The sequence below is a fragment of the Lethenteron reissneri genome, chromosome 2 (assembly GCF_015708825.2).
Source record: "Lethenteron reissneri isolate LAM-NWPU_2019-01 chromosome 2, ASM1570882v1, whole genome shotgun sequence".
Lineage (NCBI taxonomy): Eukaryota > Metazoa > Chordata > Hyperoartia > Petromyzontiformes > Petromyzontidae > Lethenteron > Lethenteron reissneri.
This window is the reverse complement of record NC_083780.1, coordinates 1,357,718-1,429,806: the sequence shown is the minus strand read 5'-3', so window position 1 is coordinate 1,429,806 and position 72,089 is coordinate 1,357,718. Positions and strand designations below refer to the sequence as shown.

Here is a 72,089-nt window from a genome sequence, read left to right as displayed (position 1 = left end):
TGTATTGTTTCAATGAAAGACAGCAGGTTTTGAATATATGCACAGGCCTCATCATCTTCTTCTTGGTCTTCAACTCCATCAAGTACTCTTTCTGCCATACGAATCAAAGCCCGTCTGCTTTTATCTTCACCAGTCTCATCATCATTGAAACACTTCAAATATCTGCATGTTTCCATGAGCTGGGCTTTCTGCAGCTGCTCCAAAGCAGTACTGGCCTTGTCCTGCAGCTGTTCCAGTGCCATGATGTGAATACCGTTCAGATCCTTGTACGAATATCTTTATATATTCTGCCTTTACAATTGTTTGGTCCGTCTTATTGTAAGAGTTGATCCCCGTCAGTGAACTCTGGGAAACTCTCCTGCCAGGCTCGCCAAAATATGTTGCACACTCGAAATGAAGGACGTGGGCAGGTGCTCCAAATCGAGGGCAAGCACATTTATTTATTGTGGTTAATATTAATCTTGGGAAGAACAGCACCGTCACTCTGTAAAATGCAACAACACGTGTGTTACAACCAGCCTTGCTCCCGAGCCGCCATTAACCATGTGACTGGTATATCCGCGTGGTCCTTCAATAACCCTGCCAGCCACCTACAGGCCCGACTCAGTCATCACATGCTGCTGTACACACATGCATTGATGCACTGCACAGCACATCAGGACTTTCACAGAACCACACTTTGCACCCTTCCTGCACAAGGATAAATTAAAAGCGTGATCCATTCCTAATGTGCCACATCTACCCCCTTCTCTCTCCCTTATCTCTACCCCTCCCTCCCTCCATTGTCTAACACACTTGGACTGCGCCCCTCGCCTTCAGCTCCACCTCTATCTCACGCTTTACTCCTACTTCTCGCGCTTTACTCCTTCATTAACACTGGCTGACCCGCCCATGCTGTTTACGCCGCACAGCTTTCCTTTCTTCTGGATCACAACTCTCGTCCCCCACCCACTCACTTTGGAAGCCCTTATAAGCAGTTGCATTTGGAGGCTTGCCCCCTCTTTTCTCTCCGCCTGATGAGATCGAAACGTGGGTTTTTTAATTTCATTTGTAATTTTAATTTATTTTTATTTTCTATCTACGTGACTTTATCGAAAGAACCAAGAATAAGTGATGGACTGACGTGTGGAGAGGTTTTTTAGGGGGTAATTATGTTTTCAAAGGTTTTGTAGACAGAAACACAGAAGCAGGTTTCAATGTGTTTTATTGATTAATGTAGGTGTGCACATATGAGCCACGCATCAGGGCTACGGTTATTAAACAAGTTTACAAATGTTAGAGTTCAGGACAAGAGCGCTGTTTTACATCGACGATATTTCAGGCTTGAGGTAAATTGGTTAACGTGTCAGGGTGTTATCCAAATGGTAAAGTGATTTGAGAGGAGGTTAATTTTGAAGGTACGGTATAGGTTAATGTTGTGTGATCATATTTTAGTTTTTCAGTGCCTTAGGCAGAGTGAAACAGGAAGTATTAAAACAGGTTATAGTGTTTCAGGCAGTGTAATAGAGTACATGAATTGTATCGACAGATTCAAGTGTTTCAGGCAGTCTGATACACGAATTGTATCTACAGGTGATGGGAATTGTATTGATAGATTCAGTTTTTCAGGCAGTGTGATACAAGAATTGCATCGACAGGTTTAGTGTTTCAGCCTGTGGTTGATATTGGAAGTGTTTTGAAGGGCTTTCAGTGTAAAAGGCAGATTGCTTGATGCAGGAGGTGTATCAATGGGTTTCCAGTGTTACGGGCAGACGGTTTGATGCAGGAGGTGTGTGAACAGGTTCATTGTTTTTAGGCAGCGTGGTATGTGGTGTCACGACCGTGGAGCAACTTCGCAAGCGCCGCGACTCCCTCCCGGCCCCCGCACTAAACACATACCCGCATGTAGCGCACCCACGTAGTGTCCTGGCGGGGGGTTGCCTGGCACATCGGGTTTTAATCCGAAGGGCCCCTAGGGGAGAATCCCATGGTTTCCCGGTGCCAGGAGATTGGCCGACCCCCACAGGACAGATGACATTGCGGTGCCCCTAAATTAACTTAAAATTGTATGGGCGCAAAAATAAAAGGTTCCCTGGGCCAACCGCAATGAGTTACACACAACATTGGGGGGAGGACGGAGGGTGGAATACTGGGCATAAAGAGCAGACACTAAGACGCGAACTACTGGGCACGGGAGAACAATGGGTGGGACGCCGCGAGTCCAGTTTCAAGGTACGTGGTAGGACGTTTGAGTAGCTGGGTTCATAGGCAGAGTTACTCTAGGCTCTCCTCGCGAAATATTCCTCCTCCGGGTAATGCGTATTGGCGCCATTAATAAACTCTAGTGCAGATTATTGGTGTAGTGTGATTTTGTGTGTGTGGGCAGAACCTTGGCGTAGGGTCTGTGAGCTGTGTGTGGCGCGTCTGCGTGGAGAGACGGTGTGCCTGACGTGAGCGCGAGCGCAGGGCTGCAGCGTGGGGGTGGTATGAGTGATTTGAGTGTACGTGTGAGGCGCGTGTACTGCAGCACATACAGCCGCCGTCGTTTGCACGTGCTTCCGCTCGCGTGCGTGTTTACACAGCGTGCTTTACGCAGCGCGTTTACACAGTAGAAATAGCGTTAACGGTGAGGCGTGCCCCATAGTCCTATCCCTGCCGTTCCCTTTCTGCTAGCATTAGCCTCTGTTTGCACAGCGGATTAAGGCTTATCCACGGCGGAGGGGGGGGGGCAATATCATACCGCCGTCGTTTCTGTTGATTAGCGCTCGGCGTGTGCGGGATAACCTCGGCGGTGATAAGCCATCCGTTCAGATATGTCCCTCAGAGAGGGTGCTGGCGCGGGGGGGGCGATCACTCGATCGGCGGGGGCCCGGCGAGAGGCGGCCGAATAGGAGGAGGGGGGAGTGGAGGGGGTGGACGTCAAGCCCCGCCCACTCACGGGGAGCGGGGAGGTGGACGTCGGCCCCACAGGTATTTAGGCCACTCCCGGTCAACGCAGTGTCTGGGTGGTGGCCGTGCCCTGCATCTGCCATGTGCTTTCAAGGAGGGAGCGTTTGATGTTGATGAACCTCCTAGGTTTCCACATTTCTGCAACTTGTGACCTGTGGGCGACCTGGTTGCCTCAGACCCCTGAGCTGAGTCTAGCTCGGGTCTGGGGCAACCAGCTGCTCCTCAGGGGCCTGAGGCTGCAACGCCTATCCTGCCCTATGCTTACAAGAGTTACCAGAGTCAAGACTATTGCACGGTTGGGTGATTTTCGGGGTGACACACGCGGGTCGATCGTTTAGTAATTGCTTTGGTGTGTTTATTTGTGCTGTGTTAAATATCAAAATGTCTGTTGTACGAGTCGGTGGTTCTTTGTTTTCAACTGACTATACAGAGGAGTGGCTGTGCGCTGAGAGCTCGAGTGGGCTGGACGGCATTACGAGGGGTTTTGGAGAGGTCCTCACAGACCCCGATACAACCCTCACCCTAAGCCACGTCTACATAAACCATTGCAGATGCAGATACCTGATGCACAAACTGAAAATGTTCAACTCTAATGTGCGACTCTGGTAATCCACATCAGACCATACCACAACGATTAAATGCCCTATCCACAAATACGAAGGAGACATTACAGTAATACCCTGTGCTGCTCCTGACGTGGTTATCTGGATTGACCACCTGAATGAGAAATTGCAGTTGGTTCTCTGCATCTACAACCATACGAAGAAGATGGCATAGACATTCAGACCATCTCAACTTCCAACATCCAGTTATTCAGTTTACCATGGAAATGGTGACAAATCCCTCCCATTTCTGTATTTCCTCCTTGGACGTGGTCCACACGGTAAAATATAACACGTCGCGTGTACGTGCTAATCGTGGGTGGGGGGGGGGCACAGTAAACCCAATGTAGAGGCCAGTACCACAAGAAAACGTATTAGATACTTTCTTTAAATAATCTCATCACCATAAAATACGTAAATTAGCATCAGAGGGCATATATTAGATTATGCGTACTTGCCGCAAATGTTATATTGGCCAGATAGATCGAAAAATTAGCACGCGACTTAAAGAACGGAATGAAAATATTAAACACCGACCCAATTTTATGCGATTGCAGAACATGCATGTCAGAAAGGGACCACAATTTAATCTGATCAGTGAACGTCCAATTTAAAACTAATCATGACTGGCAAAGATTAACTACAGGATCAATAGAAACTGAGAAAAAACTAAATAACTTCCTATTCTTTGGGTCTTTCAGTAAAGTCACGTAGATAGGTTCAAAGAAAATAACAAATGCTTGTGTTGCGATCGTAACGTCGTAGTTTTTTGGTATTTTTTGTTATTTTCTTTGAACCTATATACGTGACTTTACCGAAAGACCCAAAGAATATTCATTCCTGCAGTCACAAAAGCTTTAAGTCAAGATTTAAATAACTTCAACCAAGCAGATGGCTATAAACTGAGTGCGGCCTGGACACGATTTATACGTAAATAATTATCTTTAATACATAAATATTATTTTCCGTATTGAACAAAAACAATACTCCATTACATTAATAATAACTCACTAAACCTCTTGTATCAACCCTCATGATGAAATCCTGTTTATGCTTAATTAGAATCACAATAGCATTACAATTCCAGAAAGATATTAACTACCTCACCTGGTATACAGGGGGTTGATGGGGTGGATCCCGACCCTGATGCCTGTATATTTGGAGTTTGCATGTTCTCCCTGCAGTGGAGATTTTCCTCCCGGGTTCTCCGGGTTTTCTCTCCACATTTAGAAACGTGTTTAGAGTATTTAGCTGCTATACATTTCCACGTGATAAGCCACTTCGTTGAGCTAGCATTTGTGACCAGGTCGCTTCTGAAAAAGAGCTGTATAACTCAGTGGGCCTTACAATATACCTTAATATAATTAAGGATAGCTTATTTTCACTAATCGTTACATAGATTAACCTTTTTCCACAATCCTGACCTGTAAATCACAATAGATCAACGAGCAATCAACTAATTATCAGATCACGTGCATCAATATGCCGATGACGTCTTAAGGATTCGGACCAGGATGTGTTTTCATTCGAGATTTGAGATCCTGTCCAACTGAGGATGCTGGATGTAATCTCCAGCGAAACATTGTACCCATTCAAATTTAACATTACTCTTAAGTAATAATACATTTTTCACGTTTCATTCACGTGACACGTTTATTAATTGGCAGGGTTTACGACACATGTTTAGATTACCTTATCCAAAAAAAAATATGAATCGTAATATTGGTGATTAATGGCTACATATAAAACATATTTGATATGTTTATCCAATTCATTTAAGTAGTTTTGCACTTGGCGGGAAAAGAGTGCCAGCAAAATACCATGTGTATGAGAAGAGAATGCTCAAACTCCTTTCTTGAAACCTACTTCCTCTTTTCCCCTCTTGAGGCACTATCGCAAATCACTATCATCCGGCGACCAAACAAACCCCTCTGCCTCACACGGTTCAACCTCTTCCCTGTCAGCTACAGCCCTTCCCCTATCAGCATTAACACGCTCACCTGAGTGTCGGGTTCTGTGTGTGCCTTTATGTATACGGGTCTGCCTATGCGTGCAGAAATATATATATAGACTATATACCCATATGCCTATAGGTATGTACTCTATCTCGATGTTTAGATTCCAGTGAAGATTATCTAAACCAGTCCTCAAATGAGTACCTAATGCAATGCGTAAACATCGCCACAAGGGAGACAAAGGCGGCCAGGCGTGGTGCTGGTCACCCATGCCCTCGTGTGCTTCTCCAACCTTTATAGGTGCTTGCTAACAGCAATTGCCCCAACAGTATATTAAGGTTATACGGGGGATCTTTGTTTGCAGCTCTCTGTGGGTGTTCCTAACTTTTTCTGCCACCTCATGCTCTCATATTATATTTTCACATATTATATTTGCACTGATATGCATGACTTTTGTTTACGACTGTTAAATACCTCATTTGTTAGTTGTGCAATATTCCCTAACGACCCTGTACTAATTCTCTGCAATATTGATGTTTTATCTTTATTTATTTGTTCCTGTGCTCACACACCATTGACCTCCCTCGTAAAGTCAGGCAATTGCCTAACACATAAATACATTAAACTCGAACCTAACTTAAACTATTCCAAAGGGTCAATAAATATTCCTTCCCCTCACCTCGACTTTGCCTACCCAGGGTTAATTAATGTGAGGGGGACGCCATCTGCATACAATGGGGTCACTTGAGGTTATCTCGACAAATCTCTCCCTTGATGTCTGTGGCTCCAGATGCTGTTCATCTGACCCCCACCCGATATGGCCGCCCCTCGTCATAGACAAAGGGAATGGCGTTCATTCTGACCCTTGCCCCGTTGTTTCGGGCACGAGACAGTGTTTACTGGTACAAATTACCAAGCAGTAGTCTTATCACAGTGTAGTGTCTAAAAAAATACTCATTTTGATACGTTGTAACAAGTCACCTGCTTACACTTTATTCACCTATTCTTGCACCAGTTGTAAGCACTCCTATTATCTCTAAACGGTCACTTATGCTTAACCTCTCCCCACTCTTATCTACCTTTTACCTCCCTTATCCTGCACTCAGCAGCTCTGCTCTCAGTGATTCCACACACAGTGTCCTCGCACACAGCGACTCCACACACAGCGTCCCCGCACACAGCGTCTTCACACACAGCGACTCTACACACAGCGTCTTCGTACACGGCGACTCTACATACAGCGACTCTACATCTTCACCGCTGCCCTCATCTATGCTCCCTCAGACCCGCTCACCCATCTTTCCCAGGCGAGGGGATCAGCTAACACCCGCCCGGCGACGGCGTGAGGGTTGAGGTCCCATTGACGGCTGGAGCAGCAGTGGCGAGATGTCTTCACACTTGGTCCCCTGCAACAACTCCCCGCTCCGCTCACGCACACGCCCTTATATCCCCCTGCCAATTATCTGAGACCTCTCATGTGTCTCTTTAAGCTCTCGCTAGGCTGGCGCCTCTTGGCCCATCAATCACCCCTTATCTCCCGTCTCCTTGGCAACACCTCCGGCCTCAACGTGCACAACCGGTCGACCCCGTTTGCGCCTGCTTCACCCCTTTCAACTGGCAGTTTGTCCGTGCAAACCTCACGCGCACCTGTTGGCTCTCAGTTGCCCTTGGTTAACTGTGCGCACTGCGTATTTAACTATTCTACAACACTATGGGGACCTCATTTGCCAGTAAAAATATGATAATTGGTTCTTTACCCTTCTATCTGGCAACAAAACTGACACCTTTTTGCAAGGAGTCATGTTTGCATAGACCGCAATACCTGCAGTCATAATACAAACAAAAGAACATAACTCTGATAATGTGCACTGTCCTTGAAGTTGATTGGTCCACACCCGAGACAGCTTTCCTTCGAGCCTAGTCTCATATGGGTTGGACCAGATGACGCCAAAAGGCGCACAACTCAAGGACAATGCACCATCAGAGTATGAGAGCTCGGGGCAAGCATCTACACTATGGGGACCTCATTTGCCAGTAAAAATATGATAATTGGTTCTTTACCCTTCTATCTGGCAACAAAACTGACACCTTTTTGCAAGGAGTCATGTTTGCATAGACCGCAATACCTGCAGTCATAATACAAACAAAAGAACATAACTCTGATAATGTGCACTGTCCTTGAAGTTGATTGGTCCACACCCGAGACAGCTTTCCTTCGAGCCTAGTCTCATATGGGTTGGACCAGATGACGCCAAAAGGCGCACAACTCAAGGACAATGCACCATCAGAGTATGAGAGCTCGGGGCAAGCATCTACACTATGGGGACCTCATTTGCCAGTAAAAATATGATAATTGGTTCTTTACCCTTCTATCTGGCAACAAAACTGACACCTTTTTGCAAGGAGTCATGTTTGCATAGACCGCAATACCTGCAGTTATAATACAAACAAAATAACATAACTCTGATAATGTGCACTGTCCTTGAAGTTGATTGGTCCACACCCGAGACAGCTTTCCTTCGAGCCTAGTCTCATATGGGTTGGACCAGATGACGCCAAAAGGCGCACAACTCAAGGACAATGCACCATCAGAGTATGAGAGCTCGGGGCAAGCATCTACACTATGGGGACCTCATTTGCCAGTAAAAATATGATAATTGGTTCTTTACCCTTCTATCTGGCAACAAAACTGACACCTTTTTGCAAAGGAGTCATGTTTGCATAGACCGCAATACCTGCAGTCATAATACAAACAAAAGAACATAACTCTGATAATGTGCACTGTCCTTGAAGTTGATTGGTCCACACCAGAGACAGCTTTCTTTTCAGCCTCATATGATATGATTCAGGGGCCTGTCCATGGAGATATAGTCACTCCGTGGGTCAGGAGAGCACATGCATATGTATGGGTGCGATTAATTGTGCAGGGCTACCAACCTAAAAGAGGAACATAGAGTACTGATTCCACCATTATAGGGTAACAGAGCAAATGGAGAGGGATAAGTCCAGCATGGTGTAAATGGAAATATGCTAACCTAAGGAAAAATGGGATTGACTACTCTCAAAGTTATTTGACCTAATCAATACAGGTAGATTACTAGCAATTTGTTGAGGTGGATCCTTGATCGTATACTTGTACCCTGGTGCTAGACAGTCCCAGAGGTGACATGAGAGTCGTGTGCTGAGTTGTGTTGCTCTTCTTTGCATGTCTTTAGTTACTTGGTGGTGTTGAGTTGTCTCATCAATTGTGGGTATCATGATATGAGCACCGTTTAAAGGGGGTGGGTGTAACCGGGTCGGTTAGGTTAAAAATAAATGGTGCATACAATTGTTGTTCGTTCTCTCGGCAGCTATGGGGTGTGCGAACACAGGAATTTCCTGATATGGTGTTGCGTTTTGTCACGTGACCAGGAAGTTACGATTTAAGATTCTCTAAGCCATGAGGCAGGGTGTCAGCCATTACACAGAGTACAAAATGGAGGCACAAATAGCGTCTCAGTGAAGACAGGTGCATCTGTTCATTGTGAAACTTTAATAAGCATTGTTTGTAAGTTTGTTTATGTTCTTATAATACTGGGAATGCTGTTATAATGTTATGATTGCAGTTATAATGCTGTAAATGCCTTTATAATGCTGTTAAATTGTTGCGATAAATATGAGGCCTAGTTAACAACAAAGCCTGCCACTTGCATTATGGTGAATGTTACTTATAGTTGGATAAGTGGAACCAGGCTTGTGCCCATGTAACTTTAATGTGATCTTTAGAGCAAGGATGAAGAAGTATCTCATCCACAGTTCAGTGTTATGTGCAGCACTGTACATTTAGGCTGCAATATGGTGATTACACGAAGTGACCTTATTTAACATAGTAGCTTATTCTCTTGTATAGCTATCCCGTGCTAATGTAGGTGCCTGGTCCATCCAGGACCTATTGTTGAGTTGCATGTTATCTAAGACAATATTATGATTATGCAGTGTTCATTCATTGTATTGATTTTCCAGGTCTCTCGAGCTCCTTCTCGAAGGTTCCCGAGAGCTCCTTTGGACCACGTTACCGCTCCATGGCCCCTGTCGACCGGTAGCCCCCCTCCAATATCATCTGGTCACGTGACAGCAGGTCAACCAGCGTATCATGCCCCAAGATAACCCTGGCTGGCTGATGCTCCCTCTCACTCCCTCCCCGTGAGCGCGCACTGCACACTGCTCGCGGTGCCTCCGCGCTAACCAGCGCTCACCCAATCCCCGCTAAGGCTGGTACTACATCCCATAACCCGGGCTGCCCATAAATACAACACCTTACCTGCCGTGGCTTTGTAAGCCCCGGCACCATACAGTGACAAGCACAGTCACTACACAAGTATTAACATATGCTGTATTTTGTGCTATGTTTTTCCATCAGTTGTACCTTATTCAATTAATTAAATACGTCGGTGTCAGATGTTCACACTGGCTCTGAATGTTTATTAAATGTGAGGTTAAGTACTCGGATAGTGGTGCAACGCAGCGCACAGCGAGGCCGAGACAGTAAAAAGACATTCTTCTTGGAGCTGTCAACCAGCCAGTTCCTCAGGCTTGGAGCTCTCAAGCAGCCAGCTCTGCAGCAAGTCTGCATTAAACTTGTGTTGCAAGCATCGCAGCATGGAAAGCCACAGTTCAGCAGGGAGAGATGATGAAGCAAGTGATTTAAGCAATACAGGACCTCCCATCCTGCCTCAAGATGACCAAGGGAGTTCACGGCCCCAAAGAGAGGTCAGGTTGACACAACGGGCCTTGCAAAGCTATGACGCTGAAAAGCAAGCCAGGATACAAAGAGCAAGTGACAGGGTGAAAGCAGATATATCTGAAGCTCAAAACGCCTCAGACACAGTGGCCTAAATTCAGCGGGCCATACAGCGAGTGAACGTCAGCAGTTCAAGCTACAAACTGCTGGGAAATAAATACATCTCCCTCCTGAAGAAGGTGAAACAGACGAGGGTATCGAGGGAGTGCGCATGCAAGAGCACTTCCTTGAACTGCTCGATGATAATTTTAAGGCAGTGATTCAAGATGCAATGGACCGTGTGGAGGACTTAAGAGAGACACAATCTCAGCACTCTGTTTCATCCAAGTCCACCATAAGATCTAAAGGCTCAGCACACTCACATATATCATTTACCAATATTGCAGCAGCTCAGACACGTGCAGCAGCATAAGGAGCAAACGCTCGTATCTTCTACATGGCTGAAGGGGAAGCCATGTTAATTGAAAAGGCCCACATACAAGAAGAATCAAGCATAGCAACTGAAGACGCATGGAAGAAAGCAGAGCAAGCATAACAATTTCTGCCGCACAGAAGAAAGCAGAGCTGAAACAGCAAGAGAGTATATTAGTAGCTACTGCCGCACAGACGAAAACAAGACTTGAAGAGCAAAAGAGTATATTAGTGGCTACTGCCACACGGAAGAAAATCGAGCTGTATGCTAAGTTACGTACCCTACAGCTCAAAAAAGAAGCAGCTGCTGCAAAGGCCCAGGCAGAGGTGCTCGAAGCAGCAGCCAATCTGGATAAGGAAGATAATTGGAGTGAGTTTGGCACTCAGATGCCTGTCAAGGACCGTGATCAACTTACCAGAAACATATTTTAGACTGGTCTGAACAATGCACCAATGCTCCTTCACCAACCGATACTGAGATTGCTCCGATTTGAACTAGACAATTTAGACAAGACTCTCCTGAAATCACATTTAACATTGACGAAAAAATGTCTACATCTGATTGGGAACATGTAGACAACATGACAGCCTCTTCAGCCACCTCAATGTCAGCTAAATGCAAAGATAACCTGATTTCCAAGTTCAACCTCCTTTCCAAGAACAAGCCAGATCCACACGTAAAAAAGTTAGACAAGATTGTTATCAATCAGCATAACAGTCCAATTTCAGACAGCCTAAAATCGGTTCTAGCCAAAGGGTTGAATTTTGCAGTCACCCCTAAACACATCCCAGTTGATGATATCATTGCCCAGGTCGACGTAGCCCTTAGGGTTTGGGGTACATTACTGCAGACGTGGCAAGATCGGAGATCGATGAAATCCTCAAAAACGCCAAGACACCTTTAAAAAAGAGAGATGGCATCGTCAATGTCATCACTGATTCGACATCTTTGATCGAACCAACCAAGCGCTTTTCCTTAAAACCCTCTGCTGCTAGACCACCCAGATTGTATGGCTCACCAAAAATCCGTATCGTCTCCACCATTGACTCACCCACCTACAAACTGGCCCGATTTCTGTCTGAGACCTTACAATCATTCACTGGTAAGACCACCTCAGCTATACTCAACTTAGCTCACTTGGTATCGTCAATTAAGGACATCTCACTATCACCAGGTGATTTGCTCGTTAGTTTCGATGTGGTCTTTTTTGTTCACCAAAGTTCCTGTGCTTTACACCATTGCAGTAATTGAAAATTTGGTCCAACAAGGACTGAATGCTGATGTATCGGCCCTGGTAAGACACTGCCTCACCACACTTACTTCACCTGGAATGGAACATTCTACAAACAAGTTTAAGGTAACCCAATGGGTTCTCCATTATCTCCAGTTGTAGCCAATGTTTTCATGGAAAATTTTGAGACAGATGCCATCCAGGCATCCACTCTACATCCGTCATTGTGGAAGAGGTATGTAGATGACACGTTCGTCATTTGGCCACATGGCCGACTAGCTCTGAACCAATTCCTCAACCACATCAATTCCATACACCCAGCCATCAAATTCACCATGGAGGTGGAAAAGGATGGCAAGTTACCATTCTTGGATGTTATAATCGAAAAGAAACCAGATGGCTCAATGGGACACTGTCTACAGGAAAGCCACCCATAAGGATGCCTACCTAAAACCCGACTCCCACCACCATCCATCCCAGAAGAATTCCCTCATCAAAACTCTACACCATAGAGCTCGATGTATTTGTGACCGTCATCACCTAGCCAGTGAACTGGAACACGTACACCAAGCTCTCAAGATGAATGGATATTCAGACTACACAATCCGTAAAGCTATCACCCCAACCGTTGGGAAAGAACCATTTGTGGATCCAATCAAAACCATAACCTTGCCATACATAGCAGGGGTCACAAAAAATATTTCCAAAATCATGAGCAAACACAAGATCCAGGTTGGATTTAACACAGTACATAAAATTCGTGATCTGATCCCATCTGTGAAGGATGTGATCCCTGAGATGCAATACCCCGGCGTTTACAAACTATGCTGTGTCTGCGGCAGTAGTTACATTGGGGAAAATAAGGCAGATCTGAAACACGGAAGGACCAATACCTCAGCTGTGACTGATCATTGTTTTAATGCGGTGGACTCACACGAAATTTATTTCTCTAAGGCGAAGGTACTTTTCAAGCCCATTGGCTATCAACAAAGATTCGTTCATGAAGCCACCGATATATATATAGACAGACAATTTCAACCGAGAAGATGGGTACAAATGTGGCACATTAGGAATGGATCACTCTTTTAAGTATGTCCTTGTGCAGCAAGGGAGTAAAGTGTGGTTCTGTGAAGGTCCTGATGTGCTGTGCAATGCATCAATGCATGTGTGTACAGCAGCATGTAATGTCTGAGTCGGGCCTGTAGGTGGCTGGCAGGGTTAATGAATAACCGCACGTGTAAATCAGCCACATGGTTAATGGCGTCTCGGAAGATTTGCTACGTGTAACACGCGCTGTTGCATTTTACAGGTAAAGGACCCAAAGGTTGTTTTTGATCGTTATATAAATTTTCTAGAATTGTTCTAGACTTGTTTTAGACTTTAAGCTTGGCTTTGAATTGTTCGTTTGTGATATATGCAATTAGAGGCGTTTTAGCACTGTGCATTGTAAAGGGATGACGCACTGTAATTAGCTATTGTCATTGTAATTCTCTAACTCTAATACTGTTTAGTCTATAACCATGCCCATGTACCCAGAGTATGACTACTTGCAATGCTATTGAGCATAGAACACATGTAAAGTAGTAAGCTGTACAATAGTGATATACAGTACGTATACTGTACACATACAGTACATATAATGGGTGTAAGATACCGATAGAAGTGAATGGTATAGATAGACATACAGCTTAGGATTAAAGTAATATTCGAATAGTGATGTGCAAATGTGATTGTCAAAGACAACGATGGTTTATCAGCAGTAGAATTGGGTTTAAGAGAAAGGGTTACTGAATAACCGCACGTGTAAATCAGCCACATGGTTAATGGCGTCTCGGAAGATTTGCTGCGTGTAACACGCACTGTTGCATTTTACAGAGTGATGGTGCTGTTCTTCCCAAGATTCATATGAACCACAATAAATAAATGTGCTTGCCCTCGATTTGGAGCACCTGCCCACGTCCTTCATCTCGAGTGTGCAACACAAACTGAGCAATTATTGGAAGGACATTATCAACCAGTTTAACTCATAATTGGCTATGATGTTCTCATCCTACCACCTTCCGATATTAGTTGTGCTTTACGCCCATTTCAAACTTGCGCTTTCACAGTCACTTTGCGTGCCGACCCCTTGGATGCGGCTCTGTGATCTGCCACTAACATGCTAATCTCTCTTTAAAATGCTAATTTTCACCTGGCAGCCCTTTTATTGGTGGAAAATGAACCACCGCCGGGCTCGCTGCTGAATACTTACATTGTCATTGGCTGCTGACATTTGGGCTACGCCCATTTCAAACCCTTATAAACAGTTCCCCTTGGAAGCTAACCCCCCTTTTCCTGAAAACAACCGCTTGCGTTGTGATCAAAACGTCATAGTTTTCTGTTATTTTTAATTATTTTCATTGAGCCTATCTACGTGACTTTACCAAAAGACCCAAGAATATTAATTCCTGCAGTCACGAAAGCTTTAAGTCAAGATTCGAAGGGTGGATGTCGAGGCATCACCGCCTCCATGCCGAGTGAACATGAATGCTGTCTATGGGAATGGTGGAAATGCATATCCTGCCCTGGCAGTTAGCTGCCGACTAAGCCTCGCTCACGTGGGGTCAGACAAAGATGCATAAAGTCAGACCCACATTCCAGACAGTCACATAAAGGGATCAAATCAATGTGACCGAAACCTTTTGGGCCCACAATCCAACGCCATTGTGAATAATGGCATGCAAGGCAATACAGCCAATTATGGCACCTTACAAGCACCAGTATGGACACACCCTGGATCAGCAGGCATAGGGAACTTTGCTAGGTACTTGGCTCACCACGAACTAATCAACACAGGACTCATAAAATTTTATGACCACTCTGAGAACTATGAGCCTGGAGATCACTTTCAGGAATGCAGACATCTCCGTAAGTGAATAAATCGACCTATTGGTGAAATGGTGAGGAAACGAATCTGCAGAGTACACAAAGGGGATCCGGTTGGCAAACATAGATGACCCTGCCTCAAGCCTGCATGCAGAGTGGGAGAGGCTCGAGGAATGCTATGGTAGCCCAGAAACCATTGAGAAGGCTCTTTTCAAGAAGTTGCAGAACTTTCCAAAAATCTCTGGTCAAGACAATAAAAGGGCTTGGAGATCTTCTGATGGAACTTGAATCAGCCCAGGCTTACCCCTACTTATCAGATCTCATTTTCTTGAATACTTACCATAGAGTGAACCCAATCGTAGAGAAATTGCCATTCGACATGCAGGAGAAAGGGAGAACAGAGGGTTCAAGATACAAGTCAGAGCATCAGGATGCATTCCCCCATTCTCGTTGTTCTCAAATTGTATCCACAACCTGGCTAGGACCAGAAATGACCCGAGTTTCATGTTTGGCACCACGGGGATCTCCAGTCCAGATTTCCCAAAAATCGAAAGAGCAACGGCGAGATGAAGAACAGCGAGAGTGCCAATCTCCGTACACAAGACTGAGGTTTCTCCTACGATATTCGTAAACTCCGTCCAGGCAACCATCACAAAGAAAAAGATAGAAGATCCAGAAAGGCAATGCCCATTGCATGATAAACCTCACTCCCTCCAGAAATGTATTGAGTTCAGGAGGAAGCCATTGGAAGAGCAGAAGAATATGCTGAAAGAGTTTAGAGTGTGCTTCAAATGATGTGCTTCTACAAACCACCTTGCAAGGAATTGCAAGGCAGATATCAAGTACGAGGAATGTGGCAGCGACAAACATGCAACTGCTCTGCACACATTTTACTCCAAACCCAGTAAATCAAGAAGAACAGTGGCATCACCTCAGAGGTGCATCACCAGCACAATCCACAAGTGTAACAGGTGTCGCAAGCTATGTGGAAAACAGGAAGAACAGAAAATGCAGACCTCCCAGCTGATCGACTCAGTATGGAACCTCCCTTCACCTCTGTAGGGATCGACGTGTTCGGACCATGGACAGTCATCTCCCACCGCACCAGAGGAGGGCTAGCGAACAGCAAACGTTGGGCGGTGCTGTTCACCTGTATGAGAACACGAGCAGTGCACATCGAAGTCATCAAGTCCATGGACTCTTCGAGCATTATAAATGCACTCCGGAGATTCTTCTCCATCAGAGGACCAGCCAAGCAACTCCGTTCTGATTGTGGAACCAATTTCACTGGAGCATGTAAAGAGCTTAAGATCAATGCGAAAATGTTGAAGATGATTCGGTAGGGAGATACCTTAGTGACCAAGGCTGCACATGGATCTTCAATCCTCCTCACTCTTCGCATATGGGTGGAGCCTGGGAACGAATAATCTGGATTGCTCGACGCATTCTTGACTCCATGCTGCGTGATGTCGGGTCTACACGGCTCTCTCCCGAGGTCTTGACCACTCTCATAGCCGAGGTCTCAGCTATAATTAACTCAAGACCCCTGATTCCCGTCTCAACCGACCCGGAGTCACCATTAATTTTGACTCCTGCTACACTTCTTACCCAGAAGACAGACGTGCTCACAGCACCCACCGAGGAGGTCAGCACTGCAGACCTCTACAGACGTCAATGGAGACAAATGCAGAGCTTCGCCAACACGTTCAGGCGTTGCTGGAAAAACGAGACACTTCAAGTGCACAGCAAGTAGCAGTCGAGCAGACCAGACATCCAAGAGGGTGACCTCGTCCTTCTGAAGGACAACCAAGTCAAACGGAATGAGTGGCCAATGGGCCGCATCTTCATGACGATTCCCAGTGCCAATGGAAAAGGTTTAAAGGTTGAGGTTATGATAGCGAAGCATGGCGTCACAAGAACTTTCGTCAGGCCTATAGCTGAGACAGTACTACTTCTCTCTCGCAAATATATGGACAAATAAGTTGACTGGTTGAAGTTTGGTGTACATTTGTTTATGAGATAGGAAAATAAATGGTGGTATCTCTAGAAACCAGACAGGGAGTGTTCTGCCTCTCGGCAGGTATGGGAGTGTGCGTACACAAGAATTCCCTGATATGGTGTTGAATTTGGTCACGTGACCAGGAAGTTACGATTTAAGATTCTCTAAGCCATGAGGCAGGGAGTCAACCATTACATAGAGTACAAAATGGAGGCACAAATAGCGTTTCAGTGAAGACAGGTGCATCTGTTCATTGTGAAACTTTAATAAGCATTGTTTGTAAGTTTGTTTATGTTCTTATAATACTGGGAATGCTGTTATAATGTTATGATTGCAGTTATAATGCTGCAAATGCCTTTATAATGCTGTTAAATTGTTGCGATAAATATGAGGCCTAGTTAACAACGAAGCCTGCCACTTGCATCATTGTGAATGTTACTTATAGTTGGATAAGTGGAGCCAGACTTGTGCCCATGTAACTTTAATGTGATCTTTAGAGCAAGGATGAAGAAGTATCTCATCCACAGTTCAGTGTTATGTGCAGCACTGTACATTTAGGCTGCAATATGGTGATTACACGAAGTGACCTTTTTTAACATAGTAGCTTATTCTCTTGTATAGATATCCCGTGCTAATGTAGGTGCCCGGTCCATCCAGGACCTATTGTTGAGTTTCATGTTATCTAAGACAATATTATGATGATGCAGTGTTCATTCATTGTATTGATATTCCAAGTATTAACAGATGCTGTATTTGTGCTGTGTTTTTCCATCAGTAGTGAGTCCAACTGGGTCGCAGACGTTATCTTAGGAGCAACACTATTTATTTACACAACAGTGCGTAACATAACACAATCTACACTCGGGTCTCGAATGCCCATCTAACCACGCTACGGCAGAACTAGGCACGGTTCGCTATCCCAGTCCAGACCACAAACGGGGTCCGGGACCGCGTGGCTAGAGGCTTCGTCTCCCTGATGTAGATCTTCGTAACACCAGCATACGAAGAACCTCGAGCTCCTCACGGGGCCCTCATTATATTCTCCCGGGCTGGGGCTGGCTCCGCCCTTCGCCCCACCCGACCTTCCAGGTCTCTCGAGCTCCTTCTCGAAGATTCCCGAGAGCTCCTTTGGACCACGTGACCGCCCCATGGCACCTGTCCACCGGTAGCCCCCTCCAATAGCATCCGGTCACGTGACAGCAGGTCAACCAGCGTATCATGCCCAAGGTAACCCTGGCTGGCTGACGCTCCCTCTCGCTCCCTCACCGGGAGCCTGCACCGCACACTGCTCGCGGTGCCTCCGCACTAACCAGCGCTCACCCAAGCCCCGCTAGGGCTGGTACTACATCCCATAACCCGGGCTGCCGATAATGACAACACCTTACCCGCCGTGGCTTCGTAAGCCCCGGCACCATACAGTGGCAAGCACAGTCACTACACAAGTATTAACAGATGCTGTATTTTGTACTGTTTTTTTCCATCAGTTTTACCTCGTTCAATTAATTAAATATGTCAGAGTCGGATGTTCACCCTGGCTCTGAAAGTTTATTGAATGCGAGGTTAACTACTCGGTTAGTGGTGCAACGCAGCGCACAGCGAGGCCGAGACAATTGTGCTGAAGAGAGTAAGAGAATTGTAAGCTAAGGAAAATAGATTGCATGATGGCTACGTGGTTGACTTGGTACGTGACTGGCCTTAACAAGCAGGTTTCTCTTTAGTTTCTGCCCCTTTCCGAAACCAGGGGAAGCTACTGAAGGGAACAGAGGCAGTGAACAGAGAATGGACAGCTATGTGAGGCCTGTCTGTGACTGAGAAAAATCACGTTCAAGGCTTTGACGAAGGTGCGGATGTTGTTGGTGCCCTTTTGGTGTGCAAATAAAGGCATCTTGATTGCGATTCTACACCAGCTGTTTGAGATTCCATCTGTGTATGGCCCCAAGAGAGTGAGTGTGTGTTCTGTAGAGGTGGCAAGAGATACAAACGTGAAATAAAAAGATACAGCACGAGTACTACTAAACACAACTTTATAATAACTACCCCTATATGGTTAATGAAGATCACGACCAAGAAGAGCAAAGCATTGTGTGACTCAATTAGAATGACAGAGTGAGCCTTGGGTTTTATTGCTTGGGCGGGGGGAGGAGCACTTGGATTGGCCAATTAACTACGAATAGGGAGTTATTTGTTTTGTATGTGTCATTGTTTATGCAGAAAGGCCGATGAGTCAGATGCCTTCCATAACCTCCTGTCCCAGGTGATAACTAAAGTGGCCCGTCGGGATAGATTAATCCTGTTGGATGACCTTAATGTAGGTCAGGATGCAGACACCTGTGCCAGAGTGATTCGAAGGCATGGTCCAGGTCAGCTCAATAATAAAACGAGGCCATTAGACTTCTCTAATTCCATCTGTGAAAGATGTAATTCCTGACTTACAATACCCTGGAGTCTACAAACTGAGTTGCAACTGTGGTGATTGTTACATTAGAGAAACGAAACGTCATGTCTCTGATCGTGTCCGCGAGCACAAGTCAGATCTGAAACACGGCAAAATTGAGTCTTCCGCCGTTGCCGATTATTGCTACAACGCTGTGGGCTCTCATGAGATTGTCTTTTCCGAGACCAAGGTGCTCTGCAAACCTCCTGGCTACCATCAAAGGTTTGTACACGAAGCCATCCAGATATACAAACACAGACATAATTTCAACCGTGATGATGGGTACAAACTGAGTAATCATTGGAAGGATGTTATTAACCATGCAAAAAAGATTTAACTACACATATGTAAACCATCTTATTTGACAGGCACTATTCTTTAGTTACCGTACAGTTTACTGATAGACAGCCAGTTTTGTTTTATCATGTTTAGCTTATTTTTTCACACGCTGGTTGCCTGCTTTAAGTTTTACCCACCCAGCAACATAGCAAGGGGCTGCTTGGTCCTGACTTGCTTTTCTGCTTCTGCCATCTACATAACAAAGGCTCAGTCCCAGCAGCAGCAGCCGCAGCCGCACCAACCATATCATAACAACTCCTCTCCCGCGGCCCACCCTGGCTCCTCCCCGCTCAACCAGTCTAAATAACAAAGGCTCAGTCCCAGCAGCAGCCGTACCAACCTTATAAAAACTCCTCTCCAGGGGCCTACCCTGGCTCCTCCCCCCCTCAACCAGTATCTATACAAGGTCGGGTCTCTTGGGATTTCTCTTTACTTGATACAGCAATCGTGCTGTGACGGTTCCACCTGAAGACTGAAGCTTGTGTTGCCTCCGAAACGTCGTGTGTATTATTTTATTTCTATTATTTCTTCTATTATTTTTATTACTTATCTTTTTTTTTACCTACGTGACTTTACCGAAAAAACCTAAGAGTACCATTAGACTTCTGTCCAACGCATGGGTTTGTAATTACTAACACGCTGTTCCAGCATTGGCACATCCACACAACATCATGGATGCACACCAGCTCCAAGCAGGAGCATCTGCTGCATTACATAGTGACGGAACAGCAGATACGGGCCCATGTCCTTGACACCAGGACCTAGCATGGAGCTGTTCTGCCCACGACAATCAGCTTGTCATCTGTAAGATACACCTGCAATTATCCTACTGGGGTGGTGGGTATGCACCTAGGACCCAATTCAAAATCAGCAGTAGCCTGGTCTGAGCCAGCTGATTATATTTGTAAGTGGGAATTTCAACATTGCTTGCAGCTGCGGTTGACATTGACCCCCTCCTCCTGATGCTGAGGGGAAATGGGTAAGGTTCAGGACTGTGGCTCATGCAGCTGCAATAGCCATATAATGTATGGAGTCCAGAACTCCCCAGATACCCCGGCTGAAAAAGGAGGTGTTCCAGCTGGATGAAAGCAAATGACAGGCCCACTCCGCTGTCTACAACATTCCATGTCAGAGAATCAGGAGGCTTACCGCAGTCTTTCCTCAGAGGTTTGGAGAGCTGTGCGGCGCTGCAAGGATGAGTGCTGGATGCGAAATGCTAAGGAGATGGAATCTGCCTCAGTAGCCTTCAATCACAAATTACTCTTTAATTCCATCAAAAAGTTACTTATAGTGCCTCACCTATGTGATCCAATCTCTGACTCCCTGGAACAGGTCTGCAGGTTTGCAGGTTATATCTGTGAGGTCTTGTGGGAGGTAAAATCCCTTAGTCCAGATAACATCATGGGGCAAGGTGGGGGGGGGGCTGCGATGCCTCAAATATTGGCACAAGTAACCACCCCTTGTAAGTGGCAGATTGTGGTGCCATCTATTGAGGAAGTACAAGGGGCGATCAGAAGTCTGAGACTAGGAAAACTGCCAGGCGGAGATGATCTCCCAAGCGAACTTCTAATGGAGGGTCGCATCTGTGTGCTAACTGCCCTATTTTACATCATCATAACAGTCTGGACCATAGGACAGGTTCTGCAGAATTTGAAGGATGCCCTGGTGATCCCGCTCTTTTAGAAGGTGGATCGCACAGATTGTAACAACTAACAGGGCATCTCCTTTGTCAGTGTGCCGGGAAAAGTTCTTGCAAGTATTATTCAACACCGCCTTGCTAGGGACGCTGAGGAGAGGCTTGGGGAGCCCCAGTGTGGTTTCAGAATAGGACGGTCCTGCACGGATGCCATATTCTCTGTCCGCCTGCTACAGCAGAGGTGTAGGGAATTTCAAATGAACCTACATTTTTGCTTTATTGACCTGGTCAAGGCCTATGATACCATCGGTAGACATGGGTTGTCGGTTGTTCTTCGTGATTTCCGGGTCCATGGTTCGATGCTCACAATCATTAATGACCTTCGTGATGGTTGGCAGGCCCGGATAAAGTTGAGTGGCCGGGAGTTAGAGCTATTCCCTGTTCCCGTTGGGGTGCGACAGGGATGTCCTCTGCTTCCCGCATAGTTCAATAAGCTTTCCATGGCTGCCGCAGTGAAATCCTTATCTGGTACAGATACCCGGGATCGATATCCAGGTGCAGTCAATTTATGGCTCCCTATTGGTCAACCATATTATGTGCGCTAATGATCTGGTGGTTGCTGTTCACTCTGAGGAGTTGGAGGTTCTGCTGCTAAACGTAGAGCATGCCACTAAGAGGTGAGGCTTTACCATCAACAAAACTAAGCGCCTGCCTGAGTATTTTGTATCATCTAATATTCTACCCCTCAACTCCCCATGAGTGATAGGGCTGTAGTGTAGAGAGTGGAGAAGTTTCTGTAACTGGGTAGTGTGCTTATGACCAACTCTTGTTTGGCAGCAGAGGCCTCACTCCGAATCAGGCGAGTGGCACTATCTTTTCGTCCAGTGCGTAACGCTATTTGGAAGCTGCTTGGTCTGTCACTCCACACAAAGCTTTGGGTCTTCTCGGCAAAAAGTCCTGCCCTTGTGACTAGCTCACAAATCCTTGAACAATCTGGACATATTACCATCAGTAAGCTCCTGCAGCAATCAAGGCTGCATTGGCTGGGTCATGTATCCCGCATGCCCTGGGCACCAAGCAGCTTCTGGTTGGCTAGAAAGAGGGGGCAAATGCGCACGGTATGGGCTGGAGGTGAAATGGACTGAGGCCGTACAGTAGGATGTGGAGCTGATTGGACTTGCCGAAGACTGCCACCAGCGCTGTCAAGATCGGGCTCTATGAAGGAGGTTCATGAAGGATACTAATGGGCAGTTGGAGGAAGTCCCCTCCAACAACAGCAGAGGGTAGAGGAGTGATGCTCACAACAACGAGCAGAGTGCTAGGTGGATAGAATGCAGCAAAATTATCACAGCAGCGGGAATAGGTGGTGCATCTGCCAGTTATTTCAGTCAGTCAACCCATGGCACCTGGGTCTATCCCATGACCTGTTATCAGCGAGCCTTTGACACTTCACATGGTATCAAGGTACACCTAGCCTGGCACACGTGCCGTGGTGACTCCACCACCACTTAGGGCGAATGGTGGCTCTTGTTGTTGTTGTGTGTGCAGGCCTTTAAAAAAAACATTGTTGCCAGTTTGAAATACATCGGCCAGCCTGCCTATGATCAATCATAGGTTCCTCCAGACTGAATTGTATGAATAGATCGCAGATCCTTGAAAGATCTGGACACAGTCCTATTATCGAGCTCCTCCTGCAGGCGAGGCTGTGTTGGCTGGGTCCAATGAACTTCTGTTTGGCCGAATAGAGGGGGCTAAATGGGCGTGAGATGGGCTGGAGAAGAGATGGGCTGCTGTGGAACCGGTGGAAGTCAGAGGATGGGTTGGGGTAGGCCTGGTCATAGCTGGGGGACGGGGAGCAGCAGTAGGATGCGCAAAGGGAAAAGAGATGGGGTTTAAGGGGGGAACGAAAGCAGGTTAGTGAAGATTATTGTTTTATGTGTAGTGGTAGCTTGTTCCAGTGAAGGGGAGCAAGAAGAGAAAATGAATGAAAGCGTGCCTGGGTGCAGGGCAAGGGAGGTACAGGGAGGAACAGTAGTGATTGGGACCATAGAGGCCGGCATGGGTCAAAGTAGGATATGAGAGAAGCAAGATAAGGAGGGGGGAGCAAGACCATGGAGGGAATTATAGACTAGAGTGAGAAATTTGAACATACAGTGATAGTAGACAGCTATGTGGGAGTGAAGGCATAGGCAGGAAGGCCAAGCAGAAGACAGTTGGAATAGTCAAGGTGAGTGAAAATGAGGGAGTTAATCGAGAGTTTAGCAGCAGCTAGTGAGATAAGACTGATTTTGCAAATATTGAGTAGGTGAAAGTGGAAAGTGTGGGTAGTGGCAGAGATATGGTTACAGAGGGAGAAGTTGAAGATGACCCCGAGGTTGAGATAGTAGATTAGCGTGGAGGGGAGTGAGGAGAAAGGAAGAAAGTATTTCAGTTTTCGAAGAATTGATGGAGAGGTAGTGGTGTGACATCCAGGATTTTAAAACAGTAAAGCAGTCAGAAATGCGGGAGGCAACATAAGGGGTAAAGGAGGGAAAGGAAAAGAAAAATATTGGTGTCGTTGGCAAATAAGTGATAGGAAAAATTAAATGAAGACATTATTGGGGAGGTGGCATTGTTGAAATAAACAGATTAAGTGTGTGTAGAGAGATACGACTGAAGCCAGGGAAAGGGTGTGCTGGATATACCGAGACTGGAGAGGGTGGAAAAAGTGCGAGATCATGGACTTTGTCGCAGCAGCAGCATGTTTAGTAGGGAAGTCCAGACCTCCCTTTTGCTGGCGACGGACTCTAGCTCTGCACCGATCCAACAGCCGATCTCCCACTTATCATCACTCGCAAAAGAGACCCAGAGGTACTTAAACTCCTCCACTAAGGGCAACTGTTTCCCCCTCACCTGGAGAGCACACTCCATCATCTCCTGGGAGTGAACAATGACCTCAGATTTTGAGATAATGATCCTCATCCCAGCCGCTTCACACTCAGCATCACACCATTCAAGTGCATGCTAGAGATCACAGGCTGATGAGGCCTCTCACCAGGGGCTACTCCAGAATAAGAGAGAGACTACCCCCCATCAAGAAGTTTGGTTCCAGTGCCATAACTGTGTGGAGGTGAGACCGACTATATCTAGTCGATACCTTTCTACCTCCTCCACCAGCTCTGGCTCCTTCCCCCCCAGTGACGTGATATTCCACATCCAAAAAGCTAGTGTCCATTGCCAAGGTCCAATCCGTCCGAGACCATCCCTCTCCCTGTCATACTGGCATTACACCCAGCCCTCACCCTTCGACCTGTGGATGGTGGGCCCACAAGACGGCACCACGTAGCCATTTCGGGCTAGGCCCGACCGGGTTACGTGGGTGACCCACCCACCAGCCGCATGCCGGTGAACACCACACCCAGGCCTGGCTCCAGGGTGGTGTCCCAATATACCTTGTCCGGGCGAGGTTCTCTGGTTTTTATATTTCAGAACCATTCATAAGGGGCTTTTGTTTGGACCGTTATTTGTCTGGAACCTCCCTCAGACCTATTCACCAAGGGACACCCTATCAGGAGTACAAGACTTTAGGCAACATAGCTCTGAGGGTCATTGGAACACACAAACCTCACCACCACGATAAGGTTATGATCCTTTGGTGGGGGGTCGCAATCGTGTCTTCGGTAATATATGTGGTAATAGTAGTTGTGGCGATGGCTGTGGCAGTTATAGTGGGCATGATATCAGAGTATGTGGGTAGAAAATATCTACACAAACAAGCAAATTTTGTGGGAGGTAGAGGGATATGAGGTCCAGACCTAATCTAGGCAAGGTTCAGACACCACTACGAAACTGGGCCAGCAGTTGTGAGGGAGACAAACATAGATTACAGGAACGGGGTCGTCAGAACTGGTTCAGACACCATTCACCACTAGGGGAGGCAGACACAGATACAGGGGGTGGTGGATGATTAGTGGAAGTGGCAGTTGGTGAGGTAGTAGTCGTGGTCGAGGTGAATGTTACAGTGATTGTGGTGATGGTAGTATAGTATTTGTTGTAACGGCCGTGGTAGTGGTTAAGGTGAGGGTATAGGAAATGGATTAGGTAGTACAATACTTGAAGTGGTAGTTGTGCATGTGGTAGAGGTTGTGGTAATGATTTTGGTAGTGGTAGTTGTGGCAATAGTTGTGTCAGTGGTAGTAATAGTGGTTTTGATGGCGGTTATTGAGTATATATGTGTTTCACCAGACTCTATGTGTGTATGTAAATGAAAACGTGTGTACGTGAACAGTATATTTGCGTGTATGTGTGCATATACAGTACACGAGTATATTTGTTTGAGTCTCAGTGCAGTGAATGTGTGTGTTAATGTGGAAATAAGATGTAAATATATATTTATAAATGTATACAGGATTGTACGTTAAATGACTGTTGGTTAGGAGGCTGAACGTGGGAGCAAACGAGTTGGCCACACCAACGAACAGGTTTTAAGACTTAATAACATGAAAATATAAATTAGAATAAAAAGTTAAGATGAAAATAGTACCTAAGAAGGTAAGACGAAAGATCAAACACGTAAGGTGAGTTGTAAACTTAAGGGAAATGAAACCCGCTGTTATTCTCGTAAAAGAAACTGACCCCAGTGAGCTATTACCGAAAAAATTACATGACCGCAAACAGTATATCATGTTTAATCTGTCAAAGCATGACAAGCCGAGGGGTTAATAACATTCAGTAACTTTCCCTTGTGTATTGTGTAAAGGGGGTATCATTTATGCAGTTCTTTAAGCTGGTACATTTTTCACACGTGTACAGTATGCTTGTCACTGAAAGCAATGCACTGAAGTTTTTAATGCAACTTTTATACCCAACACATTTAAGTGAATTTCGCTTTGTGTTATTGAGGAAATTGTTCAATAAACGCCTCATGTAGCTTTGATTGTTTCACACAAATACCGTCAGTGAAAGCATTGGGCTGTGCAAGTTGGGAGGAAAGTTGACTTTAGGCTGTGTTTACAACACACTAAAGGGGACAATGCATTTACAAATAAGTGGAGCTCATTTTTATTAATTTTTTTTTTATTTAAGAGCAGTGCAAATTAAAACTCGAGTTGTTAATGTAACCGGACACAGCAGTCTGTTTCATGAACGCACGTGTGTAAATGTTGCCTCAGCTAACCATTTCAAATGTTCAAAATGTAAAATAAACCTTAACTTAAAGTGGTTTGTACATGTAACAGGGTCAGGGGGTCGACTGATTTAGGCCGAGGCTGTCCGCCATTACAGGCACTGGAGCGGGGAAATGGCGGCACGGCCATAAAAAATAGTCCCGCACTTCCCCGCCTTAAAGTCCGCGACCTCGCAGGATAACCGCCTCACATTCGCTCTCCGTAGCCCCGACGTCGCCCACAGAATGTAAAGCGGCGCGTTACAATTAAAACTGCCACTCGCTTCCCGGCCATCATCAGGCGCAATCCGCGGAGTTATCTGGGGGTGGGGGGCGGAGCTGCGTCACGGCTCGTGTGCGTGTATTCATGCGCGAGGCGGCGACCATGAGCGGGGCAAGCGGCTGCAATGGCGAGAGCGACACCAACAACCACCGTGACAACTCCAGCGGCAAGAGCGACAGCAGCACGCAGAGAGGTAACAACAACACCAAGAGAGTATGTGACAGAAAGTTTAAAATATATAGAAACACGGGGAGTCTCGGCGGCGCTGACGGTGGAGAGCGAAGACGGCTGCGGCGGCTGCGGCGCCATTGCCACCGCCCGCCACCCAAAACAACAGTGAAGGGAGCAGGGAGCGGCGAGTCTGGTAGCGGTCGCTGTACTGTGGTGGTGATGGCGATAATAGCGGTGATGTTTGTGAGGGGGTGGGGGCGCGGGGATATGGCTGTCGGTTTTGGTGTGATTTATTCGATTCGCCTTTGTTGGAGGCGCGGCAGTTGTGGGCTGCTAAGGCTGTGGTGGTGGTTGTGAGTCACTTCCGGGGGGGGGGACGATGCGGCCCCCTGGCGACGAGTTACGCGCACATCGTGCGTCACAGACTCGCAAAGCCCCCCCCAAACCACCCCGTCGTCGAGCCGTGTTCAATCCGCTGCTGGATGAAGGCCTCTAAAGCCGCCAAGACCCGCGATCCAGTGATGTAACAAATCTTACCCAACCGCCTGCATACGAGCTGATTCCGTCGCTTCATCTCCTCGCTGGACGTTCGGCATTCTTGCCCATCGGTCATTTCTTCAAACCGTGACGTGCCCTGTCCAAACCTTTTCATAATACAGTCGTTTAAATTTTCGTTAAGCTGTGTACTCTTAATTCCTGCCTTCCTCTTTCTCAGTTCAACTTGTAGTATGCATTTATTCCTCTTTATGCAGTTTTACAGTTTTTGGTTTTGCCCGTCTGTCTGAGCCATGTTTCATAGTGGGTAGTACGTACTGATTGGCCGCTTTCTTTAAGCTCATTGTATTTATGTTAAGCTTTTGAAAAACATTTCAACCTGCTATGGTCAGCCTCTGCATATGTTTCATGCTGTTCCGTCTTAAACAGCTGATCTCGGTATGCATTCTCATATTTTACCTTAACCTAAAACACAGATGCATCCAAAGCATCATTATTTCCATTCCATCTTTTAAAGACGATGGGGCCAAATGAGATTGCCACCTCTTGTCTTACATTAGCCTCATGGTTTTTTTGTAACCCCTTTTCGCTAATTATTAGTTTTTACTGCTAGGCCAGTGCCTATCTTTGGTCTTTGTTCTGTTTCTTGTTCCACGGTCCTTCTGCTAAACATACGATTATTCTTTGTTACTGTGTGTACTATTAACAATTAAGACGCATTGGAAAAGTTGAAAATTGCAACTCACAAACCCGCTGGTCTGCGAGGTGGCCAGTAGGTGGCAGTGCATGAAGTGGGTTCGCAATCCCATCTGAGCAGACAATGTTATTCCGTCTTGTGTGTATTTGGGGTTTCTCCTAGTAATCTGTTTTCTCCACACACAAAACATTTTGTAATAATTGGCCAAGCACCCCCCCCCCCCCCCCCCATGCAAGAATCTGAAAATAATGTAGAAGCGAGCATATTTTACTGCTCAGTTGGACCAGTGCTTTGATATTCCACAGTGGAATGACTGAGTGAAATTACATTGAGAGACAGGATCACGTGGATTAGATGACATACAGGTAGAGTATAAGATAAGACAATTTAAACTGTTAACAAACGTAAGTGGGCTTGGGCAGAACGCATCATGGGTAGAAGGGATGATGACCGCTATTTAAGAGTAAAGATGGAGCTGCAGTCAAGGAATGGAATGCGTCCAAAGGTACATCCAATAATTAAATAAAGCAGTGAATCGGCTTGTGTGCAGCTGCTTGGTGGATTATCGCATCACGTGATCACGAGAGATGGCGACGGCTCGGGGAAGATTTCATACAGCAGTGGATTGACCGTGGCTGACAAAAGAGGACCAGGCTATTCATGTATACGAACCTTATGGCAGGACCCTGGGGTCCCAAATGAACGGAAGTCAAAATCGTAATTAATTTATTTTTGGCGACTCCGTCCCACCGCGCACATAAACGCCGCGACCCACCTGGCGCAGATCATTATGTTTTGTCCAAGCGCAGCAGAAGAAACTAAACTTTGTAACTTTGATTATCACATTGTGTAGAGCTTGTCAAGAGGAATAGGTTGCCATATCGTTCGCCTTCAACAGACAAAATGACATCGCAACACAGTTTATGCGAGAGCTGGGGGCTTGTGGGACCCCGGGGTCCTGCCATATGGTTCATATGGCATGGTGTTCGCTAGTATAAAAGCTGTTATACCAAAGTTATTATAACTAAGGCAAAATAAGACTATGCTTATGTAGGTACATTTACAGCCCCTCTGGTCAGCCACTGCTAGATGATCATGGCCTTTCTACGCCATACATTAGTGAGGTGAACAATGCTGGTCAGTGCTCATTGGCGAAAATAGTCGCTCAGATGATGAGGCAGAAGTACGTTCAGAAATTGATTTGGCTGCACTGCCCTCTGCTGCCCACAATGTATAATTTACATCAATTAGAATCCCATTAACTTGTAATTTTGTGTGGTATCTGCCATCGGAAATTGTTGGGTCACTTCCTCACACGTTTCTCTACCATATCAGTTTTTGACAAAGGTAATAAAAATGTTATTTTGTACATCACTGACAAACATAAGTCTGTTAAATGTATAACTTTTCACAATTACATTTTAATATAGTGCAGTGATTGTACCACCAAAAGGTGTATACTTTTAATTCAATGGATCATAGCCAAAGTATCCAACAATCGTACTAAATGTGTTCAGTATTTTTAAAATGAGTAATGATAGTAAAATTGTGAAATGTGTATGCACGCCTGCATATTACTCGTGCATTGTGTTTCAGCATTCTATAATTGACTGCCCATTGCAAACTTGCTCACAACTGTTTCATAGAATAAAGCTTAGTCTGAAAGTCATATCAACTTGAAAAAGCTATCGACTGATTCATATCAGCCTTGATAAAAGAATACAAATGAAATGTTTTGCAGAACCCGAATACGTTTGGATAAAAAAATAACATTTTGCAGCTTAACATATTGCTTGGAAATAATTTACTAACCTTACATTATTATTTTCCTATTAGAGAGTAGGCTAGATTAAGCATCATGCATTCAACATTGCTTGCATGTCCAAAATTAGTAGAAGTACAGTTTTACTTGCAATTAAACAACTAACATTGTAATTTCAGACAAGAAGAGGCCACCAGCCATGTCTTCAGATGCATCCAGTGAAGAAAGTATGCCCTCTTTCAAAAAACGAAGAATCAAATTCCCTAAGGGCCATAGTGGATCATCGTCGAAAGGTTGCTGCAGTCCTTCGAAAGAAAGGAAGCCTCGGTGCGAAAGGGAAAATGCGTGTGAAGGAGCACGAGGCATCATGCTGAAATCGTTAAGGGTTGTTCTCCACAAACTTAATATTGCAGGGCTTAGCTCTGATAGGAATGCAAGCGGCATCACCAGGAAGAGTACCAGTGTTGGTGGAGTAAAAGCTGTGGCTAACGTACCCAAAATTCACGAACTGCAGCCTAAGTCCACAGTACACATCGCCAAACTATGCAGCCACTGCAGTCAGTGGATTGAAGACTTCTCCCGGCCTCATGTTTGTTCTCCTCACTACAGTGGCATGAGATCTGTCTTGGTGGCCGACATAAATAACACCGTTTGTGCATCTCCTGTCAGTGAGATTGAGGAATCTGTGCCACCGACTGACGAAGCAGCATTGAACATTGAAAATGATGCAGGTACATGCGACATTGCAATTAATAGAGTGGCTAGCAACATTGTAAATGATGCAGAAGCAAGCTACATTGCAACTGACGTGGCATCCATTGGCATTGCCAATGATGTAGGTGCAAGTGACATTGAAAATGATGGGACAGTTGCAAACATTCCAAATGATGGACCAGTCGGTGACATTGCAACGGATGTGAGGGCAAGCAATATTGTGACTGAAATGGCAGACAGCGAAGTTACATTACCAAACAGCAGTGAATTATCTGAATCGATATTCACAAGTCTCTCTGATCCCTCTGGTTGCTTTGAACACCAGGGTAATTCTAATTCTCCAGCAACACTGAAGGGAAAGTCTCTAAGGTCTGGGCGCAATTCTGTCCAGTTTTGTCACCGCTGCCACCAAAAGGTAAATAGCAACGATGGGCTTCATGCTCACATGTGTTTTGGCTCGTCAGGTCAAACTTGGCCCGAGGAGAAAAATAATTGTCCCCAGAACACGGCAGTGGAGTTCTCACCACGTGGACTGATAGGGCACTACAATTTAACCCACGCAGGCATTCGTCCAAGTTTCAATTGCCCCTTGTGCAAGGAGTCAATCGATGCATACTTGAATTTGAAATTTCATTACAATGAGCACATGCAGGAAGAAAAATATAAGACCAATGCTAAACCACTTCAGCAGTTGAAGTTTTCTTGCACAATTTGTAAGGACAAGACGAAGGGAAAAAGGAATGGAGCCAACAAAAGTACGACGGTCATCCGGAAACAGGTTTGCAAATTTGTGCAAGACCCTAATGCGCAGGTTTTCTGTTGTAATCAGTGTAATTTCCAACATCCTGTTCTCCGTATGGTAAAGAAGCATTCTCTTCAGAAGCACAGTGTAAATTTAGAGTGCTTTTCATCTGAAGAGCAGGCTGCCCAAGCTCTTCGTTCTCACAGCTTGATGTCGCCCTGCCGGAGGAAAGATGAGATACCGGAAGTAAATGCAAGCGACACACCTGACGAAACAAACGAATGTGACTCAACCACTGTGGATGATGTGGTTGGTGTAGACGGAGGATTGAGTGCACCTCTGTTGCCAATCCTGAGCGGCGATCATGTGGGCACAGTTGACGTGATGCGGAAACCTGATTTACTGATGCTGGGTGATGGAGAAGTCCTGGAGAAAAGTAATCTTTTGATGCAAAGCACAACCAAGAGTGTCCCTCTGCTTCAAGAAAACACTTCTGTCTTGCAGAAGACAATGAACAATCGTCCCCTTTTGCCGGTCATAGGAAGCCGAATTTTAATTCCAGCCAATTACACTTTTGAGGTGTTGGGCGTGAAGCTTGTTGAAGGTAAGAAGCAGGTGGTTATCAAGCTTAAGCAAAAAACGGAGGTGGATGCCATCAAGACAACAGAAAATAATGGGGCAAGAGCAGATAATTCTGGTGCCAGCAAAAATTCTGGTAAAACAAAGTCCCTGATGAAGTTGGTGCAGTTCAAGCTAGCAAGTAATAATGATGGTGACAAAACAAACCAGCCTTCATCTGTATCTCCAAGTATACCGCAACAGGAGAAAAATTCTGATTCCTCTGAGACAATCAAAGAAAATCAGGTGTCACACTGCATAGATGTTGAAGACACAGTGTCCAGCAGTGTGAGAGCATTTGTTACTCGCAAGGAAACGCAGCAAGATCCTGAAATAACCATTGTAGACAACCTCGCTGTGCCAGCTTCATCCAAATGCAAACGGTCCATTGTTGAGTCCCTTGTAAGAGGTGCACAAGTAACAGATAATCCTTCATCCGATGCCAAGAGAATATGTTGGACTCGGCTGGACTATTCGCAGGTGATAAAGCCAATTCCTCAGAATAGTTCTGAAAAGTCTTCACTTACTCCAGAGTGTGCACACGAAAGAGCCACCGACACTTACAACGTCAAAGAGAACCGTGCAGTGTCTGAACCACCTGATCTGATTGAGCCTGAGGTCCCAGATGAAAACAGGAGGCCGGAAAATATATCCATAAATAATCTCGGCAACGCATCCACTCCGCAGTCTGGAACAGTCCAAGTGAATGCAGCATCGGTGGAAAAAGATGCAAGTGTCTTGTCAGATGATCTGAAAGAAATCGAAGGGGAGATTTCTCTACATGAACTCAAAGGGTGTAATGGGATGTTAATGATGAAAAACATAGCAAGCCGAAGGCAGACGTCTGCAAATTCTGATGGCAGTGAAACAGATGTTGCTGAAGAAATTAAATTGATTGCCACTGCTGATTTGAAACATGACCAATATTTGTTAGGTGATTCCTGGATGAATCCTGACATAATCCTCAGCTCTGAGAGCAAATTTGATAGTGTACCAAAGCGTGGTAGGCCGAAAAAGCATAGTTCCAAACCATTGCTGAAAAGCAAGCAAAAATCCACTCTCAGTGACGCAAATGAGCATGCACTGCCTATATCACAAAGCATGGAATTCGCCAATACACCATCTTCTGGTAAACCTTCCGAACAGTTACAGGAAGATTGCGTTGAGGTTCCTACAGATGAAAGCCATTCACAAATTCTTATTGCCAAAGCAGTAAATCAAATAATTGAACCGCTGTGCACCGTCACAGAATTGTCTTCAGGTGAACCTATGCAACGAGAAGAATGCAACCCTTTAGATTTGACGCAGCCTCTCGTTTCACATTCACGCCATGAAATGTTACCGAGTGAAAATCATCCACAATCAACCTCTGCTTCAGTCCTTCCTCCTGCTCTACCACCAACAGACACACAATTATCACTGGACTCTAATCAAAGCACTACATTAACATGCACCACTCCCTCTCCCACCACACTGACTTCACCACCTGTCACATTCACATCTGTTTTGCCAGAAATGCCCGGTCAGCCATTGAAAACGGTGCAAGAAAAGCCATCTGTACCGATGCAACCAGACCATGGGATTATGGCTTGTAACAGCACCAGCACTGTCTTGACTCCAGATACAAATGCTGTTGCTAGTCCCACTACCATGCAGTTCACTTTGCCACCGCATATTTTGGAAGATTTGGTCAGGAAGCCTGGTAGCAAAGTGTTCATCCCGGTAAAAGGTGCTTCGAAGTTGTCTCCTGCACATTTTCCATTTTACGTCAAGCTTACAAATGGTAGAGTAATGAAGATTATGCCTTCTGTACCGAAGTCTGATAATTCTGCTGCCAGTCAAGAGCCCACACTGTTAGAAAAAAGCACCAAAGGCAATCTTCACTCGTCAACAGCTGATATTCCTCAGTCGTCTGTTGTGTCGAAAGTGATCCAGAATGTGATGCACAAAAAGGTTTCATCTGAGATGCAGAACCAGTGTCAAGCACCCACTCAGCAGCCCACTTACTCATTTGCCCAGCCAGCACCCTTGATGTTGACCAAACAATCGGATGTATCTCCGAGTAGCCTTCCCATGCCTGTCTGCACGACTGTAGTAACTTTGCCCAGCACACTTTCATTTCAGCCATTGGTTGGAGGACAAACGAATGTTTTGACGTCAACAATGGGAGTGTCCACAACAACTACCACACTTACGGCTACCACAAATCAAATGGCTCCAAAGAGTTTCATCATTAGCAATTCCCAATCTATAATGATACCGTCTATAATGAATCAAAATGCACCCTTTATATTATTTTCAGTAGGAGCAAATTCAGGCCCTCAGATAGCCTGTCCGGAAAATGTTTTGTCCGGGATGATGAATGGAGACCTCACAAGTCATGTGCGAATTCCTTCACAAAATATGCCACCACTGATGATTCCTGTACCACCTTTGAAGCTTTTTCCCACTCAGACAATCTCTGCCGCAACCAACAAGGCCGACAACCTGCATCGCTCCGTATCAAGCGCCACAGTTCAGCTTCCCCCACCACCTCCGATCATCATTAAAACGTATCCCAACTCAGCCAAGCCAATACAATTGCACTTTCCATTGATATCGACTCAAGCTTTAGCTAAAGCGTGCAACACAGAAAAAATAAATCAACACACTTTGAATTTTTTCACCCCCTTGAGTGCTTTTGACAAGGGTTTCGGGTCCAGTTCTCCCTCGCAAAACCTGCTTACGGTAGGTCCAACAATTGCTGTTTCCTCAAAGAAGCCTGAGACAATGCCCCCACAACCCATACCTCTCATACAGCCTTTGGCATCTGCAAATTTGAAGTGTTTCACGAATGCTCATCTGTTGGAGAGCAGTGTTTTGGATTCTCAAAAGCAAACAGAAATCTCTCAACATGAAGGTCTGTTAAAAAGTACAGCTGTAATTAATGACCCTCCTGTTCCTAAAGAGTCTGCCGATTCCAAGCTCATCACTCAACCCATGTGCTCAGCTGAAAACCATGAACCTCATTTCCAAGTGGCCTGGGATTGTAGAAGTCAACCGAAAGATGTTGGACCTTGCAAGGCTCTTCCTGCCATCAACGGAGCAATGCTACCCATTTCAGAGTTGCCAGCACAAACAGCTCAAATTGGAAATGTCAAAGATTTGAGAGATATTGAAACGGAAACATCTCAAACCACAAATGTTCAGCCGGCTTCAATTTCTTCACCTTTTGTCCAAGGTGAACACTACTCCAAATCACAGGGAAATGTTCCAAGTGGGTTGCTACCAAATGTGGTAATTTCTAAAATGGCATCATCAGAATTGATAAGCAACATGAATTGTGCGTCAGTGATTTATAAAGCAGTTTCTAAAAACGGTGAATATGCAGACAATGCCCATGAAATGACAAAGCGTGACTTTGATTTGAAATCGCAGTTGGACCAGAACAAGAGTGCTGCTGAGCCAACAGGTGGAGAACTACACATTGATGGTCGAGCAAAGTCAGATGTAGCCGTACATTCTTTAGAAACCGAAGAATCGACAACACCAAGAACTCTTTCAGGCTGTGTACAACGTGTGTCTAGAGTCTACGTCTCTAATGATACAGATTCAGTAGCAAAATTGGGTCAAGGAGAACCTGCATCAGAAGCTGAAGATGCAGCAGCAACACTCATGGCACTTGCGCACTGTGGTGAATTAATATCTAACACCCGTCACGCGATTGTGAATACGGAGATCAAAAAAGCGGGTGATTTAAAATCTGCATCGAAGCCTGACTATGTTGTAGCACCCAAGACCCTTGCAAGCGGTGTTGAATCGACTTCCAAAGTATCAAATGTTATCAAAGTGGTCTCAGAGGCAGATATGCGTGAAGGGAAACCTGTGTCAGAACCGGAAACTGATGTGAACTTTGACACCCAAGGTGAACCTGGGCATGTGACATTTGCAAACTTTTCTCCATTGAAGCGGAAAATACAAGGAACTAACCAAGTAAAGATAAAAATAAGAAAACCCACATGCAAACCTCAGTCGGTAATGGCATCTACTTATATGAAAACCCAAGCAAGATCTGCCTACTTGGCTACCTGCATTTCATATTTCCAGGAAAAACACAACACAGCTTTGAGAGTAGTTAAAACGAAACCCAATAGTCCCTCAAATGAAGCCTGCTTTCTACCTATATCTGTCCGTGAATCCAAAGAGCAGTTCACCAAACCAGCCCGGACTTTGAAGAAGAAAGTGGACGATAAAGAGCTTCAGACGGCCAATGCATGTTCCAGTTTTTCTTCACAGCTACCGCTATCCCTGCCCATCAAGCCTCTGTACATCAGGCAGGCTCACAAACAGCCAAGGGCCAATCAGCCGGTGGTGGTGCTCAATCACCCATATATGGACCCACAGGAGGTGGTCAACCTGATGCGGACGGTGAACATGTACCCAGGTTGTATCATCAAGGTGGTGCTGTCCCGCCGCACACTGGCAGCAATGGAGGCCTCAAATCAAGAACAGCAGTTACTCAAGCAGGTAAATCGTGTGTTTCTTTCATTTAGAAGGATTGTGGCTTGTTTCAGCCTGTTAACAATCTCGTTTTGCTGTGGATGGGGCATGTAACACGTCATTAAATTCTGACACAAAATAACATTAATATTTCATCTAAAAGTGACTGCATGTCAATATTGATTAGTAAGAAAATACATTTTTAGTTGCGTTAGGGCTCACCCAGTGTTCTTCATTGCAAGGCCCGCGGGCCACTGGTGGCCCCTGGTGGCATTTAGTGCGGTCGCTGATGTGCAGCCCCTGACAAAACTCAAATGTGAAAACACCCCACCCCCCCCCCATAATCGTGCTGTCAAACCCCCAATGGTTTCAAATGTGTGGCGGCTCTCACACTGGCGTCTTATTGGCGAAAGTGGCCCTCTAAAAACTAGTGATGACCACTGGGCTAACCCAAAACTAAAACTTATAGTTAAATAGGTTCAAGATAGGCTTTTATGATTGCGTTCTAGCAAACTTGTATAAAACAAGATTTCACCTTAAGGTTAAGTCAGTGGTGGGCAATACATGGATCGCAAAATATTTTTTTGTGACTTTGGTACAAATCGGAACACTGGCAAGCATATAGAGTGATGTGTCGCGATTGAATGGTGGTATTTTAGCACGAGGCAGATGGGCAGTACTTTAGGCCCCGTCTGCCAATCACATCATGCGCTATAAGTGAGGACGCGCATGCACGGATATCGGATATTTGATTTCTGATATATAACCATCACTTATTACAGAATTACACGAATCACATTCAGCTTCTGTAGTGTAAATCTAGAGTTGGTAAAGCTAAAATGGTAATTATTTTCTAAATTTGGTCCCAATATATTACACCGTGTCCAACTAAAATTCACAGCACCGTTTGGTCCTTGGGGAGTGCAGTAAAACTGGGCTGCTGTATCTGTGGGGCCGACTTGTGATCCAGTATGAGCAGATAGTGTAGTACCAGGGTAGAAATGCATATATATTCACTAACTTTTCATTACATATATTCATACAGTTTAATGATAATGGTGTGGATGGCCATCAAGGATTAGATAAAATGCATATGGTGGAGCCTGAATGAGGCCCAGTAATTGTGTGATTGAGCCTTCGTATTGGACACAGCTGCTTGGCAGCGCACATGGCCGGGCCTGTGTTCGGGCCTAGTTAATCGGGCACATGGTTGAACTTGAGTCAGGCCTAGCTGGCCGTGCACATGTTCATGCCTGAGGTGGGCCCAGTTGGTCGCGGACATGGCAGAGCCTAAGGTGTATCTATTGATGCATGGTGGTATATTGTTTGCTAATGCAAATTAGAATTATTATACACAATGGTAATGCTTAAACCTAAATGTTTAACATTAGCTTCCCGCAAAATTAAGCACAGCGAATTTGGAATTTTTTGTGACTTATGGGTTATGTTTAATATAAGTAATTTAATTTGTGACGGGTAATGTAGCTTCCCTCATTTAATGCATACCCAGTACACAATGCTCTCCATTATACACCGTTAATGCATACCTAGTTAAAGATAATGTTGCATATTAAACCCAGAAACATGTTTTTTGTTTGCCCAGGAACGCTTCACAAAGTTTCACTATAAGTTGCCAGATTGTTTCACATTTACGTTGCCGTTTAATTAGTGAACATATTTCATTGTAAGTGCAATGTTTTTCATATGCATTCTTTAAAAAAGGGGCAAATACTGTGGTTTAAAAAAAAAATAGGAATTCACGTGCTGAAAACTTCGACTATTTTGCGACGTAATACTGTATTGTAATACTGTATTGTACACATATAGCAGATATAAATGATTTCCCTCCACGTGGGGAGGGAAGCTGGACACAATGTAGAGGACATGGACTTGGTGGCATTGCTTGACTCCCATGGTGAGGACCTGTCAAATGAGGATCTGATGCAGCTGGCACAACAACAATGGGCTGAAGAAGAGGCCAATGAAAGATAGCACTGCCATCACGAATGTTAATTAACCTTCACTGTGATAAGACGTATCAGCAGAAGAAGAAAAATGCTGCACAGCTGTGTTTGGACAGCTTATTTTTTTTTTTAAACATGCTGCAATCAAGCCAGAAAGTGAGGAAGATAGCCCGGAAAAGAGCCGCTTCCTATGGTGAACATTCCTGTGGCTCCAATTTCATCGTAGATGAAGAGGCAGGTGATCCTGCCCCTTTGTTTCATAACTCCACCAGTACTCGCCCCAAGAGGCCTCTATTAGTCACCTCTTAAACAATCTCTGATAAGTTTGATCTGATTACAGTTAACCTTTGTTATCTGGCATCCTTGGGGAATAGAGGGTGCTGATTAATCAAATCTGAGTGCTATACTTATGGTTAACCAAATTTTCTAAGTAAGATTCTTGAGTATCGCATTTTTAGAAAGTGACGCGAAAGACAAAACTTTTATTCAATACTTGAGCCGTACCTAAATAATGGTGTTAGGTACATGGAAACCAAAATCACAATTGAAATAAGCACTCTACTGTACTTTATGCCAAATAAACAAAAAAATTAATAATTAAAATAAACCTGTAGCAAACCTATATAACAAATTCTCAACAAATAGTATAACTACTGTACTTACCGATGATGATCCAAAGCGGGTGTGTGTTTGCAAGTGAGGAGCAATAGTTCAACGGTTAGCGCGCTGCGCTATGAACTCGGCAATCCGAGTTCCGAATCCCACTCACGCTCAATACCAGTAACGATGATCTTAATCGGTTCTAGTCCTCCCCTAGGTCGACTCAGCTTTAAATAAGTACCTGGTGAGATGCGTAAACAACACCACTTGGGAGACAAAGGCGGCCGGGCGTGGAATTGGCCACCCATCCCCCTCGTGTGCTGTGCTGGCCTTCATAGGCGATCGCTAATAGGACTTGCCCAACAGTCTGTTAATAGGCTATACACTGGGCGTCTTTGTCTACGAGATGCTTCCATGGCAAAGGTTTAGGGGCGACTGCCTCCCGTCTCCCACCCACCCCGCACCATGGTAGCAGCCAATGATACAGTGGTTAAGTGTTCATTATACCTGTGAAAGGCCAAAACTAACCCCGGCAAGAGCTAAATTTGTGTACAAGCGACACCACTCAGGAGTGTCTTGAAGTTTCCTGAAACAACATCTATGAGAAGCTGATGGCAAGATGCCGGATGGCTATCAGAATTTCTCTGGATATGTGAAGGAAGATTTGTATTGCCGTTTATGAGAGATGTTGGTTGATAGAGTATTCCAGATGGTAAAGTGGATTCAGAGCTTTTCCTGTACAGTAAGTTCCCGGGTTGCGGAATACCTGATTTAAGGAAATCCAACTTTACGGAAATGCTCCCATGAGACATGTTTAAAAAAAAATCAAGACTCTATGCGGAAATGTTTGCATTAGTCACTTAAGCGCCAATACTGCAATGCGATGAGGTTGTGGATGAATACCGCAGAGCGAGGCGTAACCAAAAACACTGCCTTTACCGAGCCCAACCTTCACTAGGATTAAGGTAAATGGAATTTGTTGTAGCATTGCATAATTTGTTTTCTATACATAGAACTTTCTTTTTTCACCATGATTCTATTGATAGTTTTCTTCATTTTAAGATAATTTAATGAGTTATCTACTATATGTACTTTATTGAACACAACTACACATTGCGTATGGTCTCAGCCAACAGCGATCGGAGAAGTCTCGACCTAGCCTAATGCATGGTAAACGAACATTCAGAAGTTAATGTTTTCTGTTAACAATATTAAAATGTGTTGTGGTTTTCATAAACAATTGGATACATACTCTTTTGTTCTTTCGGTAAAGTTACGTAGGTAGAAAATAATAAATCATGATGTTTCGATCGCAACACAAGCAATTGTCATCAGGTGGGACAACAACAGCAAGAAAAAACTGCTGAAGTAGGCGAGAGATCTGCCGTGGCACGAGGTTATATATGACTCGGCAGTAGGGGGGGAGAGAGAAGTGGGAGGGGAAGGAGGCGGGGCAAAGTGGACCACCGCAGCAGCACTGGAGAGATCGGCTGCAGGGGGGGGGAAGGAATTTAATACAGTATATGTTCCATTAGTTTAATTATGGGTAATGTGAGGGTAGACATTCGATGAAATGAAAATCATAGGAAGTGCAGAAAGTATGTACAGTGATACGATAAAGGTAGCGATAGAAAACGGATTACAGCGCAATCCAGTACTGAGAGAAAACCAACTATTAATCAGGAAGGGGAGGCACTATTTCTTTCTATGGGATTTTACCTTGATTTTACCTTGATTTTGAGGGAAAATTGTTCAATTTCCGACGTATGAAAAATTTGGGTTACGGATCATACTCGGAACCTAACCCTTCCATAACCCGGGGACTGCCTGTATTTGTATTTATTATGAGTTAAAATGTATGTTAACTCCTAATCATGCATTTTCGTTGGCTTCATGACATTTAGTCATGCAAAAAAATACAGAAATGTGGGCTAGGAATGCAACCCCTGATTTATGGGGAATTAAAGTTTATTTTTAGTAATTTTTAAGTAGCATCTCTCAGGAACGCATTCCTTGCTTATAATGGGGGATTCCGGTATTCTTGTATCTGTCTCTTTGTGTGTTATTGTCTCTGTGTCTGCATGTTAAATGCTCCATGCCCTAGAAAGCGCCCATGGAATTGGAGGTCCACGCTGAAAATGAACGGTTACAATGATGCACAAATCAACAGGGCATTGAATGACAAAACCAAATCGAATGACATGGGCATTCAAACTGCCCAAGTAATTAAAACGATCAAAATATCGTGCATTGCGGGAGGAACTGATTAACTAGCCAGATGTTTGGAAAAACAAAACATCAGAGTCAGATTTGGCATGGTACATAAAATACAGATATTAATATTTGGTACAACAGATGTATTACCAAAGCTATCAACAGAAGGTGTGTAAGGATTAACTGCACATTTGGAAAATGTTATGTTGGACATACAAGACGAATGATCAGCACGAGACTAAAAGAACATAAGATAAATATTAAATCCTCCAAAATACAACTGTCAGCAGTAGCAGAACACGCGTGCCAACAAGGACACTCAATTGATTTTGATAATGTTGAAGTTCTGTGCAAAAGTAGCTACTACTGGCCAAGAATAATTAGAGAATCTATCGAAATTGAAAGAATTAAAACTGGTTTTATCCATTCGGATTGCCACTGCCTTAGTGCTGCGTGCAAGCGAATTACTAATATGAGGCAAGAATGTGTGGGTCCCGCGCGTGATGACACTCCACGTAGGACACCGCCCCCTCCCCCCCCCCCATCAATAATCATGAGCTGAACAATTTTTGTATTGAATATTTTAGATTTACTGCAATATACACCCGTCCTTGGACGGGCAAAAAAGCTAGTCATCAAATACAGTGATACCTCGGTTCACGAACTTAATTCGTGAACTGACTCTGGTCGTGAACCGAATTGGTCGTGAACCGAGGCACATTTTCCCATAGGGTTCAATGTAAATCCGGTTAATCCGTTCTGACCTTTTTTTTTGGTTTTTGAAGCACGAAAATATGAAACAAATGACAATACACATTACTGTAGTACTGTATAGTATAGTAATTTATAAAGAGAGAACACTAACCTTGCTTGAGATGACTTCTGGCATGGAGGAAGGCAGGTGGAAGGCGGGTGGGAGACAGTAAGCACTCAAACGGGTGAACTGTACAATACAGTAAGTACAGTATTGTACAGTACAGTAGTACAGTACAGTACTGTATGTGCTAAACACACCAAAAATCAAAAAGTCACTGAAAGTGCCTTCACAGTACTCACAGTACTTCTTTCTGTGTCTCTGCTTCTCTCCACGATCTTCCTACAGGAAGTCACGACCATGTGACAGCCTGGAATTAGCATAAAAATGGCCGCGGCTCCTGTTCGTGAACCGAAGCGGAGTTCGTGAACCGGAGCATATTTTAATGAAATTTTCTGTTCGTGAACCGAGTTGTTAGTGAACCGAAGCGTTCGTGAACCGAGGTATCACTGTAATACATTTAAATGCATGTCTATGAAGGGCACCATACTTCAATAGGGATTACCGTTAGATGGCGGGTGCTGGGACGGAGAAACAACGAGAAGCAATTGGAGTCCTTGTTCTGGGAGTTTCAAGGAGGTTCTGTGACGCACTGAAGGTTTCTATGATTAATTGAAGTATAAGGCATCAACAGATAACTTGGGTAAAGTGGGTTACCGGATTTTAGGGCGTGGTAGCAAAGGCAAGCGATCTTGAAGGTAATTTTGGTCGAAATGGGCAGCCAATGAAGGGTACGAAGGATGGACAGAGTCAGGGCAAGGCTTGCAGGGGCCATGGACAACTCGGGCAGTGTAATTTTGGAGGCATTGCAGCTTATTTTGGTTGCTTAGAGTGGACAGGATGTGAACTGAGCTACAGTAGTCGAGCCGCAACCCAACAATTCTGTAGGCGAGAGTATTTGCGATGTTGGAAGGTGATGAGCTGACGTGTATGGTGGAGGGCCCTGAGATGGTAGTTGCAGGACTTGAGAATGAGGTTGATATGAGTGTCGGAAGGAGAGAGTGGGATCCAGAGTGATGCCAAGAAATGGGAGATGGTCTGAGAACGGAACTAAGGAACCAGCGTTTGAGATTCCCGAGGGGAGTGGGAGTGAAGCCAGTCTCTGCCTAGTACCAATTAAGATGGCCTCGGATTTGGTAGGGTTTAGGGAGAGGTCGTGATCTTGAAAACCAGTGCTGTAATGCGGTCGAGCAAGCGGAAAGACGGCCGATACCCGGGTTGCTGGGAGATTTAATGGAGGTGATGAGAAGAGTGGTGTAGGAGTGGTAGCAGATGTTGAAGCTGTCGATCAGTCGGCCAATGAGAGATTAATAGAACGGAAAACAGCAGGGACCCAGGACTGAGCCTTGAGGTACTCGGCATGTTAACGGAATTTCGTTAGAAGAAGCTCCCACTTGATGGTGAAACACCTGCCTGAGAGAAATGAAATACAGTTTAATGCGGTCCCGCTGATCCCAGAGTCTGACTCGAGGCGATTGATTCGGTGTCGAAGGCTGAGGAAATGTCAAGGCTGACGCGTAAAGCAATGGAACCGGAATCGATAATGGCAAGGATGTCGTCCAGGATCCTAGTCAGAGCGGTCGCTGTTGAATAATCATCATCATGTGTATGCCCCTCGGGCCATAGCAGTCCCCACGAGCCGCCACCAAGCAATCCTATCCTGCGCTGGCCTCCATGCTGAATGTAAGACAAAGCCATGGTGTCTAAGATCAGCCTCAATTGTGTAAGTCCATGTAAACCGTGGTCTGCCCCAGGGGCGCCTCCAGTCCCATGGTGGGCCGTCGATCATCGCGTGCAGGGCTCTGGCATAATCTGTTGATGCGTCCACCCGGGCAACGTCTTCTGGCTCTGACCATTTCATGCACTGTCAGACAACTAGTGCGAAGGGGGACCTTGGCATTGGTGATGTGTTTACTGAAGTGGATGCGGAGTATCCGTCGCAGGCACCACTGGTCGAAGGCATCCCACTTCTTGCTCGGGGATGCCATCATTGACCATGTTTCTGAGAACATACAGTCGTACAGGAAGGATGTATGCATCGTCTCGTCAAATCTTTGTTGCTGTTGTAATGCTGGAACGCCAGATGTGTCTGTCGAGCTGTTTCATGCACTCGCATGCAATTGAGATTCGCATTTTAATTTATACCTCGCTGCTTCCAGTGTGTTGAATAGTGCAGCCGAGATAGATGAACGATTTTACCAATTCAACATTGTTGCCTGCTATTACCACTTCAGGCAAGTTTTGTGGTCTGTCATTAGTGGTCTTGTTTTGGCCCAGTTTATATCCAGGCCAAATGGGAGGGCTTCACTATGCATGATCTCAACGACTAGGAGTAGTCCTGCGGCAAGGTAAGGTAAAAGTTCAAAAGCAACGAGCCTACCTTTACCCTACCTTTTACCCTTACCCCATACAAATTTCCCGATTACAGGGTAATTACTGGGGTACTACACATGAGAAAGGTTTATAACAGGTAAATGCTAGGTAGAGTGCTTTATTCATATAGAATACTCTCGAATTGGGCATTGAGGCTGTCGACGACACCGCCCTCCATAACCTCCTCGTCCCAGTCGTCTTGGTCGATGACGATCTCATCAACAACCTGATCAAGTTCGTCATTGCCGCCGTCCTCGGATGAAGGACGGGCAATAAAATCCTGCGCCGCTCCGGCCCAGTTAGACGGGACCTTTAGGCAGCCGGCCACGTTCCACGAGCGCAAGCACATAGACTGGATGGAGAGCGTCGACGACAGCGACTGGTGAACGCATGTGAACTTCCGCCCGGCTCCGCTATTTGCGCGTTCGCTGAAAGTTGACATCGCCGGCGCTCCCAAGTAGTGGCAGGCCATTTTGTTGTGGGCGGGGATCAGCTCTTTGCAGAGAGACCACTGCATTACATCAATGTATGCGCTGGCGGTCGTGACGCCCATGCTCAGAAAATGATCGACTTCATCGCCGTCGTCGATGGAGCTGCCGATGTTGCTGACGAGGGTGCTGAATAGCGACCCCTCCTCCATATGGACAGCGACTGCCGTCGGCGGGATGGCGAGCACGTCCGAGTAGTTATGCTGCAGGACACAGCAGATCGTGGCCTTCAGTGTAGCCAGCTCGTCTTGGTCTGTCGTTTTCGGCAGCTCTAGATTCAAGTAGGATGCCACAATGGCGGGTTCCTGAACCAGGAAGTCGCGGTACAGCACCAGCTCGGCCTTCATCCCCATCGCGGTTAAGGACTGATTGATTGCTCTAAGAGTGGCTTCAACGCAATCGCAATGATGGATCAGGTGCTCCATCGTCACCGGCACGAGATTCAATGTCGACTTGCGGTCCACCGCTAATGAGGTCATAACCTGGCGCGGCATTCGCAGGAATGCTGTCACGCCATCGATGTTTGCCCACTGCAGTTCAGAGAAAGCGCCGACGCCGATCACATCCTGAAAGTTCGCCATGATAATATCCTATGGGACACGCTTTTTGATGGTGTCGTCGCCCATGTCAAAAGTCGAATTTCACCTGGTCGGCAAGTCCTGGTGCGTCGGCTCCTTGCTGGTGAGCTTGGCGATCTCGGCCTCGCGGCGGTACAATTTCGGGATGACCTTGCTGCGCCTGATATTGACCAGCACCTTTCGCAGTTCGGCGTTGGTCGACTTGATCAGTTTGAGAACTTGGACGACGCCGATCTGGACCGAATGATCTGCGCAACGAATATGGTGGCAAACCCGCAACTGCTCATCTGGTGTCCGCGTTGACCAGAGCAAACAACGTTTTGACAGCACCGACGGCATCGGAGCCATTGTCGCTGGTGACAGTGAGTAGCTTGGTCGAGACATTGTGCCCGAGGCTTTGGAGGTGCTCAAACAGAGTGGTGCCAATGTGTTTTTGGACTGCGCATCGAGGATCGTCAACAGCATGGATTTCGACGCACCAGATTTGGTGTCGATCCAGTGCACCGTGACCATCCAAAATCCCTTCAGGTTGCGGTTCGACCACCCGTCGATGATGAGCGAGATGGCGACGTCCAGGTTGGAAAAGAACGCCCCGACGATGGAAAGCATAATGGCGTGATGCTCGACAATTCTGTGAATGATGGTGCGGGTCAACGGGTCCTCGTATCCCTGCGTCAATGTGTGGATCAAGGTCTTGGACTTGTCGCTACCGGCGGCTCGCAAAGAGATTGCACCTTGGATAACAATCAACCACCGCGTTCTCAAACTTTACCAGGAGGCGATTCGGGATTGCTGGCCTGCTCAGCGTTTGCTGCATTAGGCGGCTCGCCGACGCCGACATCCTTACCTTGCTGCCTGGGGCAAGCACATTGTGCTTCTTGCGGTGGGCTTTTCACCCCGACGCGTTCGTGTGGGAGGAAAACCACATGTGGCAGTGTACGCACTGCCGCTTTCCTTGCTGCACATGGGGACCACCTTCCATCCAATCGTGCATGTGCTCCCACGGGAACACATGCCGCTGCCTCTTTCGATTGCTGTTCGGAGCGACCCCGAAAATGCCGTTGCTGGCATCCTCAACCTCATCCTCTACCTCAAGAATGTGGTCCGTCTCCATCTGGTCCGACATGAATGATTCCAATTTTAAATGGAGGCCACGGACTGCGCCACGGAGCTTTTAGCCAGTGGTAAACAGGGAATTTACCGGGTAATACTTCGCGCTACCTTTACCCTACCGGGTAATTATTCCACACGACCTTTACCCTACCCTTTACCTTACCCCTTAACATGGTCGACACCTTTACCCTTTTACCTGGTAAAAAAGGTAAATTACCTGACCTTGCCGAGGCCTAACTCGGATTAAACTTAAAGCATTTCAGCTAGCAAGGCAACATCATCTGCATAGTCCAGGCCAGTGAAGAAGACCTCGTTGCCTAGGGTTAATCCCAGCAAGCCTTTATGGACCGTGCGCTGCAGTATCCAATCCAGTGGGGCAAGGAACAGGTTCGGGGCAATTCTGCAGCATTGCCTTATGCTGGTTTGGATAGTGATCCACTCGGACAACTCTCCGTCTACACTGATTGTCCATGTTGAGCTTTCTTCATTAGATTCACAATCTTCTGTGGCAATCCAATGTGTGTGAGGAGCAGCCAAAGATATTTTCGGTCGACAAGAGTCGAAAGCAGCATTGAGATCTACATAGGCTACATGCCAATCTCTCCTTGTTTGTATGAGAGAGGTCAATGTGGTGATACGGTCTATGGTGGAGCGTCCGTCTGTGAAGCCGCTCTGTTCCATGCGGCGCACTTCTCAAAGATTTTTTTACTTTTGCAGCAATTTTGAGGAAAATAACTTGTTAGGGCATGAGAGTAGAGTGCCATGAATATTCTTGTACTCGTGTCTACTCCCCTTACCCTTGTGGAAAGGCAGAATGATACCTTTCTTCCAGTCTGCTGGTACCGAGCCTGTCCTCCACATGTGCTGGAAGATCCTTGTTAGCGATTTGATGACAACTGGGCCTTTGGACTTCAGCATTTCTGCCGAGATGTTGCAAATTGCGGGTACCCTGCCATTTTTCATTTTTCCAAGAGCAGCCATCACTTCTTCCTCCCATGGCTCAGAGCAAGAGATCTTGGGATCTTCAGTTGCTGTTGCTGCGGTTTGCAGGTGTTCTTCAGAGGGGGACGATGGAGGGTGATTCAGAAACTAAAAATAGAATGCTTTCCAGCGTGCTAATTTCTGCCTCCTATCGCAGACAAGGATGCCATTGCAGTCCATGATTGGGCTGGAAATTGCGTAATCAGCTCCCCGGAGCTGCCTGAAGTTTGCAAAGGGATCCTTAACTTGACCATTCGCAAATTCTTGCTCCACTGCTGCAGCTTGCTCCACTGCTGCAGCTTTCTCCTCTGCCCATCTCTGGTGGTTACCCTGAATCTGGTTCTTGCATTGCCTTATGTCCTTGTAGTCTTGGTCAGACCCTGCTAATCGTGCTTTACGTTTCTTGTCAATTACACTCCATGCCTTGTCACTGATGCACTTTTTTATATTACGAGTTTCAAAAGACATATATTGGCCGCATTGTTGACAATCTTTAAATGGTTCCAGTCTGTTGGCTCTTCATTTGATAAGGCAGAAAATTAGTTTATAATATCGACCGTGAATTGCTGTTCAAATGCTGGGTCTGAGAGTTTTTTTATCCTTTATATTAAGTTCGCTTGCTTGCTTAGGACCGGGCAAATCTTTCGGTCGTTTTTTAACCCACTTCCCGTCATCCAATCGAGCTGACATTTTCCACACAGACTCGTTGTGCGTGACAATTAATGTTCGTGAATTTTTTTTCCCTAAATTTTACACTTTTTATGACAAAAATATATTTAATTACCAATTGCTTAATGCTGCCATGCAATCATCTGACCCATAGGTGGCAGCCATCTCAAGCCAGAGGACGAGAGGACTCTAGCCGCCACGCATATAAAGGATTTATAGTGAAAAACTTTGTTTTTACGGGTTATACTTGTTATATATCGGGGTGACGGTTGTGATTTATTGCTAGGAAATGGTTTGAGTCTGATACCGATGGTTGTGATAACTGGGCAATGATCTGTGTCAAATTCCAAGCTATGGTAAACCTGCAATTTTGCAGAGCTTTCCATCTGGAGTTAATGAGTATATGGTCAATTTCTTTCTCTGTGGCTGTCGTTTGAAAACCATGTAAGTCTGTGGATGTCACAGCGCTGGAACCAGCACCCACCAATTTTAAGCCCAATTACTGCTGCCATGTGGGCTGGTCACAATTTGGTAGCCTTCTCTGGCAGTGCCAGAGACTGCATTGAAATCTCCGAGGCACATAATGAGGTCCCGTCGTTTTGTGTCAGGTTTAGTGACTGTTCCAGAAACTGATTTAAGTGGTCTGATGTCGGTGTGTATGTTATGGCAGTGTATAAATCACCTATGGTGTTCCTGAATCTATCCATCAGTAGCCTGACATTCACAAGGTGCTATTCTCATAGGGCTGGCTTGGCTGTCCGATCAAGGGCAATAGCCACCCCAGCAAGCCGGGGAGAGCCATCAGGAGGCCCTGACCACAGGATGGTGTGGTTTCCTGCTGTGGTTTCACTAGCACCATGCCAACATACCTCTTTGGAGGCCCATGATACTTGTTTTTGCCCTCAAAATGGTTTGCATAGTCTTTTGGTCATGTCCACCATAACACTTGACACAGGTGGCCAGGGAAAAACCAGACTGCATGCTCCTTGTTAACCTGCATGACGAGCGATGCGGTATAAAGACGTACTTGGTAGTGCCACTCATGGGCAATTCTTGGCAGTTAATTCCCCTGGTCTCTTGCCGGGAGGCAAGGGTAGGTAGCTGGGAGACTTGATGTTGAGTTCCCTTGAGCCGGATACCCAGCTGCTCCTTTAACCTCAGAGCAGAGGGAACTTGCTGAGTGTCAGGATATGTCCACACGCCGGTGGGCAGAGCACGAGGCAATAATTAGTGCGTTAGCTGTCTTGCATACAGCACAGTAGAGCCCGGTCAACAGGTTACCCGCTATGTGTAAGAGTCCTTTCGAGCCGCATTGTGGTTTCCTTGGCGAGGATGGCAGCAAGAGAAAGCAAGCAAAAATCATGGGAAGATAGTCAAGTGGTTGGATATTTTAGGGCCGCGAGCTTGTCGAGTGCAGCCCTAAGGTCAATGTCTTAACTGCTCGGCGTAGATATTGGGGTCGGGTGAAAGTGAGATGGTGGAAGTTGAGTTTGCGAGTAGGTTTCGAAGAGTGGTGAAATTGATACAACTGAATTATGTGAAAGATGGGTTATCTTGGAGATGAGTGGCTGGGGAAACTTAATGGAGACGATTATGAGGCTATGGGATTTAGTTAAATATAAAAATTATTAACCCTTTATACTATAACATGTTAGAAAAGTTCCCTAGTGCTATAAATTGATGGGCCAAGCATGTTAAGTGTACAGTGCAGTATTGCACGTGACATTTTTACTGAAATTGCCAAGTAAATGTTTATAAATGCTTAAAATTCGTTTTTATAACCTTGTTTTATTCCTTTCTCTGCTTAAATGAGATTACCGTTTATATTTTTAAAAAATCACTTTCTACTACGTTGCTCAGTAAAAACATCACTGTTAAGAAGATGGGCCGAAGGGCCGTAAATGAAGTTTCTGTGTCATAAATCATCGATGGCAGCCTTATACTGTATGCACATGTCGCATTAGATCCAGTTTTGTAAATCGGATGTAATGTTCCCCACATTTTTTATAAAAAAATTTTAGTGACATTTTAAAATACATTCAATCAGTACTTGATTGAATAACAATGTTTCACAAATGTTAAGCGATAAAACCATGGGCTTAAAACAAAATCTGGACAGACAAACATATAACAAATTCACGCTTGTTTTGTTATAGTATGATGTACAATGTACAACTTGTCACAGTCCGGCTGAAGTGCACTGGGGCGATGACGTGATGGTAGCCATGTTGCATAGTGACTTCACTGCGGCCATGTGTGTTCTGGTTTTATTCTTCATAGATGATTGGCTGGTGTATTGGGAGTGATGATGTTATCTTTAGCAACTATTGCTATGCATCTATTTATGCAATCTGCTGGAGGATGCACAAAAATACTGTGTTTTGACCTACACAGTTTCAGAGCCTACGCCAATTGCCTGGGGGATTGTTTGTGCTTTATTTTTTCTCATGTCCCTGGGCTTGAGCTGGAGCAGAGTTTACGGTACAGAAGGCTGGGAAAGTGGAGTTATGGAATGACCAGAGCAGATGAAAATGAGTGAAAGTTAACTTGGTGCTATACACAATTTAAAATGGATGCGAATTGTATGCACATTCATATTTAGGCTAAGGGAATAAATGTGACAATCTCTTAAAATAAAAATAGATGGTACAAATGAGAGAATTGATTCTTGAATCCCAGTCATAACATTGAACCATGACGGTTAATCAAATCATATTGATGGCTATATGCCTACTACATGTGCCAAATAGAATCCAATAGTTTTAAAACTGATTATGGTTATAATGTGTATGTTAAGTTCGTGCCACTGTTAATATATGGTAACCTGAAGATGTCTGGTCTGCATTTGTTATTGTTGTTACTATCACATGACCTCAGACCTCATTTGTGTTGCCTTGTTCTATGCTTACAGAGCCTCAACTTTGTTAAACCTTTGCCTTAACAGTCACGGGTACATTTACCGTAACTGAAAAATATTGGTTGAATTCTACCATTTGGATTATCCAACACGTCATGAATATCTACCAAGACACTGATGGACCTCAAGTTTCATTTTCCCTTAGAGAACTTTATCAGCGGCATGAAGACAAACTCAACATTTTATGTGCATTCATAGATAAGTTTTTATTTTTTGGAAATGGTTACGAGGTCTTCTGAAATACTTTTGGATTCCCTTTTGGAAACCTGACTCGCCTAAAAGCAATTCACTTGAATTTCTGGATAATTTGTGGACTTAATGGAAGACCAAACTGGTGAAGCAACAAGAGCTATTTTAATTAGTTAACGTGCCTAAGCTTTGTGTCCCAGGCTGTCTGGCATGAACTTTAAGGTTTGCAAATGGAGAAAAATGTTCCATTCTACTGGCCCATGCTTCTAATGTCTGTTTTTACAATCTTAACTTAAAGCTTTCGTGACTAAAGGAATTCATATTCTTTGGGTCTTTCGGTAAAGCCACGTAGATAGAAAAAATAATTTTAAAATCACGATGTTTCGATCGCAACACAAGCAATCGTCATCAGGTGAAAAAATAGCGGGAGAGCTGCTGAGGCAGGATGTTATAACATATAACAAACTTGTACTTAGGAGCTCATTTAAAATGCATTTCCCATCACTTTGTTGGAGAATCTGGCATCTGTTTTGATAATACTGCCTATATAATGGGATGGTTTTATGTGCTCAAGTTCATTGTCAATTAAGATGGCTGTTCTACATCCTGCAGTGCGCTTAATACTTTCATCACCTTTGCTTTCCTCACATTGATTTTCATGCCAATTTTAATGGATACTTCGTTCAACCGCTTAACTAATATTTGTAACCTCCAAGCTCTGTCATCCACAAACCTGCCTGCACTTTTATCTGTTCATTTAACTTTTGACATCTTCACACTTGTTATCATGCTTCTTGTACCATTTGCTTCTGCGAATGTATTGAAAATATGATTTGGATAGAAAGACATATGTGAAGATGGGTTGATGATAATACAATCAAAAGTTCCACTTGAGACAAGAAAAATAGAGAAGTAATGGATTTGACAAATTAAACCTAAAATGCTCGATGATAAATGTGAGGGATGCATGGGATGGAAAGAACAAGGAGCAGGAAGAGGAAGATGTTGAGTGAATTGAAGAAGACAAGGACATGAAAAAAAAAAAGCAAATCAAATTGAAATCTGGAGACAGTAGTGCAGAGACGTATGCCTGTCAATGTAGATAAAATATAGATTGGATTTGGAATGGGGGAAAACATACATTAAAACCACCGTCAGTTGTGTTGTGATATCTCTGTAGCAATGAATTTAATGTTTAGGAACGATGGCACTCAAATTGCTCTTGATTTCATAAACAAAGCTTCAAATTCTTTGGAAAGCGCTGGACACCGGCTTAGATATCTAAATCTCCAAAATCGTATTTTTTGGATTAGTAGTTTTGAGGGCAAACATCAACACCTCCCTTCAAATGTAATCTTGTATCATACTACGTCATCTATAATGGGAAAGGCTTCACTTCGCTCGATTTTTATTAGTTTATTTACACTGTTTCGGCTCAGCAAATGTATTCACTCAAGCTACGGTAACATTATAGACCAGTAAGGGCTCTGTTAACTTTGTAGAGGCATGGGTGATCAGTATTTTTAGAGCTGAAGCTGCAACTTGGAAGCTAGATATTACATGAAAACATGTGAATGCCATTTGGGCTCACAAATCCTCCAATGGTGGTTTTGCTTATTTCTGTGCCACATTGGAAGAGACGTGATCACATTTAAATGCTTAATAAATTCTCAACAAAATAGGACCATACTGTTTGGTTCTTTCGGTAAAGTCACGTAGGTATAAAATAAATCACGACGTTTCGATTGCAACACAAGCAATCATCATCAAGTGGGAAAACCACAGCAAGAACATTTTTTGCTGAAGTGGGAGAGGGATGCTGTGGTTTTCCCACCTGATGATGATTGCTTATGTTGCAATTGAAATGTGATTTATTTTATTTCTACCTACGTGACTTTACCGAAAGAACCAAAGAGTATGGATTCCTGCAGCCACGAAAGCTTCAAATCTAGATTAAAATAGGACCATACCAGATTTGATTTAACAATTTACATTTTTATGATGGTGAGGAAATTGTAGTCAGCCTGACATTTCCCAACTGTTGCGATGGGTTTAAGGTTGGCACAGAACTCAAAGATAATTTATACAAGTTTATTTCCAATTTGACTGTTCTCAGACACTTGTTTGCAACAGAGTTGCCATAGTGTCACATTCCAGGATACGATATTAAATGCCCATAGGCCTTTTTCCATGTAGCCGTTAACGCCGCTAAAACTAGCGCGTACAAGTAAAATAGCACCGAGAGGTGAACTGGAAAGACATTAACAGCGACTTAAGTTGCGCACAATAAGCATCACCTGGATGAGGTAGTGCAATTTACGCTCATGGCTCTGTAGCGCTGCAGTGCATCACGTGACACCAGACATCCAATGGGCACGTCAACGGTGAGGTCTAAAAATAATATAATGGAATAATATTCTGCAGTTTGGGAGGGGAGGGGCCTTGGGGTTTCAATAGGCATGACATTATGCCATGTGCAAGCTTTTCATAATACAGGTATCCCTCAATTTACGAATGTTCGATTTATGAAATTTTGCAGAACGTAATTGACAAATTATGGACACTTTTTGATTAACAAAGTCAAATTTCTGCGTGAACGAATTTTCAAACAAGCACCTGGGAGGTTTTGTCATCCATCTGCCACATTGTCATAGTATCCTAGAGTGCAAAAGTAGTGCCTCCACATTACCTCCTCAGTCATTCCAACATGCAGATATTTTGGTGAGTTCCCTGTCACTGGTTTTTGCTGTTTCTTTACAACAAAAACCCTTTGATTCAATCATGTTTATATTTTTGTTCTTCATCATTTTTGTATTGTTAAAAGTGATTTAGGTGAATATTGTTAGGTTTGGATTAGAGTTGGAATGACTGTCCAAAACACATCCCTAATTTCTTGCATTAAATTTATGGGAAAGGCCGTTCTGATTTACGAAATTTAGTTTTCCGCATCCCTTTTGTAAATCGAGGGATACCTATATTTAAATGCCACAAAAGCTTTTGATTGTGGTTGACGATGGTTTCGTTATGCAGCTTTAATTACATCAGAGAAGATACTCCTTTTGTGCAACTTTTATGACGCTGTTAAAACAACATAACTACAGCACTTGAAAAAACTGATTGTAGCTTTTTTGACTTGTATTCATTTCCACTTGTAAAACGTATTCATGTAGCATTTATATCATTGAACTTTGCAATGTTTTTCTACATTTGAAGTGCATGTCTAATTTTAGTCAAGTAGCTTTTAAAGCACATATGGTACAATACAATTACTCTAATTATCACCACTCTCGAGTGCGGTATTAGGAATTGGTGCCAAATGTGTACAATGCAGAATCTCTTAGGCCTGAAGTGGAAAATGCGTGGCTTATGCCTGCACCGCTTTCAGTTGGGAAAACTGTCGGTGCATATAAATGAGCTCCTGACGTCAAGGCTCTGGGCTGCTGATTACCGATAATTGGTAAAGTGGCATTTTGTGCGCAAGAGTAGCAACACACTTAGCGAGAGAACAAGTGTCAGTCAAATTACAAATTTGAAAAACTTTCTTATGATGTCAGTTTACCTTGCCTTTGGAAATATGTTTCAGATTTGTATTGTGTTGTAGTTGATTGCAAAGCAGACAATTACTGTCATTTTATATAACAAGGAGATTACATAAACCCGTAATGCCAATGAAACACTGACTCTTGCAAGGGCCACCTGGGTGTTAAAAAATAAATATGATTTAAAATGTAATTAACTGCAGATCACTCGCCAAATGCCTGGCATACGCACATTGTTAAAATAATCAAATACACTGAGGAAGTGATGTCACATAGCCATCATGTAGTTAATTATTCTGAGAGGTTTTGAAAAACAATGTGTGACAACTGTTTTTATAAAATTTTAACTTGAGTTATTGTGACATATAATTTGGCAGGAAATAAAATGCATAAAAAAATCTAACTTTCAAAAAGCATGATAGTTTACAAGTGGACCGCTATCGTGGACCTTATAAGGCATGGTATGGCATTGCCATCGCCATATTTTGGCAAGCATGGCAGATATCCATGTGTGAATGAACATATCTCAAAACTCGACATGGGAGAGTTATAAGACAGGAAGGTTTGACTAATCGTGTGTGTATTAACATTGCCTTGTTGGTATGTACGGTGGCCTTGATATAATTTGTTTTCGATCTTATTTTATACTCTACTATACAATGATTATCGCATTATCAGTTTCCCTAACTTTACAATTGTACTTAACATTTCTATTGTCTTGTTTTTGTGCCTTGAATGTACTTTAAAGTACGAATAAAGATGTCGTATAACCTGTCAAAAATCTTCTAGTCATTGCGACTTGATGATCTATAGCTATTAGAATGTACATGCTGTCAGAATGATCACGAGAGAAGAATAACGGCATATGTTAATTTACTCTGGTAAACATAAAAATAGCACATTTAATGTGTTTATGGCAATATGTTCAGACCGTAAATGGCAATGTCCTGCTAGCCACGAAACGTCCTCAGGAGAGTGTAGTTTTGCTCTTATTCTGTTAAGTGGTTGCTTATATGGTCCATAGTTTGTTGGCCTGTTCATGTTCTGATGGAGGAGTTGATACATCAATATGAACTTAGATTATGGGTAATCATAATTTGTCCGAAGTTTGTTATTTTATCAATGATCACGATATAATGATGGTTTGCAAAATTATTATGCAGTTTTATGTCCGATTAGCACAGTTGGCTACGTATAGTGCGAAAGAAGTTCAACATTGTACAATATAGCGTATCACCATATCGAGACAACCCTGGTAGGTAGATGCTGTGAGGGATTACCAGCGGACATGCTCGGGTGTGTGCATGCGTGATGGGTGAGGTGTGAAAGCTTGAAGGAATCTGTGCGAGGTGATGATGCCTACGCTCTTTGTTCACCGAAGATCTCGGTGCACATAGCCAAGGACCCAACATCCAGGCCTGGTGGCCAGACCACGAAGGAGCAGCACAAGATGCTGGAGCAGCGCCGGGGAATCCTGAAGATGAAGTTAAGGAGGATGAGCTCCAACAGTTATCAGGTCTATACAATTTTCACATCACTCTAACCCCTTTTTACGACTGGCCCTGTCTATTCCTCGGGATCCAGAAAGGCCCTCGTGTAACAGATCTGACATTTCAAGTGACCGAATGGATATTTTTGTTTGTGGGCCATACACGTTGCTATGTCTGCTGCCATTTCGTGGGAATTTTTTGGGGAAAACTTGCGTATGAGAACCTGTGTCTTCCCTCATTCTGGAAATGATGGCCACAAATTACATGGACCTATAAGTTGTCTGCAACATGAAGTACAGTTAAAAATGCATAGCCATGTAAAGGTTAATGCTTTACAACAAAGGCTGCATATGTTTAAAAAATGTTTCCATCTGTCCATACTGGGAGGTGGGGGTGGTTGGATGAAGGGTGGCACTATGACTTGTAAAAATTATCAAATATGAACAAGTTGTGTTGCTATTCAGAACTTGTCCGATTGAAAAACGGTCAAATTGAGCAAAGGGCTATCGCCAAAACCTTGAGACTAAAACAGAAAATTGGACTTTGCAAATATATACAAACCCATGTTGGAAAGCGTTGTGTAATCCGTGCACACATGTAATTGTTTTAACTTGTTTTGTATACACGTTTATGCCCCATGACCAAACGCATGCCGACTCGTCGGAAGCTAAGCAGTATTAGTCCGGATTGTGTGGTATGGGTGGCCACCTTGCACAACAAACAGGTGTTATAGAGGCTGCTAGGGAGCTATATTGTAGGCAGCAGAGGGCAGTTGGGGTAATGTCATTGTTATATTCTACTTGAGGCTCCCGCACATATGTTCCCGACCTCAAATCTGTACTGACTAGCATGGTGACGTATGGTCAAATAGCTCCCCAAGACAGTTGAGTGATAAAAACAGCTGTGAATGCATATATGTTAATGTGGTTGCCTTCGATGTATGCTGTCACCAGATGCTTTTACTGGTAGGAACGAAGTGGACCAGCCTACAATAGATTATATCGTCCGTCCATCCGTCCGTCCGTCCGATGTCCCATTACGTGTAGCAACATCGCCCCCTACTGAAAACACTTGGCATGACCCTACAAAAACCTTTAGACTCTGTGAGGCTTTCCTGGCTAAACAAGTGTAACATTCCCTTATAATTCCCTCAGATAGCTTTTAATTAAAACATTTAAATTAATGAGGCTTTCCTGGCTAAACACGTGTAACCTTCTCTTATAATTCCGAGATAGCTTTTAATTAAAACTTTGAAATTAAATAAAAAAAACTCACAGCGCCCTAAAGCCTAGAACTAGGCCTCAAAGTCTCCCTTCGTATCGTACCCCCGCGTGTGTGAAAGGGAGTTAATGTTTAACAATTTTACATTCCCTGATGTTTTAAAATAGAAACATTTACATTTAAAGCTTTTACATTAATAATTATAACATTTAAATTATACATTAATAATTAAAACATTTAAATTAAAAATTAACTCACAGCGCCCTAAAGCCTACAGCTAGGCCTAAAGCCTAGAACTAGGCCTCAAAATCTCCCTTCGGATCGTCCGATTAGGTGTAGCAACATCGCCCCCTACTGCAAACACTTGGCAGGACCCTACAAAAACCTTTAGACTCAGTGGGGCTTTCCTGGCTAAACAAGTGTAATAATACATTATGTTTATATTCTTTGGTTATTCGTTCCTACCAGCCCACCCCGCAGGGTCCTGTTTTATTTATAACTTACAGCCCATGGCTGAATGAAGGATCCATGCCGTTTCGGTCTTGGAGTTTATTTGACTATACTTCACCATGCTGGTCAGTGTGCATTGGTGAAGGCGGGGAGCATAGAAATGGGAGCATAACATAGCACATACATTTTCTTCTGCTCCATTCTGCTGCCTACAACGTTTCTGTTGGTGGCGTAAAACTGAAATCAGAATTGTAATTATAATTTTGTAATGAATTTCATTGTAATTGTACCATCAGCCAACAACTCCAACTGCTGTTGTAAATGTGCCCGGGGTTGTTCTCTGATGGTGATAGTTGTGGCTATGTGTGCATGCGTGCGAGCACAGGTGGTCCACACGGCAGTGCACGCTCGCACCTGCACATCCCAGAAGACTCGCTTCTCCTGCTGGTTCTGCGGTCGTGTGTTCTGGGGGCAGGAGGAGTGGGTGAGCCACGGGCAACGCCACCTTTCGGAGGCGACACGCAACTGGGGGACGATATTCCCCTCTGCCATTTCCAAGGCCGCATTCTCGACCACCCTGTCCGTCTGAAGAGCTGGCAACCTCCTGCCAGCCCTGATTTCTGGGCTTGGAGTATAATAACGGGACAATACCATTTAGATTCAGGCTGTTTTATGTCGGTGTGTTGCGCTCTCCTCTGATGGCAGGGGTAATTTCTGGACTTGCGCAATTGAGCCAGAAGGAAGGCAATCCAGCGGGTTAGCGACACAAGCCGGATCTTTGTTGTTTAGTGCGACGAGGACAAGGGGTCTGGTTCGATTACCACCGTCACAGTCTAGTTAAAACAGCAGAAACAGGAAAGTGCCATGAATATTTGGAGCGCTCATTTATGGTCTTGATGCACCGACATCGTTCAATCCAGCGGTTTTTGGCACTTGCTGAAGGACTGCTTGGCACGAGGTTGAAAGTTAAACTCCCATCTTGCAATTAAAATGCAACACTTCATGGGATCATGCTAGGCTAATTTGGGGGCATCAGCCATTCTAAATCAGAAAATGGCCCCCTTTGTCATGGATGAACTGGTTGATTGCCACCGGAAGTAGGCAGCGATGGATGTTGCCAAGGGTTTCTGCCCATGTCATCCCTGTAAATCTTCCGAGAATGAAATGGAAAGATACTGACTGCTGAAGAAGTAGGTCTTGGGGGTGGGGGGGGGGGGAAACGTGTTTCGATATTGATTTTGTGATTGTCAGTTTCATAACTCGTAACTAGAAATGTACCTGCAGCAACTAGTGATGCACAAAGTTAATCAATTTCAAACTCCATAACTCCAAGGGAAACTGAACAACACATGGGGAACGACCGTCAACTTTACTAACGGGAAACACAATGGAAATATTTAACATAGCATGTATGTAAATAGGCATCGATTAGTTTTTTTTTTAAACTTTTCTTACGCGGACGTTTACATGCCAGTCATGTTTGTGTGTGTGAATAGTTTGTTATTTATCCTAATGTTACATTTAGGCCAAAGGTGCGGGAAGTGTTGTATAAATAACAGTTCTTAGATTGAATCATAGGGCCTGTATTGTTCAGTTGCGAAGGTAAAAATGAAATATTACAAGACTAAGATATATATGCGGAAATCCCTCAAGTCCTGCCTGGCTTATGGGCAGTGGCTACGAGCTAATGGAATAGCCGTAACCTGACCTGAGATCCCTATTGCTATCCCTAATCTCCCCATATCTCACTAGCCCCAATTTTTATCACCCAGCACGAACCCTAAACCACAAACCCTAAACCACAAACCCTAACCCATTAGTCCAAATGCCCTAAATCTTAACATCCCTGGAAGGCATTGGCAGTGGAGGTGGCAAAATTAAATCACGTGATTTACACGAGGCTTGAGTTAAACAGATGTGAGTGCTCATCGTTACATGCTATCCACTATTTTTATTTTCAATTGTAAAATATGGTGTTTTCACTTTTTATATTGTGCACGTTGCTTATACAGTATGTTGGTGAATTTGAGAAACGACTGCCTTGCTTTATTCACGGTCTTGAAGAACTTGGACATGTATCGCCAGATAGATTTGGGATGGCTTGGAGGTCTTCATCTAAAAGTGGTTGAGTCATGACTGATGATTTGGCGGCTCAACAGTTTTCTTTCTAGGTGTAACAATTCACTACCCGTAGTCTCTGAAATATTATCACATGTTGCGATTGACAGGTCACGATTTGATAATCGTGATGAAATTGTTTTTTATCTTAAATGTCTTTATTGGCTGCAGAGCTCAAAATGAACTTGCTACATACGCACATTGTTTATACGACACTTGTATTTAGAGCTTCGACATTGATCACTGCGTTGGGGACACCAATCAGGTCCATGAAGGTGCAGAGAATCTGGCCAGGTGGCTCAAGTGGCAGAGTGCGAGTGGCTCGTATTCGGAAAAGTTGCGAGTTCAAATCCTGGTGGTAGGGGGTTGGCTTTACTCCTCTCTCCGGTGGTCAAAACTAGTAGCTTGTGGGGGAAGTCAACAGCGGTTATTCTGTGGGTAGACTTGCCCTCCACCATAAAATTCCCTGCGCATTTGAGCAAGGAAATCACTCCCAACTGATCACTGCACCTATAGAATAATTGACGATGCAGAGACGTGTGGGGTTCTTTGCAACAAAAAATGGGCTTCACCCTTGGGTGAGCCTAGAAACATGCCACTGCTGCACACATTGCAAGAACTGTTTACGTTCGGTTGCTGACATTTCCTCTCTGCATACAAAAACCCTACAGCCACGTGTTTTTATTCTCAGGTTTGAGTGGTGCCTGAATAAAAAGCGGTTTTGGAAAAAACACGCGACATGCCTCTTGATGTCAGTCCACCGGTTGATGAAACTCTCGCCATGGTGCGAATTCACGTTTAATACTCCTAGTGTTTTGTGCTGTAAATGTTCTTACATCACAGGGTGTAAGGGTTAAGTGGTGGTAGATCCTTACCGAATATGGTTCTTTCACCCCCGCTCCCCTAAATGTTAAAGATTGTTCATGGTTCAGAGGTCATGATCCAATTCAAGAATCCACTTTGTTGCCTTGTACGTTTTGTCTTGTATGTACGGTACTGCAAGCCTCGTCTGTATGCCGTGGTGCGAATCGTCTCCACACCGTGTTGTCGTTCTGGGTCGTTTGCACCACCTGTCAAACAGTTTCTTCTGTACTGTCAAGTTAGTGCTACATTGTGGCTGTTTTCACCGTTTTAATGGTGTGCCAGTACTGTGTGCTTCAAAGTCCTGCCGTTGTTGAGCTTTGTACCCTTGTGTATGCATCGCCTCATGTCACGCTTGTCAGCATTTCTCGCCTCCACGGTTTCCTGTCAGTCTGTAACGTGTCTGTTTGAACCCTTGTTTGTGTACAGTCTGTCTCGTCTACATTGTCTTGTCTACTGTTTGTGTACGTCCTGTCTGCGTTCTGTCTGGTCTGTATGATTCGCCTCGTACCATCTTGTCCTTTGAATCTGTATTGTGACCTTCCATTTTGTTCTGAAATTCAACTGTGCCGTCTCTGTACACCAAGCTTGTAGTATACAACGCTGCCTACGGTAAATACTTCAAATTCGTTGACCGGACAGACGAACTAACATCAACGTCCTCTGGCCAGCCTCCCTAGCATTGAGACACAAATCACTCAACCAGCTACGCTCAGCAGACCACATCGGCTGCATGCCAGACACCAGGCTGCTAAAGCAAGTTCTCTACTCAAACTCCGCCATGGCAAACGATCCCCCTGTAAAACGGAAATCGATTCAAGAACGTCCTTAAAGCAACTTTGAAGAAGTGCATTGACACCAACGTATGGGAGCCCTTGGCTCGAGACCGCACTGACTGGAAGTGTCTAGCATTAGGATCGGCACTGCGCATTTATGACTATCCAGCAAGAAGAGCAATAAGTCAAATGCAAGCAGCAAAAGGAGCGCGCTGCTGCTCAACCTACCCTAACCCCCTTGCCCCTTTCAAGTACCATCTGTAGCAGAGTTTGTGGGTTCTCGCATTGATTGGGCTTTTCAGGAATCTTAGAAAAACCATAGTGGAAGCAAGTCATTGATCTGCAAGGGCCTGCCAAATAAGAATTCTATACTGGTCTAGTTTGTACCATCTCATCTGTACCTCCAACGTATTGTGCCGTCTCGTGTGTACTGCCATCTCGCCCTGTATGCTATCCACATCAACTGTCGTACAAGTGTAGTGTTGTAAAGGACGGACTTCTAAACTTCTTTATGGCACACACTGTTTATTGTCTTAATACACAGTCCCTATCACACAAAGGGGTATATGGTCCCCTCACCCGTTACCCTGAGGAGGTACAGCCTCCGGACCTTGTACAGCTCCACACTCACGCTTAGCTCCTATTCTAAGGAGGTACAGCCTCCCGATCTTGCAGGCTATCTAATCTGATGTTATCAACCACGCAAAAAAGACTTAATTACACTTTTTTGGACCATCTTATCTGACAGGCACTATTTACTTTACTTTACCGAGTGTTAACATTCCCAGTTATTTTTTAACAGTACTCTCTTCATTGTTCAACCAGCATTGGTATAAACATGGGCATTTTCGTTATTTTGTCTTTCATGTGTATCAGGCCTCCCCTCCCCCTCTCTGCCCAATGTGTTGAGCACTCCGTGCTGTCTTTGAGCCCCGCCCCCCTCCCTCCCGATACGTTTCCATTCATTGGCTACCACATTCTGATGAGCCCCCCCCCCCTCTCCTCCCCCCTTCAACTTGCTTATAAGGGATTACATCTTGAATCATTGCCTCACTTGATGCAGCTAATTCAGCTGTGACGGTCCCACCTGATGACGGAGACTTGTGTTGCCTCCGAAACGTCGTGATTTTTGTTTTATTTTATTTTAGTTTCATTAATTTTGATGTTTTACCTACGTGACTTTACCGAAAAAACCTAAGAATATAGCTATCTAATCTCCCTACTATTCCAGCGTCCTCTGGCTGGACCTAGGGGATCTCTCCCTGTCCACTGGTTACACTGAGCCCTAGCCCTGGTAAGGGCTGGAGGGCTTGGTCCAGGGTCCTAGATGTCTTTGGCCGACTTGGGTCTTCGTGTAGCAGAACTGGTCAAGAGCTCTCAGCGCCCTGGCTTTTATACCTGTTCGTGGCCGGGTTGTCCAATCCCCGGCCACCTTGTTGAACCCTCTGATTGGTCCTTCCCAATCTGGCGTTTGGATCCTACCTCACCCCATTTGACCCTGACCATTTGATTGAGCGGGAAAACCTTGTTTACGATCCGCTCTCTCACAGCTTGCGAACAGCGAGTAGTTATCACCACTACATCACACCCCCCCCTTCGGAAGTCTCAGCCGTCCCGGCTGTTACAAAGAGAAAAACCCCCCATCAATGAAGCGATGTGTGTGCCAAAAAAACAAGAACAACAAGAACACCCAATATAAATACCCCCCCAATAACAACATGTACATGGTGAGAGACAATCATCAATAACGACATTCGCGACGCGACAACCCATGCAGCGTTCCGCTGCAGAAAAAAAACGATGGTCAATCATGAAAACCGACGCGATTTAGCCCGCGTATATTTCGCAGGCCCATCGTAGGGGATGGGTGTCCTCATCCGGGTTGCAGGCTGGTCAGGCAGCCTGGCAAAAATGTCGGTAGGGACAGGGGGCCTCTCTGCGGAGACTCTTGGTGCAGACGGGTCAGGAAGCCTGGGAAAAATGTTGGGTGGGTCAGGAGGCCTCTCTGCGGAGCCTCTTGGTGCAGACGGGTCAGGCAGCCTGGCAAACATGTTGGGTGGGTCAGGAGGTCTCTCTGCGGAGACTCTAGGCGCAGGCGGGTGAGGCAGCCTAGCAAAAATGTCGGGCGGGTCAGGCAGCCTGACAAAAATGTTGGGTGGGTCCTGAGGCCTCTCTGCAGAGACTCGTGGCGCCCCCCGGTTCCCAGCATGCACGTGGCTTCCGCTTCCGGCGGAACCACGTGACCCTTCGGCGGGAAAATCGAACCCTTCCGGGTTTGTGATGGCGGGAATGTCCGCCTTCGGCCGCTCCGCTCCGCCTGCAGCCCCCGAGGTAACCTTCCAGGATGGCTGCTGCAGCACGCAGCAGCTGGGCGAGACGGGCGTGAGCAGCCTGGATGCCGCCGCCCGGGGCGATCGGCTGCTCCGTTGGTGGCGGGGGGGCTGTCGGCACACCGGCATCCTCAACGCCCACAGGTGAGTTGGAGCTTTTGTCGTCGGGACTTCGCGTGTGGTTCGTTCGTCTTGTTTCCATCTTCTGACTCCAGTTGTAGTGTTGTAAAGGACGGACTTCTAAACTTATTTATGGCACACACTGTTTATTGTCTTAATACACAGTCCCTATCACACAAAGGGGTATATGATCCCCTCACCCATTACCCTGAGGAGGTACAGCCTCCGGACCTTGTACAGCTCCACACTCACGCTTAGCTCCTATTCTAAGGAGGTACAGCCTCCGGACCTTGCAGGCTATCTAATCTCCCTGCTATCCCAGCGTCCTCTGGCTGGACCTAGAGGATCTCACCCCAACCACTGGTTACACTGAGCCCTAGCCCTGATAAGGGCTGGAGGGCTTGGTCCAGGATCCTAGATGTCTTTGGCCGACTTGGGTCTTCGTGTAGCAGAACTAGCCAAGAGCTCTCAGCGCTCTGGCTTTTATACCTGTTCGTGGCCGGGTTGTCCAATCCCCGGCCACCTTGTTGAACCCTCTGATTGGTCCTTCCCAATCTGGCGTTTGGATCCTACCTCACCCCATTTGACCCTGACCATTTGATTGAGCGGGAAAACCTTGTTTACGATCCGCTCTCTCACAGCTTGCGAACAGCGAGTAGTTATCACCACTACACAAGTGTGTCAGCTGTGCAGTCTTATCTGTTTTGTCACATTGGTACCGGCTCGTCTGTACCGACTTGTTTTGTAACGTTGAGTCTTACAAATACATTTACATAGAATTCGGTTTGCCGTCCATGAATCAAATGTTACGTCCCTTCCACTCATAGCTCTTTAGTGTCAAGGTCCCACCACGGTTTTAATCTTCGTGGCATGGTCCTGCCCTCACCTCCACAATGCATTGCACACCCTGATCGCGCGACACTTGTGCCTCGTTCAGAATTCATGATCAGAATATTTTTACTGGAGGAATCTGATGAGCTCTCAAGCTATTTTTCAGATGCCCAGTAGGGGTGGGTATGAACGTTACAGCAAAAAACAATACAAAACACGATAGTAGTGCAAAGTACAAGAGGTAAACAAATCACCCAAACACATACAAATACAGGCAACCCCACACCGACGACCTAATTGGTTCCTGGACGACGGTCGCAAGTCGAGCCGTCGTAAGTCGAACCCTTATTTCCCATAGGCGCAATGTTATACATTGGGGTTCCATTCATGGAAACCCATGACATACTATAAAATACCAAAATTATCCACGAAAATAAAAATAACCCCGAAAAACGTAAATTGTAACTTAACATAACCTTTACAAACATTAAGTAAAAACACATTTGAAAACCCTTAAATATTCTGCATGTGCATCACATTTCCTCTTCTCAGACGTTAAAAGGCAAAAAAAAATCAATATTTGAAGAAAATTTACATAAGGGAAGAGCATTGATAAAGAGACCCTGCGTTTGCTCTCGGCGCAGCTGAAAACTGTCGGGCTATCCTGTACATTTGGCAGAAGAGCAAAGTAGCGCCACATGGCGCTGGTGTCTGTGAATGATAAGCGCATACTCGTCGCCAATCGACTCGGCGTCAGTAGCAGTCATTAGGCGGTCGTAGATACGAGTTGTTTTGGCCTCGCTGTGCGCTGCGTTGCACCACTATCCAAGTAGTTAACCTCGTATTAAATAAACTTTCAGAGCCAGGGTGAACATCTGACTCCAACGTATTTAATGAATAGAACTAGGTCAAATTGATGTAAAAATACAGCATCTGTTAATACTTGGAACATCAATACAATGAATGAACACTTAAGCATCATAACAATGTCTTATGGACCAGGCACCTACATTAGCACTGAATAGCTATACAACAAGAGAATAAACTACTGTGTTAAATAAGGTGACTGTGTAATCGCCATACTGCAGCCTAAATGTACATTGCTGCATATAGCACTGAACTGTGGATAAGATACTTCATCCTTGCTCTCAAGATCGCATTAAAGTTACATGGGCACAGGTCTGGCTAGACTTATCCAATTACAAATAACTTTCACAATAATGCAAGTGGCAGGCTTCGTTGTTAACGAGGCCCCATATTCATCATAACTCTTTAACAGCATCATAATCCTAACATAACAGCATTCTCAGCATTATAAGAACATTACGAACTTACAGACAAGGCTTCTTAAAGTCCCACAATTAACAGATGCACCTGTCTTCACTGAGACGCTATTTGTGCCTCCATTTTGTACTCTGTGTAATGGCTGACACACCTGCCTCGTGGCTGAGAGAGCCTTAAATCATAACTTCCTGGTCACGTGACCAAACAACACCATATCATGAAGTTCCTGTGTAAACACACCCCCATATCTGCTTTGGGGCAGAACACTCCCCGTCTGGTATCTAGGAGATACCACCATTTATTTTCCTATCTCATAAACATGTAAAACAAAATTAGATGGGTCAACTTATTTGTCCATATCTTTGCGAGAGAGAAGTAGTACTGTCTCAGCTATAGGGCTGACGAAAGTTCTTGCAACACCTTGCTTCGCGACCATAACCTCAACCTTTCGAACTTTCCCATTACCACTGGGAATCGTTTTGAGGATGCAGCCCATTGACCACTCATTTCATTTGACTTGGTTGTCCTTCAGTAGAACAAGGTGACCTTGGATGTCTAGTCTGTTTGACTGCCACTTGCTGCGCACTTGAAGTGTCACAAAGTACTCGTTTTCCAGCGATGCCAGAACGTGTTGGCGAAGCCCTGCACTTGTCTCCATTGACGTCTGGAGAGGTGTGCAGTGCTGACCTCTGTGGGTGCTGTGAGCACGTCTGTCTTGGTAAGAAGTGTAGCAGGAGTCAAGATTAATGGTGACTCTGGATCGGTTGAGATGGGGATCAGGGGTCTTGAGTCAATTATAGCTTAGACATCAGCCATGAGAGTGGTCAAGACCTCGTGAGAGAGCCGTGTGGACCTGACACCACACAGCATGGAGTCAAGAATGCGTCGAGCAATCCCGATCATGCATTCCCAGGCTCCACCCATATGCGAAGAGTGAGGAGAATTGAAGATCCATGTGCAGCCTTGGTCACTAAGGTATTTTCCTACAGAATCATCTTCAACATTTTCAATATTGATCTTCAGCTCTTTACATGTTCCAGTGAAATTGGTTCCACAATCAGAACGGAGTTACTTGGCCAGCCCTCTGATGACGAAGAATCTCCAGAGTGCATTTTTAAAGCTCGAAGAGTCCATGGACTCGATGACTTCGATGTGTACTGCTCGTGTACAGGTATGGCACCTCTGAGTCGATGCCACTTATTCTTGATGTAGGTGTCATGAAGCACTTCCACGACAACTGTTGACTGGCGTCTTTCTTTATTATATGACTGCACAGCTCCGCTCTCTCTCCGCATGGCTCCACTCTCTCTGCCGTGACGCGTGCCTCTCTGCTCCACCGTCGTCGCGTGTCTCTCCCTCTCGCTCCCTGGCTGACGGCGTGCCGGGAGGAGAAACGGCTTCGCTGGAAGGACCGCCACATGACCGGTGGTGAGTAGAGAGTTGCGATGACGCAGTCCGGACTCCAGGCTTCCCACACTGACCAAGCATCCTCTCACTGCCTCCCCTTATAATCCCCTTGGCAAGCTCCGCCTCCGGACATGCCCCTTCGTAGAACCTTTTCGACCGTTCTCGCACGTACCCTGTAGCTCTGCCCATCACCTTTGGCCCAGATGGATCCCACACTTACCAATGGGTATTAGTTACCCAGTGGTGGCTTATGCAGATACCCCTCGTCGTCCCCTAGATGGTGCTCTCTCATTACATGACCCCCCCCCCACACCCCCACCCCCCCCCCCCATGATGAAAAGACTAGCCGTCCTGGCTAGGAATGCACCCGAACAAGAAATGGAAGGAGCGACATAACCCTGGTGGCAACGAGCACAAGAGCATACAAAACAAAGAAGAATGCATGAACGATAACGCAATAACAAGGAAGTAAGGCGAATTATCAACACAGGCAAAGGCACATGTGTTAACGAAATCGGGGCGTCTTTGAACAGGTCTGCGACGCCGGACCATCCCCTGCATCCGTATCCAGCCCTGCATGGGTTGACTTGGCAGGAGGCAGGGCAGTCAGCGGAAGAATAGTCGAGTCGATCATGCGGGGTCGGCGTCCGCAGCAGCAGTCAAGGGCTCTGCTGCTGTGGGTGGTAAAACAGAATCCCTCAGGGGATAATCTGCAACCGCTCTGGCACATCGGACACATCAGACTCTGGCAGGCCAATTTTTGGGGATGACGAAGCAACGCACGGAGGAATGAACGATTTCAACCGAGATGGGTGGACGAACCAATGAAGGAGACCCGCCCGAATGCGCATGCACTGTGGATGCCTAACCTCAACCACTTTAACAGGACCGTGCCACGGCCTGTGCAACTTGGGAGAGGTGCCAACAGGCACCTGAGGGCAATGAAGCCAGGCCCGATCACCGACAGATCACGGCATGTCACGGCCAGACCTGCGTACACACCGCTGATTGCTAGCCTGCGTTTTAGCGGTGTTAACCCTAGCCGCCTCCCGCGCCTCAGAAATCCGACGCAGGGAGTCTCGAACATAGTCAGGTAGGGCCCGTTTAGCGTCTCCAACAGTCGTGCCCAATTGGGTATCAATGAGTGGCACGTGCTCCCTTCCGTACATGAGGGAAAATGATGAGAATCCCTTGGAAGCGTGCGGGGCCATTCTATATGCGGCGAGCACGCTCGGCACGTGTAAATCCCATTCGGCCAATTTTTCATTGACAGTGTGGCAAAGCATGGCAGTCAGAGTATGATTCAGTCACTCGACCATCCCGTTGGTCTGAGGATGGTACAATGCCGGGAACCTTTACGATAAACGACCTCGAATGAAAATTATTTTAAAACGAGACAATTGGCAGGCTGGCTGCTCAATCTTCAAGGAGTATTGGAGAGCCGCATGGTCAGTGCCGACAATGAATTTCCTGCCATAAAGGTAAAGCCTATACTGACGCACAAAGTAAACAATGGCCAACAGTTCTCTTCTCGTTACACAGCGACATTCTGCTGGAGAAAGGACATGGCTGCCATAAGCGACTACTTTTTCCACACCGTTTTTAGATTGCGATAAAACGGCGCCGATACCCGTGTCGCTGGTGTCGGTGTCTAATATAAACGGCAGGAAAAAAATCTGGATATTTGAGCGTGGGTGCATCGGATAAGCGACTGCGAAGGGCCACGAACGCCGCTTCCTCCTCCGGACCCCATTTAAATCTCTGATTCTTAGCAGTCAGCGCGTGCAGGGGTTAGCAACCGCAGCGAAATTTGGCATAAACCGACGGTAATATGACGCGAATCCGACGAAGCTCCATACATCCCCCACGCATGTTGGGGTCGGCCAATCTCGAACACAGGCCGTCTTGGTCGGATCCGTGGCTATACCAACGGAGCTTACAATGTGACCCAAGTAACGCACCGAATGTTGCAATAGATGACATTTTTTCGGTTTGAAACTTGAGGTTAGCGGAGCGCATCCTCTCAAAAATAGAGGCGTCGAAGGTGTTCATTGAAACGTGCGACTAAACACAATTCGATTTTCCAGATAAATGAGACAAGTGTCCCACTGCAAGCCAGCTAAGACGAGCTCCATCAAGCGTTCGAATGTGGCAGGAGCTAAATTCAACCCCATCAGAAGGCAATTGAATTGAAAGAGTCACTGAGGCGTACGGAACGCAGTCTTCGGTTTCGACGAGTCATCCAGGGGAAATTGCCTAAACCCGAAAGACAAAGCGAGAGTTGAGAAATACCGTGCTCCGGACAATGCATCCAGGGAGTCATCCATACACGGGAGTGGATACGCGTCAGCCACTGAAACTTTATTGAGTTTGTGACAGTCCACGCAAAATCTGAGATTCACGTCCTTTTTCTTAACAAGTACTACCGGCGTGCCCCAAGAACTGTTAGACGGGGAAATTATATCAGCGGCCAGCATATCATTCACAGCGTGCTGCACACATTCCTTCTCCCCAGGGCTCAACCGATGCGAGTTCTGACGAATAGGGCTAGCCTCACCCGTATCAATGTGGTGGGACAAAAGGGACGTACGTCTCAAATCGAAATTATCCTTACTGAAAACGTCAGCAAGTTCACTCAGAAGTGCACGCAACTCCCTGCGTTGGTCGGAGGACAACGTGGGCCGTAGAACCCCCAGCGACGTTGAACGTCGCCCCGACATTGAACGTCACCCCGACGTCGATCCCAACGAGGAACAGCCGCCGCAAGATCACCCTCTGAAGGCGCATCGTCCAGATTGGTTAAGTCACATCTTTAGACGTGACTTAACCGAAAGAACCAAAGAATAATTCCTGCAGTCACGAAAGCTCCAAAATTAAGATTGAACCACTTCTACGGGGAAGTTTTAAGCTTATATTTTTCTCTCTCTCTGGCTATTTGTTCTCTCTGCCTGTGTTCTCTCTTTGGAATTTTCACACTTAAATTCTAACTTAGCAATCTTTGAAATACGTAATCAACCGGGCTATGCGTTAATTGTGTGTTGACCGACTCTCTGTGTTGCATTACATTACATTTCGATATTTTACTAGGTTATTTAATTTTAGTGTGTCTTTCTCCTGATTTTCAAGCTTGCGTGCCGTGCCGCGTCGTCATCTTACTTGCAGCAGCATCACGTTGCCGTCCACTCATTGATATGCTAATTTTTTCTCTGCCCCCTCCCTCTCTCCGCCCCCGCCCCCCTCTCTATATTTAAGCCACCGTCACAGAAACGACCTCTCTTGCTGGTGCTGTTCCAGTCCCTGAGGCCCAGCATGGTATGCTGGAACTCCTCTCTGTTATGTCACCGAAGCTGTTCATGCCCAAGTGCCAGATGTGCTTGCCCATGGAGTGCTCCAGGTTGTGCACTATGATCTTCTTGAGGTGCTTCCCCCAATCATCCTCCTCCAGCCTTCCTTCTTTTGGTCGTAGGCCTTGCCGTAGAACTACTTCCAGGATTCCCACTTGGATGACAGCTCCGGGTCGAGGAACGGAGAGGCCACGGTCGCAGCGACCACTGCCACGACCCCCAGCAGAGCGACGAGCAGCAGCTTCATTTTTGTCTTCTTCCCGTCAGTTAGGACTGGCTTGGAGAAACGTGGATAACCAAAATCCAGTGAAGACGGTGGACGTACAAGCAAACTCGTGGCCAGCGTGGTGGTTTCTTCTTAAGTCTGCATGGTACAGTCTTGACTTCTATCTTCGGGTTTCTCTTTCATCGTGAAGTGGTTAGAACACAGTTTGAAGAGTGACATACATCCATTCGTGAGCACACTTGTTCTGAATGTGCTAAAGCGGTCTGGTTTGTGTGTTCCATTGAGACAGACATCATTTACGATGACCCATCCTCGGTAAAGTCTCTGGGCATAGGGAGCGTCGTGAGGTCCATTGCGTTGATCGTGAACCTTGTGGACTCATAGCATGTCCCTGCCAAGCAGAAGTCAATTCTGTGTCCCGTGATCCAATGGCACGATGAACTCTGCTATGGGCTTCAGGTGTGGGTGGTGACGTGCGACTTCAGGCGTGGGAATCTTACTCCTGTTGTCTGGTATCTCATTGCACTCTATCACCGTAGGAAGGAGTAGCTTCATGGTGCTATCCATGGTTTCCACCATGAGGCCACTCGCTTTTCTTTCCGCTGTTTCCATCAGTCCTGAGCATGTTTTGATCGTGTATGGAAAGGAATTCCCACATACACTTAGCTGATTAAAGAACGCTGACCTTGCCAAAGACTTGTTGCTCTAATCGTCCATTATGGTGTATATCCTTACTGCCCTTTCAGGATGTCCTTTGGGATACACTCGGACGAGTCATATCTTTAAGCACGATTTTCCTTTGACGCCTTCTCCACATACGTCTGTGCATTTGGTTGTGACTGTCGAAGTGGATGCGGCGGTCTCACCTTGCTCCCCGCTGTGCTCTGCTTCGGGATCGGAAGCCTTA

The 72,089-nt window shown here is 45.3% G+C and overlaps 1 protein-coding gene across 2 annotated transcripts; it reads left to right on the top strand.

Moving 5' to 3' along the window:
• The first annotated feature begins 26,703 nt into the window (after window positions 1-26,703).
• LOC133340398 (uncharacterized) lies at window positions 26,704-60,738 on the top strand. 2 transcript variants are annotated; one of them, XM_061548580.1, is made up of 4 exons: window positions 26,704-26,800; window positions 29,912-36,312; window positions 56,106-56,240; window positions 58,271-60,738. In XM_061548580.1, the coding sequence occupies exons 1-4, from the start codon at window positions 26,710-26,712 to the stop codon at window positions 58,472-58,474; spliced, it is 6,831 nt and encodes a 2,276-aa protein (XP_061404564.1). In that variant the 5' UTR covers window positions 26,704-26,709; the 3' UTR covers window positions 58,475-60,738. The 2 variants fall into 2 exon arrangements, with proteins under 2 accessions (XP_061404564.1, XP_061404572.1); XM_061548588.1 differs by lacking the exons at window positions 56,106-56,240; window positions 58,271-60,738 and adding an exon at window positions 50,991-56,099.
• The last annotated feature ends 11,351 nt before the right edge of the window (window positions 60,739-72,089 follow it).

Bases quoted from the DNA above. Each gene is read 5' to 3' on its own strand.
- LOC133340398 (XM_061548580.1), top strand. From the start codon at position 26,710: ATGAGCGGGGCAAGCGGCTGCAATGGCGAGAGCGACACCAACAACCAC. The intron at 36,313-56,105 runs GTAAATCGTGTG...TGTTCACCGAAG, and splicing joins AACAGCAGTTACTCAAGCAG to ATCTCGGTGCACATAGCCAA. The intron at 56,241-58,270 runs GTCTATACAATT...GTGCGAGCACAG, and splicing joins TGAGCTCCAACAGTTATCAG to GTGGTCCACACGGCAGTGCA.